Raw genomic sequence first — 72,089 nt, 5'->3', positions numbered from 1 at the left:
AGACAGGGAAGAACTTTTGCCGCGTCTTTTCCTTACTTAACTTCCCCCTCTCCTCTTAGCTGTTTTGTCGGCTCAGCCGGGTAGACAATCTCCGGGGGACGGCGTTGTAAATCTTGTCTTGCAGAGGACCGCAGTTTGTAAGGGTAGACAGTGTAGTTGAAATCAGGAAACAACATTAACGATTCAGGAGTGACTGTGGATCGTCTTGTGTGGCCTTCATCCTGATCCTGAGGGGCCCGCCTTAGCGTGTCTTGGTTTTGGTGGTTGCCTCACTTTCTCCCATTCGGTCCGGCGGGGTAGGCGGCCATCAAGAGCTTCAGGCTGCGGTAAGGTATTAGGGAGGCCCAGCCTTGTGAGGAACTCAGGACCGTCTGCGATGTGTTTGATGGCATGCGACCTGCCATTTTGCAGGACTATCAGGGCGAAGGGAAAAGCCCAACGATAGCGGACATTTTTTTCTCTTAGCAGCCTGGTAATCGGTTGGAGGGCCTGCCGTCTTGCTAATGTGATCGGTGAAATATCTTGATATATGGCTATCTCCAAGCCTTCAAATTTTATTATGGGGGTGGCTCTTGTAATTTTACATATCTCAGCTTTTGTTGTGAAGTGGTGCAGTCTCATGATTATGTCCCTGGGGGGATTATTGGGAAGCGGTCGTGCCCGCAGTGCCCTATGGCACCTGTCCATTACTAGTTCTGCCTCAGTTTTCCCTGGCATGATAGATGACATCCAACGGTTTATTAGGAGCTCGGGGTCTACAATCTCCTCCGGTATCCCCCGGATCCTCAAGTTGTTTCGTCTGTCTCTGTTCTCGCTGTCCTCGTTGCGTTCCTCCAGGTCTGCCACTTTTCTTTCTAGGGCGGTTACTCTGGAGTCCGTTTCTGTTTGACAGCGGGCAGTTTCATCCATTTTCTCCTCCAGGTCATTGGTGCGTGTTCCGATGTTTAGTATGTCCTTTCGCAAGGTGTCCACTTCTCCACGAAAGAAGGTCTTTAAGTCTGTTAGGAGTTTGGCAATTTCTTTTTTCATGGCTCCCGTCTGGCTCACCGCTGTCAGGTCTGGTTCCTGAGCGGAGTCGGAATCAGATGCCGCCATGCTGTCCGTCTCTTGTACCTTCTTGGCTCCCACAAAATATGTGCGCACGTCCACTTTCTGTTTCGATTTTTTCCTCGTAGCCGCCATATGTCTGTATGCCTGGCGTGTAGGGCCAACAGTTCCTGTAGTTTTTTTTTTGAATTAGTTGAGTTTTGCGGTGCGCTGTGTAGTTTTAATGCCGGCGGGACTAGGAGCGTTCAGGTTAGGCTGCCATCCCTGCTCCCGTCGCGCATGCGCCTCGGAATGTCATTCTTAAATGGGCTTTGTCCTGTGGGTCACACTTCTATTGAATGCTGACTGAAACCAGTCCAGTCCTGATTAAAATCGTGCTTTCCACCATCTTGTTGAGGGAGGGAGAGTGGGGGTAGGGCCCCCTACCCCGCATGGTTATTTGGTTAGGTCACTGTTTAGTTTAACTTGACTCCAGCAATGGATCGCAGGTTCTGTAAAATGAAATAGTGGAGTGTCTCAGGAAAGCGGTTACTTTTAATAGAGATTAGGTCTCCCAAAGCATCGAAAGGGATGCTACGGTACCCTTATTTATATAAAAATATTCCTTCAGAGATAGTATGGTTTTATTTTCACTATCAGAGTAATTCAATAGGGACTCCTTTAGTCTCCATTGATATGAGTTACTTTTGACAAATGGATTGGGCGAGAGTCACGTCAACCGGCGCATGGTCTGACCAGGTTATGGAACCAATATCGGACGGAGAGGAGGCCTGAAGGATGTTTTTGGTGACCAGGAAATAGTCTATTCTGGAATATGTCTGATGTGGGGATGAGAAGAATGAGTAGTCCCGTTGGTCCTGATGCTGCACCCTCCGTGCATCTATCAAAGAGAATTCCTTAATTAGGACACTGAATTTTTTTTTTTTTTTTGCCGGTTTTATGTATTAGTCTAGTGAGCTTGACCTGGGGTGGTAGATCTACTCAGATCGGGAGCCATGACAACATTCACGTCACCTCCTACAACAAGGGAGGGCAGGTACTGGGCGTCAATTGATACGAGGACTTTCAGTACAAATTCCGCTTGATTCTCGTTTGGAGAGTAAATGTTACCCAACGTTAATGTGGACCCTGATAAGGAACTATGTATTAAGTGTCTATCCACCGGGTCTGTGATTACCCTTTCTGCATTAAAAGGTACGCCCTACTTGATCAAAAGTGTGATTCCCCCTTTTTGCTGCTGAATGAGGAGTAGAAGGCTGAGGGGAAAATGCTACTAAATGTGTTGGGGGGTGGGTGTGGACATTGAAGTGGGTTTCCTGGAGGAACAGAATATCGCCCTTTGCTCTTTTTAAAGTCTTGGATTTCTTCGGTTTCTGTTGGATTGTAGGCCTTTGAAGTTGAGTGAGATACATTGTATTGAAGCTGAGTTAGCCATGGTCAAGATAAGGAGGACACAGCTTCAGACCACCCATTCTCCCACAGTGGAGGTCGTCGTGGGTCGTTGCCCTTGTTGGACTAGGGGACAGTAAGTCCAGTTCGCAGTGTGTGGTGGAGCATTAGCAAGGGGGTGGGTAAGGGAAGGGGGAGGACTTATGGAGGAAGACTGGGAGAGGGAAGGAAACAACTGGATGGTTTAAAAGGGAGGCGTGTGTAACGCCTTAGAACATGGAACCCAGCAGTAGCATTGAATGGCGAAGCGGGCATAATACCCTTGTGAGACGTCCCCGGTTCTGGGGGGTGGACTCTATGATAGGGTACAGTGGACCCTCGCTCGTTGACATAAACAGATCACTTCAGTTTCCTATGTAAATTAGGAGCCTTAGTGTTAAATCTTAGATTATTCTCCCGATCGGATTAGATGGGCTGGGGTTCGGATGAGGTCCTTTATAAATTTGTGCGTTTGACTCAGAGGACTGTTTTTTTTTTACCTTGGTCGGTCACTAAGGTAGGTAGCAAAATGCTGTTGGACTCCTGCTTAAAGTTCTTGTCGCATCCGCGTCCGGAGGTCTAAAGCAGGGGTCCTCAGGCAAGTGACGGGACTGAGCTGGATGAAATCTTCTTGTGGTCTGAACTACGGGTTTCGGAAAAAATCCTTCCTCAGGTTCCATTTTGGACCAAGGACTTTATCACTGTTTAGTGTAAGTTATTTGATCTTTTATTAATCTTTGTTATCAACTGTTTTTTGGAATAAAGCTGTTACTCCTGACACCATCTCCTCCTCCATCTTCCACCGAGTGACTCTAATAAGTCGAGCAAGACTGAGCAATCCATCAGAAGCTCACCATCCAGTGTTTTGATGTGAGGACACTCACATATGTCCATGTGGGTGATTTAGTTACTATTTTTTTATCAATCATCAACCCCAGTTATCCCACATTGGGATTTGTTCCCACTATTTCCATTTCCTATTTCCTGAGGTATTATTGGACAAAACTGGTAATAGGAGTGCCAGAAAGTATTGGCATACTTTATCCACAAGGGCACGTGCAGACGCCCGTCACACCCACATTTACCCATATAACCTGGAGGAAAGATTTGACGACCTGGGGCTGGGAATATAAGAGGGACCAGATCAGAGGCAGCATCACTCTGCAACAGATGTGACTGCCACTCACATTTGGCCGTGTGAGTGTTTGTTTATATATTAGCATGAGCATTATTCAACCCCGTCACCCTTATTAATTCTAATAAATAATTCTCTTAAATACTTTCGGCCTCTCACTGCCCTTCACTTTAGTCCTGCATGATTGTGAATTTCACTTTATCACATCATTTACCATCCGACAGAGGCAGCGCCCCAGGACTTCCACTTTTCTAGGAAACCGGGGTCAGTAATCCAGAGAAGCGGAATCCAAGGGCAACACCGGGTCGGTACACAGGAAGTCAAACAGCAAACCAGGGAAGGCAAGGCAAGACGAAGCTAGGAACAGGGACGTGGGAACAGCAAGGCTACTAGGAACTATGCTCAGCCAAAGTGCAATTGGCACAGCTGAGCATATATGGGCGATCAGGACCAATGAGACAGATGGGAGGAGTGGAGGTGCAGCCACATCGGAGGCAGGGATAGATGGAGCGGTACAGGAGACATGTGGCGTGGTAAGGAGATTATTGATTGTTGACACGCAGCTGGGGAGCGGTGAACACGCGTCACGTGTGCGCGCCACTTGGCGCCGTCACATGACGTGAACGGGAGGCGGGGGTTAGTCCCTAGGATGTTATATTAGAACCTCTCCGTGCGCGCGTGGTAATATCCGCGGAGCTGCTTGTGGCTGCGGGTAAGGAGGGTATGCCGTGAATGCGAAAAATTTCTTTTATGAAGGCATCCGCCAGGGTCGCGGAATTAGGTAAGCCTTTCAAAGGGATGAAATGCGATTGTTTCGAGAATCTGTCGACTATGACCAGAAAGGTGTTCATTCCCCCGGAGAGGGGTAGCCCGACATTAAAGTCCATAGACAAATTACTCCAGGGGCGATCCGGTATGGGTAGTGGACGTAGAAGACCCTGTGGTTTGTTGCGTGCTGTTTTGTTTCGAGCGCAGGTGACGCAAGACTTGATAAACTCTTCAATGTCTTTGAGCATGGTAGGCCACCAAAAGGTTCTTCTGGTACCAGGATGACCGGCAGACTTGGATGAATGACTCAATTTCTCTGACTCTGGCCATAAGATGAACGATCTGAAGGTGGCCATACTCAAAGGTAATCTTAGAACACCGAAAGAGAGACGGTTACATGAATACAAATGTATGAAACTGTTCGGGACACTGACTGGTGGCCTAAATCGAGACCGCAGTTTCATGAGCCACTACACGAGTACTCTCTTCCCATGACTGCGCTATATGAATGCACACACAGCTGTCTCTTACATACAAATACACAATGTAATTCTATCCCTATATACCAATATGGACTACATAGTATCCACACACATTTATAGTAATGCAACAGCCTCTTACATTTCAACACCCACCAACACCATTGGTATACACTTCCCCTCCACACAGCTTTTGTAAAGCGATGTATACACTGTGGGCATTTTATAAATGTATATTTACACACATACACACGCACACACACACATTGTGAAAGTTGTAAAATATTACAACACAGGTTCAGTATAACAAGAAAGTTTATAAGTTACAAGTGCACACAGGGAGAAAGCTTGCTAAGGCTTGTAAGAAAAGTGCGCGCTGGTGCGTGTGGGCGCACACACGGCGTTGCGTGTGCGTTTCGTTTGTAGTGGTTAAGCGGTGACGCACACAGCTAGGGGGCGTGGCTATGACGTCACAGCTCTAGGCTGCGCTGTGATTGGTTCATAGTGTCACGTGGCGCTCGACAGTGTGAAAATACATTTCTCTTGTACTTTCTCTGGTCTGCCGCGCCACAGCTCACGGCCGTGCCCGCGCGCGTCTCGACTGTGTCAACGTCAGCCTCCCACAGTCAATTGTAATTGCACGGTAGCGCACCAGCGCGCGCTCTATATTACAGGCCTCAGAGATCTCGCCAGAATTACATTGGCAGAGGATATGTATACACAGCTACAACCAACTATGCCCATACAGATAGGGGGAATTAGGGGTCATGGAAAATAACAAGACCCTTATACTAACACTTATTTAAAACTTGCACAAATGACCTTTACTCTATATTTTTGCCTCGCCGCCTGGGGTTTGATGTTTCCTGAAAAAAAAAAAAAAAACATCTAGTACATTCCTCTAAATAATTGGTTTCTTATCTCAACTGCAACCGACCTTGGGACCTATAACTCCTTTATTCCTGCTAGCAGCTGCATGAATTGGCAGCCACTGAAAGCAATACTTACTATGGACCATTCTCGCATCTTTCATAACCCAGACAAACAAAATGGCTGCTTGGGTTCTATATACACACACACACACACACACACACACACACACACACACACACACACACACACACACACACACACACACACACACACACACACACACACACACACACACCTACACACACACACCTACACACACACACCTACACACACCTGTTTTTAAGTATAAACCTCTCTTGCTTTATCCATTGTAACACCGCCGGAAGAAGAGATCAGTGTATCTCGAAAGCTCGCACAAATAAAAGCATTTCGTTAGCCACAGAACGGTATCGGGTATTTGTTTTTGATACTAGCTTATATACCCGGCGTTGCCTGTGATCTCATGTCCATGTGTACTGACCCAATCGTTACGCAGGATGGAGCTGCCAGGACTTCAAACCTGCACGGGTAAGTAATGGGTGTGTGTGTTGCTGCTCCTCCTGCTCGCGCTGTGTGGCCCCCTCCTGCCCCCGGTCCCCGCATGGGGCAGGAGGTGGTAGTGGGGGGTTTTCCTTCCCCCCTCGGTCCCCGTGGCTGGCTGCTGTGTTCCTTCACCCCCCCTCCCCCGGTCCCCGGCGCTCCCACTGCCCGCGTGGGCGGGGGTGTTCATTCCCTCCCCTGGTCCCTGTCACCCCGCAGTCAGCCAATGGGAGAGCGAGAGGTGTGGCCGGTGGCCAATGAGAGCGCGTGTTGCCACAAACCCGCACACAAACAAAGATATATATATATATATATATATATATATATATATATATATATATATATATATAGAAGAGATGACCTAGGCGCAGATAAGCCAGGAAAGAAACAAAGAGAAAAATATCATAGGGCAGTATGTCTATAACTTTCAGATTCAGGGTGGTGAGATATACACTTACACTTAGTCTGCCAAGTAAAGCCTTTAATCCACCACTGGGATTCAGGAACTCTGCTACTGGTTTACTTTGCAGTTTGTATAGGTCTCAGACACTCCACATGTATTGCTTGCTCCAGAGGTCTTCTTTAAAATCACCATCCGTCTGCTGCTGCACGTCACCTTTACATGGGATGAAGCTCACCGGGAAGGGGGGGGGGGGGGGGAAAGGGACAGTAGAACAAAAAATAGTATAAAACCTTTTATTGTAAAAAACTATCTAAAAAATAACAAAAACAGTATCTCACTCACATGTTGTGAAATATTTTCAAGCAGTTGAGAGTTTAAATTGAGTCTCTCACACTCGTAGAGCTGGGTCTCCGGTCCACTGCACTGATGCTGTCCTGGTTTGCTTCCGCGTCACGTGCTCCGGCTCCAATTCTCGCGAGACTCCGACCTTCGATGACGTCAGAGCGCTACCTCCACTCCGTTCTGCAGCACGTCTCGGACTGCTCGGTCTGCAATGTCTGCAGTGTCTGCCCTATGCGTTTCTTCTCTAGGGCTTCTTCAGGGGAAAACAGTGTATATATATGTAGCCATGCTGTAAAATGGACTGCAGTCATCTCTCCTGCTGGCAGTAAGCCTGGTAAGTTACAGGGATGCCAGCAGTAATCATGGAGGTTTGCCCTCACACCCTGGTGAGGTGCCCTATGTGTGGATGGGAGTGGCTACATACTCTGAGTCCACCATTAGTGACATCAGAGATGTGCCCGCCCCCTGGAGATATAAGGCACAGCACTGTTCAAAGTTAGTGTGTTGGAGTAAGGAGCAGGTCTGCGTTGAGACCTGGGAGCAGGAGGCCCCCTAGTGCTGTAACTAGTGGCCTTATTATATTCATTCAGCCTCAAGCTGTATACGCAATACTGTGTCCAGGGACCTGGCATAGGGGTGATCTCCCTGAGGGAGAGGGGAGGGTGTACCTTTGAAGGGAGTACACGGCGCAATGTGCGGCTAAGAGACTTACTGCGAGGGGCAGCTAGCCCACATCAAGCAATAAAGATGACCTTGAATAAAGACACTTCACTGTGTGAGTTTGGAATTACTCAGCAGGGGAAGGCACCACAGAGGAGTTCCTCATCAGTCCCATCTTCCTGCGGACGCAGAGATCCTGATGAGGTGGAGGCGCTGCACTGGATATAGGTAGGACTCATGCACACTACCTCAGCTGCCTGTCTGGGTTGGCAATCCCCACACAACATCATGCGGGAGACTCAGGAGTCCTGTTGCCAACAGGTGCACCACCAGACACAACCATGTAATGGGGACTGGTTAGACCACGGGCCAATGTGAGATTGGGTGGGTCAGGCTAGGTCAGAAAATCCGTTACATATATATATATATATATATATATATATATATATATATATACATACACACACACAGTGTATATGTATGTATATATATATACACACACACACACACACACACAATACCGTTGTTACGCGAAATCAAAGGGCAGCACTCAGTTAAGTTGGTAAACAGGTTTTTGTATTTAGAAAAAAAGACAATTACAACTGAGGAAAAGCGAACAGCCAAGAAAATCCTGCTTTAATCCAACATGTAACACAGGCCTGACTACAGAAGGCATCTCAGCAGTCAGTCTACCAAAGAAAGTCCAGCTGCCAGAGAAGGTCCAACCTGTAAGGATCTGTGAGGCACCGCGCGGTCGGCGCAAGCAAAACGTACCCTCCATAATTCCAGCTACCAGCACCGCTCCCAAGCCTCACCCTGAGGCCTGCCGCCATCTTAGGTACCTCCCCGTGGTGACATCATCAGCACACTGCACGCGTGCAGCACGCACCTGTATCCTCTTAGTAATTCATCAGGAAGACTCCGCACACCTGCCTCCTATCAGAATCCTGCTCAGTGACACGCCTCCTGCAGCGGAGCCTCCTATCAGAATCCTGCTCAGTGACACGCCTCCTGCAGCGGAGCCTCCTATCAGAATCCTGCTCAGTGACACGCCTCCTGCAGCGGAGCCTCCTATCAGAATCCTGCTCAGTGACACGCCTCCTGCAGCGGAGCCTCCTATCAGAATCCTGCTCAGTGACACGCTTCCTGCAGCGGAGCTTCCTATCAGAATCCTGCTCAGTGACACGCCTCCTGCAGCGGAGCCTCCTATCAGAATCCTGCTCAGTGACACGCCTCCTGCAGCGGAGCCTCCTATCAGAATCCTGCTCAGTGACACGCCTCCTGCAGCGGAGCCTCCTATCAGAATCCTGCTCAGTGACACGCCTCCTGCAGCGGAGCCTCCTATCAGAATCCTGCTCAGTGACACGCCTCCTGCAGCGGAGCTTCCTATCAGAATCCTGCTCAGTGACACGCCTCCTGCAGCGGAGCCTCCTATCAGAATCCTGCTCAGTGACACGCCTCCTGCAGCGGAGCCTCCTATCAGAATCCTGCTCAGTGACACGCCTCCTGCAGCGGAGCTTCCTATCAGAATCCTGCTCAGTGACACGCCTCCTGCAGCGGAGCCTCCTATCAGAATTTTGCTCAGTGACACGCCTCCTGCAGCGGAGCTTCCTATCAGAATCCTGCTCAGTGACACGCCTCCTGCAGCGGAGCTTCCTATCAGAATCCTGCTCAGTGACACGCCTCCTGCAGCGGAGCTTCCTATCAGAATCCTGCTCAGTGACACGCCTCCTGCAGCTGAGCTTCCTATCAGAATCCTGCTCAGTGACACGCCTCCTGCAGCGGAGCCTCCTATCAGAACCTGCTCAGTGACACGCCTCCTGCAGCGCAGCTTCCTATCAGAATCCTGCTCAGTGACACGCCTCCTGCAGCGGAGCCTCCTATCAGAACCTGCTCAGTGACACGCCTCCTGCAGCGCAGCTTCCTATCAGAACCTGCTCAGTGACACGCCTCCTTCAGCGCAGCTTCCTATCAGAATCCTGCTCAGTGACACGCCTCCTGCAGCGGAGCTTCCTATCAGAATCCTGCTCAGTGACACGCCTCCTGCAGCGCAGCTTCCTATCAGAATCCTGCTCAGTGACACGCCTCCTGCAGCGGAGCTTCCTATCAGAATCCTGCTCAGTGACACGCCTCCTGCAGCGGAGCTTCCTATCAGAATCCTGCTCAGTGACACGCCTCCTGCAGCGGAGCTTCCTATCAGAATCCTGCTCAGTGACACGCCTCCTGCAGCATAGCTTCCTATCAGAACCTGCTCAGTGACACGCCTCCTGCAGCGGAGCCTCCTATCAGAACCTGCTCAGTGACACGCCTCCTGCAGCGGAGCTTCCTATCAGAACCTGCTCAGTGACACGCCTCCTGCAGCGGAGCTTCCTATCAGAACCTGCTCAGTGACACGCCTCCTGCAGCGGAGCTTCCTATCAGAATCCTGCTCAGTGACACGCCTCCTGCAGCGGAGCTTCCTATCAGAACCTGCTCAGTGACACGCCTCCTGCAGCGGAGCTTCCTATCAGAACCTGCTCAGTGACACGCCTCCTGCAGCGGAGCTTCCTATCAGAACCTGCTCAGTGACACGCCTCCTGCAGCGCAGCTTCCTATCAGAATCCTGCTCAGTGACACGCCTCCTGCAGCGGAGCTTCCTATCAGAACCTGCTCAGTGACACGCCTCCTGCAGCGGAGCTTCCTATCAGAATCCTGCTCAGTGACACGCCTCCTGCAGCGGAGCTTCCTATCAGAATCCTGCTCAGTGACACGCCTCCTGCAGCGGAGCTTCCTATCAGAACCTGCTCAGTGACACGCCTCCTGCAGCGGAGCTTCCTATCAGAATCCTGATCAGTGACACGCCTCCTGCAGCGGAGCTTCCTATCAGAATCCTGCTCAGTGACACGCCTCCTGCAGCGCAGCTTCCTATCAGAATCCTGCTCAGTGACACGCCTCCTGCAGCGGAGCTTCCTATCAGAATCCTGCTCAGTGACACGCCTCCTGCTCTGATTGGTCACAACTCCCTGTAAATACTCTGCAGTGGCAGAGGCTCATCGGCTGAGCATAATCTCTGTTTGTGCGTGTGCTTCCCCGCAGTCTGTTCTGTTCTAGCCTTGTCTGCCTTGCCTTGTTGCCTGACCCTGCCTGTATTCGAACTCCGCTCTTCTCCTTTCCTGACCCGGCTTACGTTTGACCATCCGCATCTCTCCATCCCAGACCTCGGCTTACTCTCAACGATCCGTACCTCTCCAATCCTGACCTCGGCTAAAGCTCCCTCAATGATCCGTACCTCTCCAATACTAACCCCGGCAAGTATCAAGACTACTCTCACATCTGTTGCCCTGACTCGGCTACTACTCTACACTCCAGATGCGCCCAAGCGGCTGTGGGTTGGCGTTATACACATTACCTCACCTCGGCAGCGTGGTCACATCTTGTTTGTGGTGAGCATGTCGTCACACAACCCCAACTACTATGAATGGTACAACCACCAAAGAATCACCCAAATAAACATCCATCAAACAAGGAGTGTTCAACTACTAACGTTTCAACCATCAAAGAGGCAACAAGAAATGAGGACAGCCTACGTGAGAGAGCCCAGCTACCGTGCAATGTACAATAGACAGTGTGCAAGATGATGGATCTCACGTGGTCACAAGGAAAGGGAGAGACCTGGCGAAAGGAACTTGAAGAAGAAACATTTGGATCCACCACTGCTAGAAGAAAAGGGCTTTTGTGAGTTTCTATCCAGCGGTTGGGGGTGACCAAGTGGAAGAAGATGGGGGCAAAGCTTTACTAGCAACGAGTCTTTCCACAGAAGACCTTCTGGAACTCAGCGAGGCCCTCACCCCCAACGTCAGAGACCACTGGCAAGCCGGCAGACACCAGAAACGGGGTCTTACACAAATATGACCCATTGTCAGGCGCTGGAATGGGGGAACCGTGACTGCTCTGTTGATTTAGGATTTTCGGATTGAATGATATTGATTTGTTGAGTTGACTTCTGATTGTTTGAATAGATTGTAAAAATATTGATGTAAAATATGATGGTGCAAGTACTTAAATAAAAGATTCCTATAAGTGGGGCAGTGATGTGTGTGTGAGGGGGATCCTATTAATTATTGGGGTAGTGATGTGTGTAAGAGGATGATCCTATTAAAGTCTTTGCGGGCAGCTGATGTGTGTATGAGGGGGACTCTATTAATGAATATGGGGGCAGTGATGTGTGTTTGAGGGGGATCCTATTAATGAATACGGGGGCAGTGATGTGTGTATTAGGGGGATCCTATTAATGAATATGGGGGCAGTGATGTGTGTTTGAGGGGGATCCTATTAATGAATACGGGGGCAGTGATGTGTGTATTAGGGGGATCCTATTAATGAATATGGGGGCAGTGATGTGTATATGAGGGGGATTCTATTAATGGATATGGGGGCAGTGATGTGTATATGAGGGGATCCTATTAACAAATATGGGGGCAGCTCATATGAGTGTGAGGGGGAATCCTATTAATGAATATGGGGCTGTGATGTGTGTATGAGGGGGATCCTATTAATGAATATGGGGGCAGCTCATATGAGTATGAGGGGGAATCCTATTAATGAATATGGGGCTGTGATGTGTGTATGAGGGGGATCCTATTAATGAATATGGGGGCAGTGATGTGTGTATGAGGGGATCCTATTAATGAATATGGGAGCACTGATGTGTGTATGAGCGGATCCTTTTAAAGTATATGGGGGCAGCTAATGTGTGTATGAGGGAGATCCTATTAATGAATATGGGGGCAGCTGATGTGTGTATGAGGGGATCCTATTAACAAATATGGAGGCAGCTAATGTGAGTATGAGGGGGAATCCTATTAATGAATATGGGGCAGTGATGTGTGTATGAGGGGGATACTATTAATGAATCTGGGGGCAGTGATGTGTGTATGAGGGGATCCTATTAATGAATCTGGGTGCAGTGATGTGTGTATGAGGGGGATCCTATTAATGAATATGGGGGCAGTGATGTGTGTATGAGGGGGATCCTATTAATGAATATGGGGGCACTGATGTATGTATGAGGGGATCCTATTAATGAATATGGGGCAGTGATGTGTGTATGAGGGGGATCCTATTAATGAATATGGGGGCAGTGATGTGGGTATGAGGGGGATCCTATTAATGAATATGGGGGCAGTGATGTGTGTATGAGGGGGATCCTATTAATGAATATGGAGGCAGCTGATGTGTGTATGAGGGGGATCCTATTAATGAATATGGGGCAGTGATGTGTGTATGAGGGGGATCCTATTAATGAATATGGGGGCAGTGATGTGTGTATGAGGGGGATCCTATTAATGAATATGGGGGCAGTGATGTGGGTATGAGGGGGATCCTATTAATGAATATGGGGCAGTGATGTGTGTATGAGGGGATCCTATTAATGAATATGGGGGTTCTTCTTGCTAAAGAGCTCTAGATCCTCTGTTGCTAGGGAGAGGCCTGTTGCTAAGGAGGGACTTGTTGCTAAGGAAGGACCTGTTGCTAAGGGCGGAACTTGACCCGTTACTAAGGCTTTGCCAAGTCCATCCAATAACAACACGCAAGGCTAGTGCGTTGCTAGGGAGAGGCGTGGCCATCTGCCAGAGACCACGCCCCTCAGTATAACTTTCTCTTTCCGCCAATCGGCGTAGCTTGGTTACTAAGGAAGCCGTTGCTAAGGGAAGCGGCCGCGCCCTCGCCTCTGAGGGGAAGGGACGTCAGCAGGCCCCGCCCCCTTTTCACACCTCCCCTGATTCCTGCGCCGGCTCTTTTGTGTCGGGAGCGCGCATCGGGAGAGACTGGGAGCGCGCGCTGTGCCAATATCCACACTGTGTGTAACTATATATTTATATCACACACTGTGTGTAACTATATATCTATATCACACACTGACACACTGTGTGTAACTATATATTTATATCACACACTGACACACACTGTGTGTAACTATACATCTATATCACACACTGACACACACTGTGTGTAACTATATATCTATATCACACACTGACACACTGTGTGTAACTATATATTTATATCACACACTGACACACACTGTGTGTAACTATATATTTATATCACACACTGACACACACTGTGTGTAACTATATATCTATATCACACACTGACACACTGTGTGTAACTATACATCTATATCACACACTGACACACAATGTGTGTAACTATATATCTATATCACACACTGACACACTGTGTGTAACTATATATTTATATCACACACTGACACACACTGTGTGTAACTATATATCTATATCACACACTGACACACTGTGTAACTATATATCTATATCACACACTGACACACACTGTAACTCTATATTTATATCACACACTGACACACACTGTGTGTAACTATACATCTATATCACACACTGACACACACTGTGTGTAACTATATATTTATATCACACACTGACACACTGTGTGTAACTATATATTTATATCACACACTGACACACACTGTGTGTAACTATATATCTATATCACACACTGACACACTGTGTGTAACTATATTTTTATATCACACACTGACACACACTGTGTGTAACTATATATTTATATCACACACTGACACACACTGTGTGTAACTATATATCTATATCACACACTGACACACTGTGTGTAACTATATATTTATATCACACACTGACACACACTGACACACTGTGTGTAACTATATATCTATATCACACACTGACACACACTGACACTGTGTGTAACTATATATTTATATCACACGCTGACACACTGTGTGTAACTATATATTTATATCACACACTGACACACTGTGTGTAACTATATATTTATATCACACACTGACACACACTGTGTGTAACTATATATTTATATCACACACTGACACACTGTGTGTAACTATATATTTATATCACACACTGACACACTGTGTGTAACTATATATTTATATCACACACTGACACACTGTGTGTAACTATATATTTATATCACACACTGACACACACTGTGTGTAACTATATATTTATATCACACACTGACACACACTGTGTGTAACTATATATTTATATGACACACTGACACTGTGTGTAACTATATATCTATATCACACACTGACACACTGTGTGTAACTATATATCTATATCACACACTGACACACTGTGTGTTACTATATATTTATATCACACACTGACACACTGTGTGTAACTATATATTTATATCACACACTGACACACTGTGTGTAACTATATATTTATATCACACACTGACACACACTGTGTGTAACTATATATTTATATCACACACTGACACACACTGTGTAACTATATAATTATATCACACACTGACACACACTGTGTGTAACTATATATTTATATCACACACTGACACACACTGTGTGTAACAATATATTTATATATCACACACACGGACACACTGTGTGTAACTATATATTTATATATCACACACACTGACACTGTGTAACTATATATTTATATATCACACACACTGACACACTGTGTGTAACTATATATCTATATCACACACACACTTACACACTGTGTGTAACTATATATTTATATCACACACACTGACACACACTGTGTGTAACTATATATTTATATCACACACACTGACACACACTGTGTGTAACTATATATTTATATCACACACTGACACACACTGTGTGTAACTATATATTTATATTACACACTGACACACTGTGTAACTATATATTTATATCACACAATGACACACTGTGTAACTATTTATATCACACACTGACACACTGTGTGTAACTATATATCTATATCACACACTGACACACTGTGTGTAACTATATATTTATATCACACACACTGACACACTATGTGTAACTATATATTTATATCACACACTGACACACTGTGTGTAACTATATATTTATATCACACAGAGGAGATACAGCACGCGGAGGTGACGTCTCTCGGGTCCCCGGGTGTGTGATGACAGAGGAGGTGACACGCAGGAAGGTGAGACACATCGCAGACATCTGAACTCACATAGCATCTGGCATGTCGCCAACACAGTGACACACACGTGCATCACACACAGCTCGATAGTGTCACTCAGACCTCAACAGTGACACACACGTGGCACATACATCACGCACGCAGCTCGATAGTGTCACTCACACCTCGACACAGTGACACACACGTGGCACGTGCATCACACACAGCTCGATGGTGTCACTCACACCTCAACAGTGACACACACGTGGCACATACATCATGCACGCAGCTCGATAGTGTCACTCACACCTCGACACAGTGACACACACGTGGCACGTGCATCACACACAGCTCGATAGTGTCACTCACACCTCAACAGTGACACACACGTGGCACATACATCACGCACACAGCTCGATGGTGTCACTCACACCTCGACACAGTGACACACACGTGGCACATACATCACACACTCAGCTCGATAGTGTCACTCACACCTCGACACAGTGACACACACGTGGCACATACATCACGCACGCAGTTCGATAGTGTCACTCACACCTCAACACAGTGTCACACGCACCGTCACACCTCGACACAGTGCCACACACACGTCACACCTCGACATAGTGTCGTACGCACGTCACACCTTAACAGTCTCACACACACTGCACACCTCGACACAGTGTCACACGCACCATCACACCTTGACAGTGTCACACCTCGACAAAGTGTCGCACACACGTCACACCTCGGAACAGTAACACATGGCACACCTCGACAGTGTCACACCTCGACACAGTGTCACACACGTCACACCTTGACAGTGTTACACACACGTCACACCTTGACACAGTGTTGCACACACGTCACACCTCGGCAGTGTCACACACACGTCACACCTCAACACAGTGTCACACACACGTCCCACCTCGACACAGTGTCACACCTCGACACAGTGTCGCACACCACGCCTGGACGCAGTGTCGCACGCACACCACGCCTGGACGCAGTGTCGCACACACGCCACGCCCTGATGCCGAGGGGTCCCCTGATGCCGAGGGGTTCATGATACTGAGGGTTCCCCCTGTTGCTGAGGGTTCCCCCTGTTGCCGAGGGTTCCCCCTGTTGCTGAGGGTTCCCCTGTTGCTGAGGGTTCCCCCTGTTGCTGAGGGTTCCCCCTGTTGCTGAGGGTTCCCCCTGTTGCTGAGGGTTCCCCCTGTTGCTGAGGGTTCCCCTGTTGCTGAGGGTTCCCCCTGTTGCCGAGGGTTCCCCCTGTTGCCGAGGGTTCCCCCTGTTGCCGAGGGTTCCCCCTGTTGCCGAGGGTTCCCCCTGTTGCCGAGGGTTCCCCCTGTTGCCGATGGTTCCCCCTGTTGCCGAGGGTTCCCCCTGTTGCCGAGGGTTCCCCCTGTTGCCGAGGGTTCCCCCTGTTGCCGAGGGTTCCCCCTGTTGCAGAGGGTTCCCCCTGTTGCCGAGGGTTCCCCCTGTTGCCGAGGGTTCCCCCTGTTGCCGAGGGTTCCCCCTGTTGCCGAGGGTTCCCCCTGTTGCCGAGGGTTCCCCCTGTTGCCGAGGGTTCCCCCTGTTGCCGAGGGTTACCCTGTTGCCGAGGGTTCCCCCTGTTGCCGAGGGTTCCCCCTGTTGCCGAGGGTTCCCCCTGTTGCCGAGGGTTCCCCCTCTTGCCGAGGGCTCAGGCCCTCTTTGGATCTTCTCTTCCCTTGCCTGATTGCCGAGCCCTCAGCCGGGGCTGTACTAGCCAGAGTTTCCAGTTATGGCTTGGGACTGCTTCAGCGTTCCCCTTGTATAGAGGGAGGTCGTACTTGAGGACATTAAGGGAAGTACAACGGACTTTCTTGATCTGTGGGAACGGCCAGAAGAAGGGTCTCATTACCTGAAGCGTCGAAATCCATTTTCTATGAAGTAAAACCGATTCTTTTTGCATGCCCATTTGTATTGGACTCGGTACCGGCATACTGAGTGCTGGGACCCTAGTTGGGTTTTGTGTGGTGGCTTTTTGATGGTCTGAGGGTCCCTCTTTTGTTCCCATTGTGCCACCATCTTTAATTATTATCTTGTTGAGTGCTGTCTATAATCTCTACTTTCTGTGCATCACAACATAGTGTCACACACCGCCACACCTTGACACGGCGCTGAGCATCACACCATCACCCTTTGACACAGCGTCACAAATATATTGTGATATTATTTGAGTCTATAGGGTAATTTATCTGTGTCAGTGTCACACACACACACAGTGTCAAACACATTGTCACTCCTTGTCAGTGTCGCACACACACACAAACACACACACTGTCACTCCTTGTCAGTGTCGCACACACACACACACACACACACATTGTCACTCCTTGTCGCAGTGTCAGACACACAATTTGCCATTCCTTGTCAGTGTCACACACACACACACACACACACACACACACACACACACACACACACACACACACACACACACTGTCACTCCTTGTCAGTGACACACACACACTGTCACTCCTTGTCGCAGTGATGGACACACACTTTGCCACTCCTTGTCAGTGTCACACACACACACTGTCACTCCTTGTCAGTGACACACACACACACACACACACACACACACACTGTCACTCCTTGTCGCAGTGACGGACACACACTTTGCCACTCCTTGTCAGTGTCACACACACACACACTGTCACTCCTTGTCAGTGTCACACACACACTGTCACTCCTTGTCAGTGTCACACACACACACACACACATTGTCACTCCTTGTCGCAGTGTCAGACACACACTTTGCCACTCCTTGTCACCCTGTCACAGTTATGGAGTTTGATTTTGACGTCCACAAAATCTTCCTGGAGCCAATCACCAAGCTTGACAGCAGCCTGACTCCGCCCCGCCGACCTCTGACCTCCAGGTAGATACACACCTACATATATAGATCTGTAATTATACACACTGCTGCCTGATGCCATCCCGTCAGCATTTGACCTCCAGAGGTGTGTGTATATATATATGTATGTGTATGTGTATGTGTATATATATATATATATATATATGTATGTATGTTTGTGTGTATATATATATATATATATATATATATATATATGTGCATATATATGTAAGACAAACAAAACAATAAAGCAGCGCCTAGTGAGGGTGTGAGTGAAATAATTATAATATATTGAATATATGTGCTAATATAAAAATACTAAACTAAGTGCCTGAACTAATATGGTGAATATACAGTTATCTTATACTATATTAGTGAAAGCACTGTATGTTTGCCTGCCTGCCTGCATGCATGCATGCCAGCCTGCCTGCCTGGATGTCCGGTGTCCCTAGGGGAAATCTCATTGGTCCCTTGGTCCGCCCCCGCACACCTCTCATTGGCCTGAGGCGGAGTGACGGGCCAAAGGACACACAGGGACACACACACACAGGGACACACACACACAGGGACACACACTCTCCCCCGTCAGTTGGACCGCAGCTCACCTTCCACCCCCCCCCCTCCTCTCCCGGTGCCCCTCCTCTCCCGGTGCCCCTCCTCTCCCGGTGCCCCTCACTCTCCCGGTGCCCCTCACTCTCTCCCCCCTCCCCACCTCACCCAAATCCCCACGCTCCGCAACATCCCCAGCCGCACCATCACCCTCACCGTGCGCCGCGGAGGAAGCGCGGCCCTGCTGCTCAGCAGCAAACTCCAGGCTCTTCCCCCCTCACGGCGCGGCCCTCCTGCTCTCCCCCTCACGTGCGCCGCTACCGGAGAGGGGAAGCGGCGCGGGACTCCCCATCACGTGCGCCGATACCGGAGAGGGGAAGCGTCGCGGGACTCCCCATCACGTGCGCCGCTACTGGAGAGGGGAAGCGGCGCGGGACTCCCCATCACGTGCGCCGCTACCGGAGAGGGGAAGCGCGGCGCGGGACTCCCCCTCACGTGCGCCGCTACCGGAGAGGGGAAGCGCGGCGCGGGACTCCCCATCACGTGTGACGCTACCAGAGAGGGGAAGCGCGGCGCGGGACACCTGCCACTCTTGCCCCCCCCCAGCTTCCCGAACTCACCTCCTGCCCCAGCCAGATGCCACGGGGTCAAGGTAAGTCACACACCGTCTCCCACCCACGCACTGTCACCCAGTCACCCACACACCCACCCAGTCACTTTCACCCACTCAGTCACCCACTCAGTCACTCACTCAGTCACCCACTCAGTCACTCACTCAGTCACCCACCCACTCAGTCACCCACCCACTCAGTCACCCACCCACTCAGTAACCCACCCACCCACTCACTTAGTCACCCAAAAAATCACTTAGTCACCCACACACTCACTCAGTCACCCACCCACTCAGTCACCCACCCACTCACTCAGTCACCCACCCACTCACTCAGTCACCCACTCAGTCACCCACCCACACACCCACCCAGTCACCCACTCAGTCACCCACACACCCACCCAGTCACCCACCCAGTCACTTTCACCCAGTCACCCACTTTCACCCAGTCACCCACCCACCCACTCAGTCACCCACCCACTCAGTCACCCACTCACTCAGTCACCCACTCACTCAGTCACCCACTCAGTCACCCACCCACACACCCACCCAGTCACCCACCCAGTCACTTTCACCCAGTCACCCACTTTCACCCAGTCACCCACCCACTCAGTCACCCACCCACTCAGTCACCCACTCAGTTACCCACCCATTCAGTCACCCAGTCACCCATTCAGTCAGTCACCCATTCAGTCAGTCACCCAGTCACCCACCCATTCAGTCAGTCAGTCACCCACTCACCCACCCAGTCACCCACTCACCCACCCAGTCAGTCACCCACTCACCCACCCAGTCAGTCACCCACTCACCCACCCAGTCAGTCACCCACTCACCCACCCAGTCAGTCACCCACTCACCCACCCAGTCAGTCACCCACTCACCCACCCAGTCACCCACTCACCCACCCAGTCAGTCACTCACCCACCCAGTCAGTCACCCACCCACCCAGTCACCCATTCACCCACCCAGTCAGTCTCCCACTCACCCACCCAGTCAGTCTCCCACTCACCCACCCAGTCAGTCTCCCACTCACCCACCCAGTCAGTCTCCCACTCACCCACCCACCGACCCAACTCACCCACCCAACCACCGACCCAAAGTCACCCACTGACCCAAAGTCACCCACCCACTGACCCAAAGTCAAACCGACCCAAAGTCACCCACCCACCGACCCAAAGTCACACACCCACCGACCCAAAGTCACACACCCACCGACCCAAAGTCAAACCGACCCAAAGTCACCCACCCACCGACCCAAAGTCACCCACCCACCGACCCAAAGTCAAACCGACCCAAAGTCACCCACCCACTCAGTCACCCACCCACTCAGTCAAGTGTCACACACCCACCCAGTCACCCACACACTCAGTCAACTCAGTCACCCACCTAGCTGTCAAGGGGGGGGGGGGGAAGCCTAACCCTGTCGTACGCCCCCCCAAAATTATATCCCGGGCAACGCCGGGTCTCTCAGCTAGTATCCTATATAAGATATAATACTGTGATGAGTGATATAATACACATTAAATACAATTACAAAAATATACATGCAAAAAGAAATAAATAATAAAGAGGGTAAAAACCAGTCCTCAAGGCAATAGTCCAATGATGAAAAAATTAAGGTTGGTTTTGGGGGTCTCCGGCTGCTCTCAGGGGGATAAACCACATCCGAATGGAACCTGCAGAGAGGAGAGAGGAGAGAGCGCACGCCCCATAGTGTAAAACCGTAAATTTATTGAGGCGGAAGGGGAGGGGGGGTAAAAAATGCACTCACAAGGGTACAAGTTTTAAAAGCATATCGTGATCATAATCACCACCATCCGGTAACTGTATTGATGCTGTAGAAGACCCTCGGTCCCAAAGATGGATGAACCACACTGTTACAAGAGTTCCTGGGTAGGTGGATGGTTAGGAGACAAGTTCCAAAGGTCCCAAGGAAAAACAGCTTTGCTCGCGGGTCTCTGTGGTGTCCGGCGCTCGAGTAGATTTCCTCCTGCGCTCCATTAGGGTATATATGCGGACATATCACTCTTCCCCACTACCCTTTCAAAAAGTCACCCGTGTGTGACGAAACGCGTCAGGAGCGTCATCACGTAGACGCACAGACACTACGTCATCACGGAGCGCAGGAGGAAATCTACTGGAGCGCCGGACACCACAGAGACCCGCGAGCAAAGCTGTTTTTCCTTGGGACCTTTGGAACTTGTCTCCTAACCATCCACCTACCCAGGAACTCTTGTAACAGTGTGGTTCATCCATCTTTGGGACCGAGGGTCTTCTACAGCATCAATACAGTTACCGGATGGTGGTGATTATGATCACGATATGCTTTTAAAACTTGTACCCTTGTGAGTGCATTTTTTACCCCCCCCTACCCTTCCCCTCAATAAATTTACGGTTTTACACTATGGGGCGTGCGCTCTCGCCTCTCTCCTTTCTATATATATATATATATGTGTGTATGTATGTGTATATATAATGTATGTATATATATATCTCAAATGGAAATATTAATGTATGCTCATTTGCATGTCTTAGATAGGTCTGCAACACTGCCTTTCACCATTATCACCCAGCACACAGCGCTTCCACTGCAGCAAGGGATTCTGGGAAATGACATGCAGCTCCGTTTTTCACCATTATCACCCAGCACACAGCGCTTCCACTGCAGCAAGGGATTCTGGGAAATGACATGCATATGAGCACACAGTGCCACCTTTTGCTTCAAAACCATTTTTAACATGGTTCCCTATAGGCTTAAGCTTGCTGCATGGTCACAGCTTTGAGCACAGCCAGGGTTAAGATGCATAGCCAGTAAACCCACCAAAATATGTGTACAGGCAGTCCTCGTTTTACAACGAATGGCTTATCCAACGCTATGCAATGCATACCTATGTTCATTTATACAACGCCAAAACGGCTTATCCAACGCTCTTACGACGCTTTGCAACGTTGTTTATGTGTATATGTGTGTATATATATACACACATACACACAAACAATGTTGCAAAGTGTCGTAAGAGCGTATATATATTTATAATATTATATTATACTATATAATATATTATTTATTATGTTATATTATATATATATATATAATACAGTATATACACTATATAATCTATGTGCGTGCTGCATATCTTATTGCCCGCGTAACATATTTGGGGTATTTTAGTGTTAAAAATGCCTTCAGGAACGGAACCTTTCATTTAAACTGTGTTCCTATGGGAAAACGTGTTTCACTTTACAACGCTTACTATCCAACGCCATTTTGAGTAACGCATTGTGTCGGATAACCGAGGACTGCCTGTATATATATATATATATATACTTAGTTAAGTTATGGTGGGTAAAAAAAGTGACATAAACCCTCCACAGTAAAGCATATAGCAAATGGAAATATTCCTGTATGCTCATTTGCATGTCTTAGACAGGTCTGCAACCCCGCCTTTCCCCATCATCACCCAGCACACAGCACTTCCACTGCAGCAAGGGATTCTGGGAAATGACATGAAAATGAGCACACAGTGCCACCTTTTGCTTCAAAACCATTCAACATGGTTCCCTATAGGCTTAAGCTTGCTGCATGGTCACAGCTTTGAGCACAGCCAGGGTTAAGATGCATAGCCAGCAAACCCACCCACAGACAGACTGTATCGACCTTTTGTATTGTATTGTATGTCTTTATTTATATAGCGCCATTAATGTACATAGCGCTTCACAGTAGTAATACATGTGGTAATCGAATAAATAACAGATCATGGGAATAAGTGCTTTAGACATAAACATAACATTAAGGCAGAGGAGTCCCTGCCCCGAGGAGCTTACAATCGAATTGGTAGGTAGGGAGAACGTACAGAGACAGTAGGAGGGAGTTCTGGTAAGTGCGTCTGCAGGGGGCCAAGCTTTATGTATCATGTGTTCAGAATATCCACAGTGCTATTCATATGCTTCTTTAAGCAAGTGTGTCTTAAGGTGGGTCTTAAAGGTGGATAGAGAGGGTGCCAGTCGGGTACTGAGGGGAAGGGCATTCCAGAGGTGTGGGGCAGTCAGTGAAAAAGGTTTAAGGCGGGAGAGGGCTTTAGATACAAAGGGGGTAGAAAGAAGACATCCTTGAGCAGAACGCAAGAGTCGGGATGGTGCATAGCGAGAAATTAGGGCTGAGATGTAAGGAGGGGCAGAGTGTAAAGCTTTAAAAGTGAGGAGGAGGATTGAGTGTGAGATGCGGGATTTGATCGGAAGCCAGGAGAAGGATTTCAGCAGGCGAGACGCGGAGACAGATCTAGGAAAGAGTAGACTGATTCTGGCAGCAGCATTTAGGATAGATTGTAGGGGAGACAGGTGAGAGGCAGGAAGGCCGGACAGCAGGAGGTTACAGTAATCAAGACGGGAGAGAATGAGGGCCTGAGTCAGAGTTTTAGCAGTCGAGCAACAGAGGAAAGGGCGTATCTTTGTTATATTGCTGAGGAAAAAGCGACAAGTTTTAGAAATGTTTTGAATGTGAGGGGCGAATGTGAGAGAGGAGTCGAGTGTGACCCCTAGGCAGCGTGCTTGGGCTACTGGGTGAATGATCGTAGTTCCAACAGTAATGTGGAAGGAGGTAGTAGGGCCAGGTTTGGGAGGAAGTATAAGGAGCTCTGTTTTAGCCATGTTGAGTTTAAGGCGACGGAGGGCCATCCAGGATGATATAGCAGAGAGACATTCAGAAACTTTGGTCTGTATAGCAGGTGTAAGGTCGGGTGTTGAAAAGTATATTTGTGTGTCGTCAGCATAGAGGTGATATTTAAACCCAAAAGATGTTATTCGGTCACCTAGAGAAAGTGTGTACAGAGAAAAGAGAAGAGGTCCCAGGACAGAGCCCTGGGGTACCCCCACAGAGAGATCAATAGAGGAGGAGGAGGTGTTAGCAGAAGAGACACTGAAAGTACGATGGGAGAGGTAGGATGAGATCCAGGATAGAGCTTTGTTCTGAATACCAAGGAGTATGGAGACTGTGAAGGAGAAGAGGGTGGTCCACGGTGTCAAATGTTGCAGAGATCTCGAGTAATATGAGCAGAGTGTAATGACCTCTGTCTTTGGCCGCATGGAGGTCATCAGTTATTTTAGTGAGGGCTGTTTCCGTGGAGTGAGCAGTGCGGAAGCCAGATTGTAGAGGGTCTAGGAGAGAATAGGTGTTGAGAAAATGGGGCAAGCGAGAGAATACAAGACGTTCAAGGAGTTTAGAGGCAAAAGGCAGGAGGGAGACAGGTCGATAGTTAGAAAGACAGGTAGGGTCAAGCTTGCTGTTTTTGAGTAATGGTGTAACTGTTTCATGTTTGAAGGAGAGGAAAAGGTACAAGAGTAGAGGGAGGAGTTAAAAATGTGTGTGAGCGTAGGGATTATAGTAGGAGAAAGAGGTTTTAGGAGATGGGAGGGAATGGGGTCAAGAGGGCAAGTGGTAGAGCGAGAAGAGGCGATCAACAGCGACATCCTCCTTTGAGACAGTGGAAAAAGAATCAACGAAGGCAAGAGGAGAGTTAGGAAGAGGTGTAGGATGGGAGGAAGAAACAGAGGGGATGTTCTGCCGTATGGATTCCACCTTTTCCTTAAAATAGTCAGCAAAGTCCTGAGCGGAGATGGAGGAAGGAGAGGCAGCTGAGGGTGGTTTGAGTAGAGTATCAAAGACAGAGAACAGTCGGCGTGGGTTAGACTTGTGCATGTTGATTAGTGCAGAAAAGTAGGCTTGTTTAGCTTGCGAGAGGGCAGAGTTGAAACAGGATAGCATAAATTTGTTGTGAAGGAAGTCTGCGAGAGTGTGAGACTTCCTCCAGAGGCGTTCAGAGGAACGAGTGGAGGAACGCAGCATGCGTGTGTGGGAATTTAGCCAGGGTCTAGGGTTAGAAGGGAGTGCGGCAGAGAGAAAGTGGGGCATGTAGATCAAGAGAGGAGGACAAGACAGAGTTGTAGTTCCTGACCAGGTTGTCGGGGTCTGTAGCAGAGCTGAGAGAGGAGAGGGAGGAGCGTAAAGTGGACTCAAAGTCAGGTAAGTGAATAGAGCGCAGGTTTCTGCAGAACCGGGGGGTAGATGGAGGTGGAGAAGGGGAGAAGCGAGATAGAGAGAATGAGATAAGGTGATGGTCAGAGAGAGGAAAAGGGGAAATGGAGAAATCGGAGAGAGAGAAGTTCTTAGTGAAAACCAGGTCTAAGTAGTGGCCATCCTTGTGGGTGCTGGCTGCAGTTCACGGTTGAAGGCCAAAAGAAGAGGTTAGAGAGAGAAAGCGGGAAGCCCAAGGGAGATAGGGGTCATCAATGTGGCAATTGAAGTCCCCAAGGAGAAGAACAGGGGAGTCTGAGGAGAGGAAGAAAGAGAGCCAGGATTCAAAGTGAGAGAGAAAGGCAGAAGGGGGATGAGTAGAGGTAGGTGGGCGATAGATGACCGCCACATGAACAGGGAGAGGAGAGAAGATCTGGACAGTGTGAGCCTCAAAGGAGGGAAAAGCAAGAGAGGGAGGAATAGGAAGAGTTCGGTAATGACAGAGAGAGGAGAGCAGGAGCCCCACGCCTCCACCCCTGCCATCAGTGCGCAGAGTGTGGGAGAAGGAAAGGCCACCATAGGAGAGGGCAGCTTCCAGAGCAGAGTCAGACTGAGTGAGCCAGGTCTCAGTTATAGCAAAGAGAAGCAGGGAGTGAGAGAGAAAGAAGTCATGCACAGAGAGGAACTTGTTAGAGAGGGAGCGAGCATTCCAAAGGGCACAGGAGAAAGGGAGAGAGGAGGGAGGGTGGCAGGGGATGGGTATGAGGTTGGAGGGGTTGACACCAGAAGGAGTAGAGGTTGCAATTGGCAGGCAAGGACGAGCGCATGTAGGAATAAGACAGGGACCAGGATTGGGAGAGATATCCCCAGAAGCAAGGAGGAGAAGCATGGATAGAAAGAGGATGTGTGAGGATGATTCGTAAGGGTGTTTTTTAGTGCAGGGGATATAGCTGTGTGGTGTCAGAGGACGCAGGTAAGAAAGGAGTTCATGTGAACAGAGAAGTGGTGAAGGAAGGAGAGATGGAGATATATGAATAGAGTTAGAGACATACTGAGGCTGGTAAAAAGAAGTGCATAATTTGAGAAGAAGTGAAGTCACAGCAAATATAAATGGTAAAGGCAGCATCACAGCAGTAATGATGCAGTCTGGTATAGATGATATCCTCCTTTCCAGCATAGTTCAAATGCAGGAATCAGGGCCTGTTGGGGTGTCCACTTCTTCCTCACTTCTTTTGAACTTCCTTTTAAACTTCAGTTGTTCAGTAGTCCTGCCACTTATAATGGGCCACTTGGATATGGGCTGCAGGCAGACTAACTGTTCTGACTGGGTTTATATAGGCCTAAAAAGTCACCTGACAGTGTGGGTCTGTCTGCTTAATTAGCACATCTGAGGCACATTCAAACAAATGGTTTTCTACACAGGGTGTTCCCTGCCTAGGTGGCAACACTTAATTTGATTAGGGGTAGACAGAAAACAGCATTCAAATATGGTTTTTACCTAGCATTGGATCACTTGCATATACTATATAATACACACAGCAAAGGCTTCAATGAGGATTTAGAGATGGGTTTTACCTGAGGAGAGAAGAAGGATAAGATCCATTAGGGTAAGAGTTCCTTCCTTTTAAACTTCAGTTGTTCAGTAGTCCTGCCACTTATAATGGGCCACTTGGATATGGGCTTAATGGGTCTCCTCAGTGTGGGGTTGGTTATAAGGTCGAAACAGTCTGTCTGTGGGTACTCTTTGAGAAAGCGCTCTTTTGAGCACGAAACGCGTCAGAGGTTCATCCCTGCGCCACCATGCTGTACACCCACAATAAATATTCTTTTTAATTCATTTTGCTTAGCCCCGGATTACTTTTTTCTGGAGCCGCTGTGCCCCGCTCCTCCCACATGGATTTCTGTTTGTACTCTATAGAGTGACCGCCGCTGATTATAGCGCTGTATACAGTATATTCACAGTACCTGTGTTTTGCCTTGCGCAGGTCGGAGGCTCAGAGACAAATTATGACCGTTATAGACGAGATCGGCAAGGCGTCGGCGCAGGTAATGTGTGTGTGTGTGTGTGTGTGTGTGACAGTGTGTGTGTGACAGTGTGTGTGACAGTGTGTGTGTGTGTGTGTGTGTGTGTGTGACAGTGTGTGTGTGACTGTGTGTGACTGTGTGTGACTGTGTGTGACTGTGTGTGTGACTGTGTGTGTGTGACTGTGTGTGTGTGTGTGTGTGTGTGTGTGTGTGTGTGTGTGTGTGTGACTGTGTGTGTGTGTGTGTGTGTGTGTGTGTGTGTGTGACACTGTGTGTGACTCTGTGTGTGAGTGTGTGTGTGTGTGTGTGTGTGTGTGTGTGTGTGTGTGTGACTGTGTGTGTGACTGTGTGTGTGTGTGTGTGTGACTGTGTGACTGTGTGTGACTGTGTGTGTGTGTGTGTGTGTGTGTGTGTGTGTGTGTGTGTGACTGTGTGTGTGTGTGTGTGACTGTGTGTGTGTGTGTGACTGTGTGTGTGTGTGACTGTGTGTGTGTGTGTGTGTGTGACTGTGTGTGTGACTGTGTGTGTGTGTGTGTGACTGTGTGTGTGTGTGACTGTGTGTGTGTGTGTGTGTGTCTGTGTTTGTGTGACTGTGTTTGTGTGTGTGTGACTGTGTTTGTGTGTGACTGTGTTTGTGTGTGTGTGTGACTGTGTGTGTGTGTGACTGTGTGTGACTGTGTGTGACTGTGTGTGACTGTGTGTGACTGTGTGTGACTGTGTGTGTGTGACTGTGTGTGTGTGTGTGACTGTGTGTGTGTGTGACTGTGTGTGACTGTGTGTGTGTGACTGTGTGTGTGTGTGTGACTGTGTGTGTGTGTGTGTGTGTGTGTGTGACTGTGTGTGTGTGTGTGTGTGTGTGTGTGTGTGTGTGTGTGTGTGTGTGTGTGTGTGACTGTGTGTGTGTGACTGTGTGTGTGTGACTGTGTGTGTGTGACTGTGTGTGTGTGTGTGTGTGTGACTGTGTGTGTGTGACTGTGTGACTGTGTGACTGTGTGTGTGACTGTGTGACTGTGTGTGTGTGTGTGACTGTGTGTGTGTGACTGTGTGTATATATGTATGTGTGTGAATATATTTAATAATGATTAGTTAGGGGTGAGTTGGCCGTATATTACTTTTCTTGTTGTTGCATTAACGCTCCTACCAAACACATGCTCATATCTGACGATGGGCTGCACGGATTGGAACCCCATTTGGCACAGAGATTGCTCGGGGCTATGTGATGCCGAATTTGGCGAAGATCCGTCCAGCCGATTGCGAGAGGGAGGTGTGTGAAGTTGGGTGACAAAACACCAGTCACACTTTTACGATATCTACAACACGGCTAATGTATTATTGTGACCTCATTTTGGTTTGTTGAGTTTGGGGGGAGAAGGGTGTTGAGTTTGTTACAGGGTGTTGGGTTTGGGGTGTGGGGGGTAAAAGAGATGGGCGTGTTACGGGGTGTTTGGCTTTGGCACCGCAGGGTGTCACCGTCACTGTGCCGTACCCATAGGGATATACCTCCTGTAATACACACAGTGACCGCAGGGTGTCACCGTCACTGTGCCGTACCCATAGGGATATACCTCCTGTAATACACACCGTGACCACAGGGTGTCACTGTGCCGTACCCATAGGGATATACCTCCTGTAATACACACAGTGATCACAGGGTGTCACTGTGCCGTACCCATAGGGATATACCTCCTGTAATACACACAGTGACCACAAGGTGTCACTGTGCCGTACCCATAGGGATATACCTCCTGTAATACACACAGTGATCACAGGGTGTCACTGTGCCGTACCCATAGGGATATACCTCCTGTAATACACACAGTGACCGCAGGGTGTCACCGTCACTGTGCCGTACCCATAGGGATATACCTCCTGTAATCCACACAGTGACCACAGGGTGTCACCGTCACTGTGCCGTACCGATAGGGATATACCTCCTGTAATACACACAGTGACCACAGGGTGTCACCGTCACCGTGCCGTACCCATAGGGATATACCTCCTGTAATACACACAGTGACCGCAGGGTGTCACTGTGCCGTACCCATAGGGATATACCTCCTGTAATACACACAGTGACCGCAGGGTGTCACCGTGCCGTACCCATAGGGATATACCTCCTGTAATACACACAGTGATCGCAGGGTGTCACCGTCACTGTGCCGTACCCATAGGGATATACCTCCTGTAATACACACAGTGACCACGGTGTCACCGTCACTGTGCCGTACCGATAGGGATATACCTCCTGTAATACACACAGTGACCACAGGGTGTCACCGTCACCGTGCCGTACCCTTAGGGATATACCTCCTGTAATACACACAGTGACCGCAGGGTGTCACTGTGCCGTACCCATAGGGATATACCTCTTGTAATACACACAGTGACCGCAGGGTGTCACCGTCACCGTGCCATACCCATAGGGATATACCTCCTGTAATACACACAGTGACCGCAGGGTGTCACCGTCACCGTGCCGTACCCATAGGGATATACCTCCTGTAATACGCACAGTGACCGCAGGGTGTCACCGTCACTGTGCCGTACCCATAGGGATATACCTCCTGTAATACACACAGTGACCGCAGGGTGTCACCGTCACTGTGCCGTACCCATAGGCATATACCTCCTGTAATACGCACAGTGACCGCAGGGTGTCACCGTCACCGTGCCGTACCCATAGGGATATACCTCCTGTAATACACACAGTGACCGCAGGGTGTGACCGTGCCGTACCCATAGGGATATACCTCCTGTAATACACACAGTGACCGCAGGGTGTCACCGTCACTGTGCCGTACCCATAGGGATATACCTCCTGTAATACACACAGTGACCACAGGGTGTCACTGTCACTGTGCCGTACCGATAGGGATATACCTCCTGTAATACACACAGTGACCACAGGGTGTCACCGTCACGGTGCCGTACCCATAGGGATATACCTCCTGTAATACACACAGTGACCGCAGGGTGTCACCGTGCCGTACCCATAGGGATATACCTCCTGTAATACGCACAGTGACCGCAGGGTGTCACCGTACCGTACCCATAGGGATATACCTCCTGTAATACACACAGTGACCGCAGGGTGTCACCGTCACTGTGCCGTACCCATAGGGATATACCTCCTGTAATACACACAGTGACCGCAGGGTGTCACCGTCACTGTGCCGTACCCATAGGGATATACCTCCTGTAATACACACAGTGACCGCAGGGTGTCACCGTCACTGTGCCGTACCCATAGGGATATACCTCCTGTAATACACAGTGACCGCAGGGTGTCACTGTGCCGTACCCATAGGGATATACCTCCTGTAATACACAGTTACCGCAGGGTGTCACCGTCACTGTGCCGTACCCATAGGGATATACCTCCTGTAATACGCACAGTGACCGCAGGGTGTCACCGTACCGTACCCATAGGGATATACCTCCTGTAATACACACAGTGACCGCAGGGTGTCACCGTGCCGTACCCATAGGGATATACCTCCTGTAATACACACAGTGACCACAGGGTGTCACCGTCACTGTGCCGTACCCATAGGGATATACCTCCTGTAATACAAACAGTGACCACAGGGTGTCACCTTCACTGTGCCGTACCCATAGGGATATACCTCCTGTAATACACACAGTGACCACAGGGTGTCACCGTCACTGTGCCGTACCCATAGGGATATACCTCCTGTAATACACACAGTGACCGCAGGGTGTCACTGTGCCGTACCCATAGGGCTATACCTCCTGTAATACGCACAGTGACCGCAGGGTGTCACCGTCACTGTGCCGTACCCATAGGGATATACCTCCTGTTATACACACAGTGACCGCAGGGTGTCACCGTCACTGTGCCGTACCCATAGGGATATACCTCCTGTAATACGCACAGTGACCGCAGGGTGTCACCGTCACTGTGCCGTACCCATAGTGATATACCTCCTGTAATACACACAGTGACCGCAGGGTGTCACCGTGCCGTACCCATAGGGATATACCTCCTGTAATACGCACAGTGACCGCAGGGTGTCACCGTCACTGTGCCGTACCCATAGGGATATACCTCCTGTAATACACACAGTGACCGCACGGTGTCACCGTCACTGTGCCGTACCCATAGGGATATACCTCCTGTACTACACACAGTGACCGCAGGGTGTCACCGTGCCGTACCCATAGGGATATACCTCCTGTAATACGCACAGTGACCGCAGGGTGTCACCGTCACTGTGCCGTACCCATAGGGATATACCTCCTGTAATACACACAGTGACCGCAGGGTGTCACCGTCACTGTGCCGTACCCATAGGAATATACCTCCTGTAATACACACAGTGACCGCAGGGTGTCACCGTGCCGTACCCATAGGGATATACCTCCTGTAATACACACAGTGACCGCAGGGTGTCACCGTGCCGTACCCATAGGGATATACCTCCTGTAATACACACAGTGACCGCAGGGTGTCACCGTCACCGTGCCGTACCCATAGGGATATACCTCCTGTAATACACACAGTGACCGCAGGGTGTCACCGTCACTGTGCCGTACCCATAGGGATATAACTGCTGTAATACACACAGTGACCGCAGGGTGTCACCGTCACTGTGCCGTACCCATAGGGATATACCTCCTGTAATACACACAGTGACCGCAGGGTGTCACTGTGCCGTACCCATAGGGATATACCTCCTGTAATACGCACAGTGACCGCAGGGTGTCACCGTCACTGTGCCGTACCCATAGGGATATACCTCCTGTAATACACACAGTGACCGCAGGGTGTCACCGTGCCGTACCCATAGGGATATACCTCCTGTAACACGCACAGTGACCGCAGGGTGTCACCGTCACTGTGCCGTACCCATAGGCATATACCTCCTGTAATACGCACAGTGACCGCAGGGTGTCACCGTCACTGTGCCGTACCCATAGGGATATACCTCCTGTAATACACAGAGTGTCACAGTGTCACCGTCACTGTGCCGTACCCATAGGGATATACCTCCTGTAATACACACAGTGACCGCAGGGTGTCACCGTCACTGTGCCGTACCCATAGGGATATACCTCCTGTAATACGCACAGTGACCACAGGGTGTCACCGTGCCGTACCCATAGGGATATACCTCCTGTAATACACACAGTGACCACAGGGTGTCACCGTCACTGTGCCGTACCCATAGGGATATACCTCCTGTAATACGCACAGTGACCGCAGGGTGTCACCGTCACTGTGCCGTACCCATAGGGATATACCTCCTGTAATACACACAGTGACCACAGGGTGTCACTGTGCCGTACCCATAGGGATATACCTCCTGTAACACGCACAGTGACCGCAGGGTGTCACCGTCACTGTGCCGTAGCCATAGGGATATACCTCCTGTAATACGCACAGTGACCGCAGGGTGTCACCGTCACTGTGCCGTACCCATAGGGATATACCTCCTGTAATACACACAGTGACCACAGGGTGTCACTGTGCCGTACCCATAGGGATATACCTCCTGTAATACACACAGTGACCACAGGGTGTCACCGTGCCGTACCCATAGGGATATACCTCCTATAATACACACAGTGACCGCAGGGTGTCACCGTCACTGTGCCGTACCCATAGGGATATACCTCTTGTAATACACACAGTGACCGCAGGGTGTCACCGTCACTGTGCCGTACCCATAGGGATATACCTCCTGTAATACACACAGTGACCGCAGGGTGTCACCGTCACTGTGCCGTACCCATAGGGATATACCTTCTGTAATACACACAGTGACCGCTGGGTGTCACCGTCACTGTGCCGTACCCATAGGGATATACCTCCTTTAATAAACACAGTGACCGCAGGGTGTCACCGTCACTGTGCCGTACCCATAGGGATATACCTCCTGTAATACACACAGTGACCACAGGGTGTCACCGTCACTGTGCCGTACCCATAGGAATATACCTCCTGTAATACACACAGTGACCGCAGGGTGTCACTGTGCCGTACCCATAGGGATATACCTCCTGTAATACACACAGTGACCACAGGGTGTCACTGTGCCGTACCCATAGGGATATACCTCCTGTAATACACACAGTGACCGCAGGGTGTCTGCGTCACCGTGCTGTACCCATAGGGATAAACCTCCTGTAATACACACAGTGACCGCAGGGTGTCACCGTCACTGTGCCGTACCCATAGGGATATACCTCCTGTAATACACACAGTGACCGCAGGGTGTCACCGTCACTGTGCCGTACCCATAGGGATATACCTCCTGTAATACACACAGTGACCGCAGGGTGTCACCGTCACTGTGCCGTACCCATAGGGATATACCTCCTGTAAAACAGACAGTGACCACAGGGTGTCACTGTGCCGTTCCCATAGGGATATACCTCCTGTAATACACACAGTGACTGCAGGGTGTCACCGTCACTGTGCCGTACCCATAGGGATATACCTCCTGTAATACACACAGTGACCACAGGGTGTCACTGTGCCGTACCCATAGGGATATACCTCCTGTAATACACAAAGTGACCGCAGGGTGTCACCGTCACTGTGCCGTACCCATAGGGATATACCTCCTGTAATACACACAGTGACCGCAGGGTGTCACCGTCACTGTGCCGTACCCATAGGGATATACCTCCTGTAATACACACAGTGACCGCAGGGTGTCACCGTCACTGTGCCGTACCCATAGGGATATACCTCCTGTAAAACAGACAGTGACCACAGGGTGTCACTGTGCCGTACCCATAGGGATATACCTCCTGTAATACACACAGTGACTGCAGGGTGTCACCGTCACTGTGCCGTACCCATAGGGATATACCTCCTGTAATACACACAGTGACCACAGGGTGTCACTGTGCCGTACCCATAGGGATATACCTCCTGTAATACACACAGTGACCGCAGGGTGTCACCGTCACTGTGCCGTACCCATAGGGATATACCTCCTGTAATACACACAGTGACCACAGGGTGTCACCGTCACTGTGCCGTACCCATAGGGATATACCTCCAGTAATACACACAGTGACCGCAGGGTGTCACCGTCACTGTGCCGTACCCATAGGGATATACCTCCTGTAATACACACAGTGACCGCAGGGTGTCACCGTCACTGTGCCGTACCCATAGGGATATACCTCCTGTAATACACACAGTGACCGCAGGGTGTCACCGTCACTGTGCCGTACCCATAGGGATATACCTCCTGTAATACACACAGTGACCGCAGGGTATCACCGTCACTGTGCCGTACCCATAGGGATATACCTCCTGTACTACACACAGTGACCGCAGGGTGTCACTGTGCCGTACCCATAGGGATATACCTCCTGTAATACACACAGTGACCGCAGGGTGTCACCGTCACTGTGCCGTACCCATAGGGATATACCTCCTGTAATACACACAGTCACCTCAGGGTGTCACTGTGCCGTACCCATAGGGATATACCTCCTGTAATAAACACAGTGACCGCTGGGGGTCCTGTCACTGTGCCGTACCCATAGGGATATACCTCCTGTAATACACACAGTGACCGCAGGGTGTCACCGTCACTGTGCCGTACCCATAGGGATATACCTCCTGTAATACACACAGTGACCACAGGGTGTCACCGTGCCGTACCCATAGGGATATACCTCCTGTAATACACACAGTGACCGCAGGGTGTCACCGTCACTGTGCCGTACCCATAGGGATATACCTCCTGTAATACACACAGTGACCGCAGGGTGTCACCGTCACTGTGCCATACCCATAGGGATATACCTCCTGTAATACACACAGTGACCGCAGGGTGTCACCGTCACTGTGCCGTACCCATAGGGATATACCTTCTGTAATACACACAGTGACCGCTGGGTGTCACCGTCACTGTGCCGTACCCATAGGGATATACCTCATGTAATACACACAGTGACCGCAGGGTGTCACCGTCACTGTGCCGTACCCATAGGGATATACCTCCTGTAATACACACAGTGACCACAGAGTGTCACCGTCACTGTGCCGTACCCATAGGGATATACCTCCTGTAATACACACAGTGACCACAGGGTGTCACTGTGCCGTACCCATAGGGATATACCTCCTGTAATACGCACAGTGACCGCAGGGTGTCACCGTCACTGTGCCGTACCCATAGGGATATACCTCCTGTAATACACACAGTGACCGCAGGGTGTCACCGTGCCGTACCCATAGGGATATACCTCCTGTAATACACACAGTGACCGCAGGGTGTCACCGTCACCGTGCTGTACCCATAGGGATATACCTCCTGTAATACACACAGTGACCGCAGAGTGTCACCGTCACTGTGCCGTACCCATAGGGATATACCGCCTGTAATACGCACAGTGACCTCACGGTGTCACCGTCACTGTGCCGTACCCATAGGGATATACCTCCTGTAATACACACAGTGACCGCAGGGTGTCACCGTCACTGTTCCGTACCCATAGGGATATACCTCCTGTAATACACACAGTGACCGCAGGGTGTCACCGTCACTGTGCCGTACCCATAGGGATATACCTCCTGTAATACACACAGTGACCGCAGGGTGTCACCGTCACTGTGCCGTACCCATAGGGATATACCTCCTGTAATACACACAGTGACCACAGGGTGTCACTGTCACTGTGCCGTACCCATAGGGATATACCTCCTGTAATACACACAGTGACCGCAGGGTGTCACCGTCACTGTGCCGTACCCATAGGGATATACCTCCTGTAATATACACAGTGACCACAGGGTGTCACCGTCACTGTGCCGTACCCATAGGGATATACCTCCTGTAATATACAGTGACCGCAGGGTGTCACTGTGCCGTACCCATAGGGATATACCTCCTGTAATACACACAGTGACCGCAGGGTGTCACCGTCACTGTGCCGTACCCATAGGGATATACCTCCTGTAATACACACAGTGACCACAGGGTGTCACCGTCACTGTGCCGTACCCATAGGGATATACCTCCTGTAATATACACAGTGACCACAGGGTGTCACTGTGCCGTACCCATAGGGATATACCTCCTGTAATACACACAGTGACCGCAGGGTGTCACCGTCACTGTGCCGTACCCATAGGGATATACCTCCTGTAATACACACAGTGACCGCAGGGTGTCACCGTCACTGTGCCGTACCCATAGGGATATACCTCCTGTAATACACACAGTGACCGCAGGGTGTCACTGTGCCGTACCCATAGGGATATACCTCCTGTAATACACACAGTGACCGCAGGGTGTCACCGTGCCGTACCCATAGGGATATACCTCCTGTAATACACACAGTGACCACAGGGTGTCACCGTCACTGTGCCGTACCCATAGGGATATACCTCCTGTAATACACACAGTGACCGCAGGGTGTCACCGTGCCGTACCCATAGGGATATACCTCCTGTAATACACACAGTGACCGCAGGGTGTCACCGTCACTGTGCCGTACCCATAGGGATATACCTCCTGTAATACACACAGTGACCGCAGGGTGTCACTGTCACTGTGCCGTACCCATAGGGATATACCTCCTGTAATACACACAGTGACCGCAGGGTGTCACTGTGCCGTACCCATAGGGATATACCTCCTGTAATACACACAGTGACCGCATGGTGTCACCGTCACTGTGCTGTACCCATAGGGATATACCTCCTGTAATACACACAGTGACCACAGGGTGTCACCGTCACTGTGCCGTTCCCATAGGGATATACCTCCTGTAATACACACAGTGACCACAGGGTGTCACCGTCACTGTGCCGTTCCCATAGGGATATACCTCCTGTAATACACACAGTGACCGCAGGGTGTCACCGTCACTGTGCTGTACCCATAGGAATATACCTCCTGTAATACACACAGTGACCACAGGGTGTCACCGTCACTGTGCCGTACCCATAGGGATATACCTCCTGTAATACACACAGTGACCGCAGGGTGTCACCGTCACTGTGCCGTACCCATAGGGATATACCTCCTGTAATACGCACAGTGACCGCAGGGTGTCACCGTCACTGTGCCGTACCCATAGGGATATACCTCCTGTAATACACACAGTGACCACAGGGTGTCACCGTCACTGTGCCGTACCCATAGGGATATACCTCCTGTAATACACACAGTGACCGCAGGGTGTCACCGTCACTGTGCCGTACCCATAGGGATATACCTCCTGTAATATACACAGTGACCACAGGGTGTCACTGTGCCGTACCCATAGGGATATACCTCCTGTAATACACACAGTGACCGCAGGGTGTCACTGTGCCGTACCCATAGGGATATACCTCCTGTAATACACACAGTGACCGCAGGATGTCACCGTCACTGTGCCGTACCCATAGGGATATACCTCCTGTAATACACACAGTGACCGCAGGGTGTCACCGTCACTGTGCCGTACCCATAGGGATAAACATCCTGTAATACACACAGTGACCACAGGGTGTCACTGTGCCGTACCCATAGGGATATACCTCCTGTAATACACACAGTGACCGCAGGGTGTCACCGTCACTGTGCCGTACCCATAGGGATATACCTCCTGTAATACACACAGTGACCGCAGGGTGTCACCGTCACTGTGCCGTACCCATAGGGATATACCTCCTGTAATACACACAGTGACCGCAGGGTGTCACCGTCACCGTGCCGTACCCATAGGGATATACCTCCTGTAATACACACAGTGACCGCAGGGTATCACCGTCACTGTGCCGTACCCATAGGGATATGCCTCCTGTACTACACACTGTGACCGCAGGGTGTCACTGTGCCGTACCCATAGGGATATACCTCCTGTAATACACACAGTGACCGCAGGGTGTCACCGTCACTGTGCCGTACCCATAGGGATATACCTCCTGTAATACACACAGTCACCGCAGGGTGTCACTGTGCCGTACCCATAGGGATATACCTCCTGTAATAAACACAGTGACCGCTGGGTGTCACCGTCACTGTGCCGTACCCATAGGGATATACCTCCTGTAATACACACAGTGACCGCAGGGTGTCACCGTCACTGTGCCGTACCCATAGGGATATACCTCCTGTAATACACACAGTGACCACAGGGTGTCACCGTGCCGTACCCATAGGGATATACCTCCTGTAATACACACAGTGACCGCAGGGTGTCACCGTCACTGTGCCGTACCCATAGGGATATACCTCCTGTAATACACACAGTGACCGCAGGGTGTCACCGTCACTGTGCCGTACCCATAGGGATATACCTTCTGTAATACACACAGTGACCGCTGGGTGTCACCGTCACTGAGCCGTACCCATAGGGATATACCTCCTGTAATACACACAGTGACCGCAGGGTGTCACCGTCACTGTGCCGTACCCATAGGGATATACCTCCTGTAATACACACAGTGACCGCAGGGTGTCACCGTCACTGTGCCGTACCCATAGGAATATACCTCCTGTAATACACACAGTGACCGCAGGGTGTCACTGTGCCGTACCCATAGGGATATACCTCCTGTAATACACACAGTGACCACAGGGTGTCACTGTGCCGTACCCATAGGGATATACCTCCTGTAATACGCACAGTGACCGCAGGGTGTCACCGTCACTGTGCCGTACCCATAGGGATATACCTCCTGTAATACACACAGTGACCGCAGGGTGTCACCGTCACTGTGCCGTACCCATAGGGATATACCTCCTGTAATACACACAGTGACCGCAGGGTGTCACCGTCACTGTGCCGTACCCATAGGGATATACCGCCTGTAATACGCACAGTGACCTCACGGTGTCACCGTCACTGTGCCGTACCCATAGGGATATACCTCCTGTAATACACACAGTGACCGCAGGGTGTCACCGTCACTGTGCTGTACCCATAGGGATATTCCTCCTGTAATACACACAGTGACCGCAGGGTGTCACCGTCACTGTGCCGTACCCATAGGGATATACCTCCTGTAATACACACAGTGACCGCAGGGTGTCACCGTCACTGTGCCGTACCCATAGGGATATACCTCCTGTAATACACACAGTGACCGCAGGGTGTCACCGTCACTGTGCCGTACCCATAGGGATATACCTCCTGTAATACACACAGTGACCACAGGGTGTCACTGTCACTGTGCCGTACCCATAGGGATATACCTCCTGTAATACACACAGTGACCGCAGGGTGTCACCGTCACTGTGCCGTACCCATAGGGATATACCTCCTGTAATATACACAGTGACCACAGGGTGTCACTGTGCCGTACCCATAGGGATATACCTCCTGTAATACACACAGTGACCGCAGGGTGTCACCGTCACCGTGCCGTACCCATAGGGATATACCTCCTGTAATACACACAGTGACCGCAGGGTGTCACTGTGCCGTACCCATAGGGATATACCTCCTGTAATACACACAGTGACCGCAGGGTGTCACCGTCACTGTGCCGTACCCATAGGGATATACCTCCTGTAATACACACAGTGACCGCAGGGTGTCACCGTGCCGTACCCATAGGGATATACCTCCTGTGATACACACAGTGACCACAGGGTGTCACCGTCACTGTGCCGTACCCATAGGGATATACCTCCTGTAATACACACAGTGACCGCAGGGTGTCACCGTGCCGTACCCATAGGGATATACCTCCTGTAATACACACAGTGACCGCAGGGTGTCATCGTCACTGTGCCGTACCCATAGGGATATACCTCCTGTAATACACACAGTGACCGCAGGGTGTCATCGTCACTGTGCCGTACCCATAGGGATATACATCCTGTAATACACACAGTGACCGCAGGGTGTCACCGTGCCGTACCCATAGGGATATACCTCAAGCAATACACACAGTGACCGCAGGGTGTCACCGTCACTGTGCCGTACCCATAGGGATATACCTCCTGTAATACACACAGTGACCGCAGGGTGTCACCGTCACTGTGCTGTACCCATAGGCATATACCTCCTGTAATACGCACAGTGACCGCAGGGTGTCACCGTCACTGTGCCGTACCCATAGGCATATACCTCCTGTAATACGCACAGTGACCGCAGGGTGTCACCGTCACTGTGCCGTACCCATAGGGATATACCTCCTGTAATACACACAGTGACCGCAGGGTGTCACCGTCACTGTGCCGTACCCATAGGGATATACCTCCTGTAATACGCACAGTGACCACAGGGTGTCACCGTGCCGTACCCATAGGGATATACCTCCTGTAATACACACAGTGACCACAGGGTGTCACTGTGCCGTACCCATAGGGATATACCTCCTGTAATACACACAGTGACCGCAGGGTGTCACCGTCACTGTGCCATACCCATAGGCATATACCTCCTGTAATACGCACAGTGACCGCAGGGTGTCACCGTCACTGTGCCGTACCCATAGGGATATACCTCCTGTAATACACACAGTGACCACAGGGTGTCACCGTCACTGTGCCGTACCCATAGGGATATACCTCCTGTAATACGCACAGTGACCGCAGGATGTCACCGTCACTGTGCCGTACCCATAGGGATATACCTCCTGTAATACACACAGTGACCACAGGGTGTCACTGTGCCGTACCCATAGGGATATACCTCCTGTAACACGCACAGTGACCGCAGGGTGTCACCGTCACTGTGCCGTAGCCATAGGGATATACCTCCTGTAATACGCACAGTGACCGCAGGGTGTCACCGTCACTGTGCCGTACCCATAGGGATATACCTCCTGTAATACACACAGTGACCACAGGGTGTCACCGTGCCGTACCCATAGGGATATACCTCCTGTAATACACACAGTGACCACAGGGTGTCACCGTGCCGTACCCATAGGGATATACCTCCTGTAATACACACAGTGACCACAGGGTGTCACTGTGCCGTACCCATAGGGATATACCTCCTGTAATACACACAGTGACCACAGGGTGTCACCGTGCCGTACCCATAGGGATATACCTCCTATAATACACACAGTGACCGCAGGGTGTCACCGTCACTGTGCCGTACCCATAGGGATATACCTCTTGTAATACACACAGTGACCGCAGGGTGTCACCGTCACTGTGCCGTACCCATAGGGATATACCTCCTGTAATACACACAGTGACCGCAGGGTGTCACCGTCACTGTGCCGTACCCATAGGGATATACCTTCTGTAATACACACAGTGACCGCTGGGTGTCACCGTCACTGTGCCGTACCCATAGGGATATACCTCCTGTAATACACACAGTGACCGCAGGGTGTCACTGTGCCGTACCCATAGGGATATACCTCCTGTAATACACACAGTGACCACAGGGTGTCACTGTGCCGTACCCATAGGGATATACCTCCTGTAATACACACAGTGACCGCAGGGTGTCACCGTCACTGTGCCGTACCCATAGGGATATACCTCCTGTAATACACACAGTGACCACAGGGTGTCACTGTCACTGTGCCGTACCCATAGGGATATACCTCCTGTAATACACACAGTGACCGCAGGGTGTCACCGTCACTGTGCCGTACCCATAGGGATATACCTCCTGTAATATACACAGTGACCACAGGGTGTCACTGTGCCGTACCCATAGGGATATACCTCCTGTAATACACACAGTGACCGCAGGGTGTCACCGTCACCGTGCCGTACCCATAGGGATATACCTCCTGTAATACACACAGTGACCGCAGGGTGTCACTGTGCCGTACCCATAGGGATATACCTCCTGTAATACACACAGTGACCGCAGGGTGTCACCGTCACTGTGCCGTACCCATAGGGATATACCTCCTGTAATACACACAGTGACCGCAGGGTGTCACCGTGCCGTACCCATAGGGATATACCTCCTGTGATACACACAGTGACCACAGGGTGTCACCGTCACTGTGCCGTACCCATAGGGATATACCTCCTGTAATACACACAGTGACCGCAGGGTGTCACCGTGCCGTACCCATAGGGATATACCTCCTGTAATACACACAGTGACCGCAGGGTGTCATCGTCACTGTGCCGTACCCATAGGGATATACCTCCTGTAATACACACAGTGACCGCAGGGTGTCATCGTCACTGTGCCGTACCCATAGGGATATACATCCTGTAATACACACAGTGACCGCAGGGTGTCACCGTGCCGTACCCATAGGGATATACCTCAAGCAATACACACAGTGACCGCAGGGTGTCACCGTCACTGTGCCGTACCCATAGGGATATACCTCCTGTAATACACACAGTGACCGCAGGGTGTCACCGTCACTGTGCTGTACCCATAGGCATATACCTCCTGTAATACGCACAGTGACCGCAGGGTGTCACCGTCACTGTGCCGTACCCATAGGCATATACCTCCTGTAATACGCACAGTGACCGCAGGGTGTCACCGTCACTGTGCCGTACCCATAGGGATATACCTCCTGTAATACACACAGTGACCGCAGGGTGTCACCGTCACTGTGCCGTACCCATAGGGATATACCTCCTGTAATACGCACAGTGACCACAGGGTGTCACCGTGCCGTACCCATAGGGATATACCTCCTGTAATACACACAGTGACCACAGGGTGTCACTGTGCCGTACCCATAGGGATATACCTCCTGTAATACACACAGTGACCGCAGGGTGTCACCGTGCCGTACCCATAGGGATATACCTCCTGTAATACACACAGTGACCGCAGGGTGTCATCGTCACTGTGCCGTACCCATAGGGATATACCTCCTGTAATACACACAGTGACCGCAGGGTGTCATCGTCTCTGTGCCGTACCCATAGGGATATACATCCTGTAATGCACACAGTGACCGCAGGGTGTCACCGTGCCGTACCCATAGGGATATACCTCAAGCAATACACACAGTGACCGCAGGGTGTCACCGTCACTGTGCCGTACCCATAGGGATATACCTCCTGTAATACACACAGTGACCGCAGGGTGTCACCGTCACTGTGCTGTACCCATAGGCATATACCTCCTGTAATACGCACAGTGACCGCAGGGTGTCACCGTCACTGTGCCGTACCCATAGGCATATACCTCCTGTAATACGCACAGTGACCGCAGGGTGTCACCGTCACTGTGCCGTACCCATAGGGATATACCTCCTGTAATACACACAGTGACCGCAGGGTGTCACCGTCACTGTGCCGTACCCATAGGGATATACCTCCTGTAATACGCACAGTGACCACAGGGTGTCACCGTGCCGTACCCATAGGGATATACCTCCTGTAATACACACAGTGACCACAGGGTGTCACTGTGCCGTACCCATAGGGATATACCTCCTGTAATACACACAGTGACCGCAGGGTGTCACCGTCACTGTGCCATACCCATAGGCATATACCTCCTGTAATACGCACAGTGACCGCAGGGTGTCACCGTCACTGTGCCGTACCCATAGGGATATACCTCCTGTAATACACACAGTGACCACAGGGTGTCACCGTCACTGTGCCGTACCCATAGGGATATACCTCCTGTAATACGCACAGTGACCGCAGGATGTCACCGTCACTGTGCCGTACCCATAGGGATATACCTCCTGTAATACACACAGTGACCACAGGGTGTCACTGTGCCGTACCCATAGGGATATACCTCCTGTAACACGCACAGTGACCGCAGGGTGTCACCGTCACTGTGCCGTAGCCATAGGGATATACCTCCTGTAATACGCACAGTGACCGCAGGGTGTCACCGTCACTGTGCCGTACCCATAGGGATATACCTCCTGTAATACACACAGTGACCACAGGGTGTCACCGTGCCGTACCCATAGGGATATACCTCCTGTAATACACACAGTGACCACAGGGTGTCACCGTGCCGTACCCATAGGGATATACCTCCTGTAATACACACAGTGACCACAGGGTGTCACTGTGCCGTACCCATAGGGATATACCTCCTGTAATACACACAGTGACCACAGGGTGTCACCGTGCCGTACCCATAGGGATATACCTCCTATAATACACACAGTGACCGCAGGGTGTCACCGTCACTGTGCCGTACCCATAGGGATATACCTCTTGTAATACACACAGTGACCGCAGGGTGTCACCGTCACTGTGCCGTACCCATAGGGATATACCTCCTGTAATACACACAGTGACCGCAGGGTGTCACCGTCACTGTGCCGTACCCATAGGGATATACCTTCTGTAATACACACAGTGACCGCTGGGTGTCACCGTCACTGTGCCGTACCCATAGGGATATACCTCCTGTAATACACACAGTGACCGCAGGGTGTCACTGTGCCGTACCCATAGGGATATACCTCCTGTAATACACACAGTGACCACAGGGTGTCACTGTGCCGTACCCATAGGGATATACCTCCTGTAATACACACAGTGACCGCAGGGTGTCACCGTCACTGTGCCGTACCCATAGGGATATACCTCCTGTAATACACACAGTGACCACAGGGTGTCACTGTCACTGTGCCGTACCCATAGGGATATACCTCCTGTAATACACACAGTGACCGCAGGGTGTCACCGTCACTGTGCCGTACCCATAGGGATATACCTCCTGTAATATACACAGTGACCACAGGGTGTCACTGTGCCGTACCCATAGGGATATACCTCCTGTAATACACACAGTGACCGCAGGGTGTCACCGTCACCGTGCCGTACCCATAGGGATATACCTCCTGTAATACACACAGTGACCGCAGGGTGTCACTGTGCCGTACCCATAGGGATATACCTCCTGTAATACACACAGTGACCGCAGGGTGTCACCGTCACTGTGCCGTACCCATAGGGATATACCTCCTGTAATACACACAGTGACCGCAGGGTGTCACCGTGCCGTACCCATAGGGATATACCTCCTGTGATACACACAGTGACCACAGGGTGTCACCGTCACTGTGCCGTACCCATAGGGATATACCTCCTGTAATACACACAGTGACCGCAGGGTGTCACCGTGCCGTACCCATAGGGATATACCTCCTGTAATACACACAGTGACCGCAGGGTGTCATCGTCACTGTGCCGTACCCATAGGGATATACCTCCTGTAATACACACAGTGACCGCAGGGTGTCATCGTCACTGTGCCGTACCCATAGGGATATACATCCTGTAATACACACAGTGACCGCAGGGTGTCACCGTGCCGTACCCATAGGGATATACCTCAAGCAATACACACAGTGACCGCAGGGTGTCACCGTCACTGTGCCGTACCCATAGGGATATACCTCCTGTAATACACACAGTGACCGCAGGGTGTCACCGTCACTGTGCTGTACCCATAGGCATATACCTCCTGTAATACGCACAGTGACCGCAGGGTGTCACCGTCACTGTGCCGTACCCATAGGCATATACCTCCTGTAATACGCACAGTGACCGCAGGGTGTCACCGTCACTGTGCCGTACCCATAGGGATATACCTCCTGTAATACACACAGTGACCGCAGGGTGTCACCGTCACTGTGCCGTACCCATAGGGATATACCTCCTGTAATACGCACAGTGACCACAGGGTGTCACCGTGCCGTACCCATAGGGATATACCTCCTGTAATACACACAGTGACCACAGGGTGTCACTGTGCCGTACCCATAGGGATATACCTCCTGTAATACACACAGTGACCGCAGGGTGTCACCGTCACTGTGCCATACCCATAGGCATATACCTCCTGTAATACGCACAGTGACCGCAGGGTGTCACCGTCACTGTGCCGTACCCATAGGGATATACCTCCTGTAATACACACAGTGACCACAGGGTGTCACCGTCACTGTGCCGTACCCATAGGGATATACCTCCTGTAATACGCACAGTGACCGCAGGATGTCACCGTCACTGTGCCGTACCCATAGGGATATACCTCCTGTAATACACACAGTGACCACAGGGTGTCACTGTGCCGTACCCATAGGGATATACCTCCTGTAACACGCACAGTGACCGCAGGGTGTCACCGTCACTGTGCCGTAGCCATAGGGATATACCTCCTGTAATACGCACAGTGACCGCAGGGTGTCACCGTCACTGTGCCGTACCCATAGGGATATACCTCCTGTAATACACACAGTGACCACAGGGTGTCACCGTGCCGTACCCATAGGGATATACCTCCTGTAATACACACAGTGACCACAGGGTGTCACCGTGCCGTACCCATAGGGATATACCTCCTGTAATACACACAGTGACCACAGGGTGTCACTGTGCCGTACCCATAGGGATATACCTCCTGTAATACACACAGTGACCACAGGGTGTCACCGTGCCGTACCCATAGGGATATACCTCCTATAATACACACAGTGACCGCAGGGTGTCACCGTCACTGTGCCGTACCCATAGGGATATACCTCTTGTAATACACACAGTGACCGCAGGGTGTCACCGTCACTGTGCCGTACCCATAGGGATATACCTCCTGTAATACACACAGTGACCGCAGGGTGTCACCGTCACTGTGCCGTACCCATAGGGATATACCTTCTGTAATACACACAGTGACCGCTGGGTGTCACCGTCACTGTGCCGTACCCATAGGGATATACCTCCTGTAATACACACAGTGACCGCAGGGTGTCACTGTGCCGTACCCATAGGGATATACCTCCTGTAATACACACAGTGACCACAGGGTGTCACTGTGCCGTACCCATAGGGATATACCTCCTGTAATACACACAGTGACCGCAGGGTGTCACCGTCACCGTGCTGTACCCATAGGGATAAACCTCCTGTAATACACACAGTGACCGCAGGGTGTCACCGTCACTGTGCCGTACCCATAGGGATATACCTCCTGTAATACACACAGTGACCGCAGGGTGTCACCGTCACTGTGCCGTACCCATAGGGATATACCTCCTGTAATACACACAGTGACCGCAGGGTGTCACCGTCACTGTGCCGTACCCATAGGGATATACCTCCTGTAAAACAGACAGTGACCACAGGGTGTCACTGTGCCGTACCCATAGGGATATACCTCCTGTAATACACACAGTGACTGCAGGGTGTCACCGTCACTGTGCCGTACCCATAGGGATATACCTCCTGTAATACACACAGTGACCACAGGGTGTCACTGTGCCGTACCCATAGGGATATACCTCCTGTAATACACACAGTGACCGCAGGGTGTCACCGTCACTGTGCCGTACCCATAGGGATATACCTCCTGTAATACACACAGTGACCACAGGGTGTCACCGTCACTGTGCCGTACCCATAGGGATATACCTCCAGTAATACACACAGTGACCGCAGGGTGTCACCGTCACTGTGCCGTACCCATAGGGATATACCTCCTGTAATACACACAGTGACCGCAGGGTGTCACCGTCACTGTGCCGTACCCATAGGGATATACCTCCTGTAATACACACAGTGACCGCAGGGTGTCACCGTCACTGTGCCGTACCCATAGGGATATACCTCCTGTAATACACACAGTGACCGCAAGGTATCACCGTCACTGTGCCGTACCCATAGGGATATACCTCCTGTACTACACACAGTGACCGCAGGGTGTCACTGTGCCGTACCCATAGGGATATACCTCCTGTAATACACACAGTGACCGCAGGGTGTCACCGTCACTGTGCCGTACCCATAGGGATATACCTCCTGTAATACACACAGTCACCTCAGGGTGTCACTGTGCCGTACCCATAGGGATATACCTCCTGTAATAAACACAGTGACCGCTGGGTGTCACCGTCACTGTGCCGTACCCATAGGGATATACCTCCTGTAATACACACAGTGACCGCAGGGTGTCACCGTCACTGTGCCGTACCCATAGGGATATACCTCCTGTAATACACACAGTGACCACAGGGTGTCACCGTGCCGTACCCATAGGGATATACCTCCTGTAATACACACAGTGACCGCAGGGTGTCACCGTCACTGTGCCGTACCCATAGGGATATACCTCCTGTAATACACACAGTGACCGCAGGGTGTCACCGTCACTGTGCCATACCCATAGGGATATACCTCCTGTAATACACACAGTGACCGCAGGGTGTCACCGTCACTGTGCCGTACCCATAGGGATATACCTTCTGTAATACACACAGTGACCGCTGGGTGTCACCGTCACTGTGCCGTACCCATAGGGATATACCTCATGTAATACACACAGTGACCGCAGGGTGTCACCGTCACTGTGCCGTACCCATAGGGATATACCTCCTGTAATACACACAGTGACCACAGAGTGTCACCGTCACTGTGCCGTACCCATAGGGATATACCTCCTGTAATACACACAGTGACCACAGGGTGTCACTGTGCCGTACCCATAGGGATATACCTCCTGTAATACGCACAGTGACCGCAGGGTGTCACCGTCACTGTGCCGTACCCATAGGGATATACCTCCTGTAATACACACAGTGACCGCAGGGTGTCACCGTGCCGTACCCATAGGGATATACCTCCTGTAATACACACAGTGACCGCAGGGTGTCACCGTCACCGTGCTGTACCCATAGGGATATACCTCCTGTAATACACACAGTGACCGCAGAGTGTCACCGTCACTGTGCCGTACCCATAGGGATATACCGCCTGTAATACGCACAGTGACCTCACGGTGTCACCGTCACTGTGCCGTACCCATAGGGATATACCTCCTGTAATACACACAGTGACCGCAGGGTGTCACCGTCACTGTTCCGTACCCATAGGGATATACCTCCTGTAATACACACAGTGACCGCAGGGTGTCACCGTCACTGTGCCGTACCCATAGGGATATACCTCCTGTAATACACACAGTGACCGCAGGGTGTCACCGTCACTGTGCCGTACCCATAGGGATATACCTCCTGTAATACACACAGTGACCACAGGGTGTCACTGTCACTGTGCCGTACCCATAGGGATATACCTCCTGTAATACACACAGTGACCGCAGGGTGTCACTGTCACTGTGCCGTACCCATAGGGATATACCTCCTGTAATATACACAGTGACCACAGGGTGTCACCGTCACTGTGCCGTACCCATAGGGATATACCTCCTGTAATATACAGTGACCGCAGGGTGTCACTGTGCCGTACCCATAGGGATATACCTCCTGTAATACACACAGTGACCGCAGGGTGTCACCGTCACTGTGCCGTACCCATAGGGATATACCTCCTGTAATACACACAGTGACCACAGGGTGTCACCGTCACTGTGCCGTACCCATAGGGATATACCTCCTGTAATATACACAGTGACCACAGGGTGTCACTGTGCCGTACCCATAGGGATATACCTCCTGTAATACACACAGTGACCGCAGGGTGTCACCGTCACTGTGCCGTACCCATAGGGATATACCTCCTGTAATACACACAGTGACCGCAGGGTGTCACCGTCACTGTGCCGTACCCATAGGGATATACCTCCTGTAATACACACAGTGACCGCAGGGTGTCACTGTGCCGTACCCATAGGGATATACCTCCTGTAATACACACAGTGACCGCAGGGTGTCACCGTGCCGTACCCATAGGGATATACCTCCTGTAATACACACAGTGACCACAGGGTGTCACCGTCACTGTGCCGTACCCATAGGGATATACCTCCTGTAATACACACAGTGACCGCAGGGTGTCACCGTGCCGTACCCATAGGGATATACCTCCTGTAATACACACAGTGACCGCAGGGTGTCACTGTCACTGTGCCGTACCCATAGGGATATACCTCCTGTAATACACACAGTGACCGCAGGGTGTCACTGTGCCGTACCCATAGGGATATACCTCCTGTAATACACACAGTGACCGCAGGGTGTCACCGTCACTGTGCCGTACCCATAAGGATATACCTCCTGTAATACACACAGTGACCGCAGGGTGTCACCGTCACTGTGCCGTACCCATAGGGATATACCTCCTGTAATACACACAGTGACCGCAGGGTGTCACTGTGCCGTACCCATAGGGATATACCTCCTGTAATACACACAGTGACCGCAGGGTGTCACCGTGCCGTACCCATAGGGATATACCTCCTGTAATACACACAGTGACCACAGGGTGTCACCGTCACTGTGCCGTACCCATAGGGATATACCTCCTGTAATACACACAGTGACCGCAGGGTGTCACCGTGCCGTACCCATAGGGATATACCTCCTGTAATACACACAGTGACCGCAGGGTGTCACTGTCACTGTGCCGTACCCATAGGGATATACCTCCTGTAATACACACAGTGACCGCAGGGTGTCACTGTGCCGTACCCATAGGGATATACCTCCTGTAATACACACAGTGACCGCATGGTGTCACCGTCACTGTGCTGTACCCATAGGGATATACCTCCTGTAATACACACAGTGACCACAGGGTGTCACCGTCACTGTGCCGTTCCCATAGGGATATACCTCCTGTAATACACACAGTGACCACAGGGTGTCACCGTCACTGTGCCGTTCCCATAGGGATATACCTCCTGTAATACACACAGTGACCGCAGGGTGTCACCGTCACTGTGCTGTACCCATAGGAATATACCTCCTGTAATACACACAGTGACCACAGGGTGTCACCGTCACTGTGCCGTACCCATAGGGATATACCTCCTGTAATACACACAGTGACCGCAGGGTGTCACCGTCACTGTGCCGTACCCATAGGGATATACCTCCTGTAATACGCACAGTGACCGCAGGGTGTCACCGTCACTGTGCCGTACCCATAGGGATATACCTCCTGTAATACACACAGTGACCGCAGGGTGTCACCGTCACTGTGCCGTACCCATAGGGATATACCTCCTGTAATATACACAGTGACCACAGGGTGTCACTGTGCCGTACCCATAGGGATATACCTCCTGTAATACACACAGTGACCGCAGGGTGTCACTGTGCCGTACCCATAGGGATATACCTCCTGTAATACACACAGTGACCGCAGGATGTCACCGTCACTGTGCCGTACCCATAGGGATATACCTCCTGTAATACACACAGTGACCGCAGGGTGTCACCGTCACTGTGCCGTACCCATAGGGATAAACATCCTGTAATACACACAGTGACCACAGGGTGTCACTGTGCCGTACCCATAGGGATATACCTCCTGTAATACACACAGTGACCGCAGAGTGTCACCGTCACTGTGCCGTACCCATAGGGATATACCTCCTGTAATACACACAGTGACCGCAGGGTGTCACCGTCACTGTGCCGTACCCATAGGGATATACCTCCTGTAATACACACAGTGACCGCAGGGTGTCACCGTCACCGTGCCGTACCCATAGGGATATACCTCCTGTACTACACACTGTGACCGCAGGGTGTCACTGTGCCGTACCCATAGGGATATACCTCCTGTAATACACACAGTGACCGCAGGGTGTCACCGTCACTGTGCCGTACCCATAGGGATATACCTCCTGTAATACACACAGTCACCGCAGGGTGTCACTGTGCCGTACCCATAGGGATATACCTCCTGTAATAAACACAGTGACCGCTGGGTGTCACCGTCACTGTGCCGTACCCATAGGGATATACCTCCTGTAATACACACAGTGACCGCAGGGTGTCACCGTCACTGTGCCGTACCCATAGGGATATACCTCCTGTAATACACACAGTGACCACAGGGTGTCACCGTGCCGTACCCATAGGGATATACCTCCTGTAATACACACAGTGACCGCAGGGTGTCACCGTCACTGTGCCGTACCCATAGGGATATACCTCCTGTAATACACACAGTGACCGCAGGGTGTCACCGTCACTGTGCCGTACCCATAGGGATATACCTTCTGTAATACACACAGTGACCGCTGGGTGTCACCGTCACTGAGCCGTACCCATAGGGATATACCTCCTGTAATACACACAGTGACCGCAGGGTGTCACCGTCACTGTGCCGTACCCATAGGGATATACCTCCTGTAATACACACAGTGACCGCAGGGTGTCACCGTCACTGTGCCGTACCCATAGGAATATACCTCCTGTAATACACACAGTGACCGCAGGGTGTCACTGTGCCGTACCCATAGGGATATACCTCCTGTAATACACACAGTGACCACAGGGTGTCACTGTGCCGTACCCATAGGGATATACCTCCTGTAATACGCACAGTGACCGCAGGGTGTCACCGTCACTGTGCCGTACCCATAGGGATATACCTCCTGTAATACACACAGTGACCGCAGGGTGTCACCGTCACTGTGCCGTACCCATAGGGATATACCTCCTGTAATACGCACAGTGACCGCAGGGTGTCACCGTCACTGTGCCGTACCCATAGGGATATACCGCCTGTAATACGCACAGTGACCTCACGGTGTCACCGTCACTGTGCCGTACCCATAGGGATATACCTCCTGTAATACACACAGTGACCGCAGGGTGTCACCGTCACTGTGCTGTACCCATAGGGATATTCCTCCTGTAATACACACAGTGACCGCAGGGTGTCACCGTCACTGTGCCGTACCCATAGGGATATACCTCCTGTAATACACACAGTGACCGCAGGGTGTCACCGTCACTGTGCCGTACCCATAGGGATATACCTCCTGTAATACACACAGTGACCGCAGGGTGTCACCGTCACTGTGCCGTACCCATAGGGATATACCTCCTGTAATACACACAGTGACCACAGGGTGTCACTGTCACTGTGCCGTACCCATAGGGATATACCTCCTGTAATACACACAGTGACCGCAGGGTGTCACCGTCACTGTGCCGTACCCATAGGGATATACCTCCTGTAATATACACAGTGACCACAGGGTGTCACTGTGCCGTACCCATAGGGATATACCTCCTGTAATACACACAGTGACCGCAGGGTGTCACCGTCACCGTGCCGTACCCATAGGGATATACCTCCTGTAATACACACAGTGACCGCAGGGTGTCACTGTGCCGTACCCATAGGGATATACCTCCTGTAATACACACAGTGACCGCAGGGTGTCACCGTGCCGTACCCATAGGGATATACCTCCTGTGATACACACAGTGACCACAGGGTGTCACCGTCACTGTGCCGTACCCATAGGGATATACCTCCTGTAATACACACAGTGACCGCAGGGTGTCACCGTGCCGTACCCATAGGGATATACCTCCTGTAATACACACAGTGACCGCAGGGTGTCATCGTCACTGTGCCGTACCCATAGGGATATACCTCCTGTAATACACACAGTGACCGCAGGGTGTCATCGTCACTGTGCCGTACCCATAGGGATATACATCCTGTAATACACACAGTGACCGCAGGGTGTCACCGTGCCGTACCCATAGGGATATACCTCAAGCAATACACACAGTGACCGCAGGGTGTCACCGTCACTGTGCCGTACCCATAGGGATATACCTCCTGTAATACACACAGTGACCGCAGGGTGTCACCGTCACTGTGCCGTACCCATAGGGATATACCTCCTGTAATACACACAGTGACCACAGGGTGTCACCGTCACTGTGCCGTTCCCATAGGGATATACCTCCTGTAATACACACAGTGACCACAGGGTGTCACCGTCACTGTGCCGTTCCCATAGGGATATACCTCCTGTAATACACACAGTGACCGCAGGGTGTCACCGTCACTGTGCCGTACCCATAGGGATATACCTCCTGTAATACACACAGTGACCGCAGGGTGTCACCGTCACTGTGCCGTACCCATAGGGATATACCTCCTGTAATACGCACAGTGACCGCAGGGTGTCACCGTCACTGTGCCGTACCCATAGGGATATACCTCCTGTAATACACACAGTGACCGCAGGGTGTCACCGTCACTGTGCCGTTCCCATAGGGATATACCTCCTGTAATACACACAGTGACCGCAGGGTGTCACCGTCACCGTGCCGTACCCATAGGGATATACCTCCTGTAATACACACAGTGACCGCAGGGTGTCACTGTGCCGTACCCATAGGGATATACCTCCTGTAATACACACAGTGACCGCAGGGTGTCACCGTGCCGTACCCATAGGGATATACCTCCTGTAATACACACAGTGACCACAGGGTGTCACCGTCACTGTGCCGTACCCATAGGGATATACCTCCTGTAATACACACAGTGACCACAGGGTGTCACCGTCACGTGCCGTACCCATAGGGATATACCTCCCGTAATACACAGTGACCGCAGGGTGTCACCGTCACTGTGCCGTACCCATAGGGATAAACCTCCTGTAATACACACAGTGACCGCAGGGTGTCACCGTCACTGTGCCGTACCCATAGGGATATACCTCCTGTAATACACACAGTGACCGCAGGGTGTCACCGTCACTGTGCCGTACCCATAGGGATATACCTCCTGTAATACACACAGTGACCGCAGGGTGTCACCGTGCCGTACCCATAGGGATATACCTCCTGTAATACGCACAGTGACCGCAGGGTGTCACCGTGACTGTGCCGTACCATAGGGATATACCTCCTTTAATACACACAGTGACCGCAGGGTGTCACCGTCACTGTGCCGTACCCATAGGAATATACCTCCTGTAATACACACAGTGACCGCAGGGTGTCACCGTGCCGTACCCATAGGGATATACCTCCTGTAATACACACAGTGACCGCAGGGTGTCACCGTCACTGTGCCGTACCCATAGGGATATACCTCCTGTAATACACACAGTGACCGCAGGGTGTCACCGTCACTGTGCCGTACCCATAGGGATATACCTCCTGTAATACACACAGTGACCGCAGGGTGTCACCGTCACTGTGCCGTACCCATAGGGATATACCTTCTGTAATACACACAGTGACCGCTGGGTGTCACCGTCACTGTGCCGTACCCATAGGGATATACCTCCTGTAATACACACAGTGACCGCAGGGTGTCACCGTCACTGTGCCGTACCCATAGGAATATACCTCCTGTAATACACACAGTGACCGCAGGGTGTCACCGTGCCGTACCCATAGTGATATACCTCCTGTAATACACACAGTGACCACAGGGTGTCACTGTGCCGTACCCATAGGGATATACCTCCTGTAATACACACAGTGACCGCAGGGTGTCACCGTGCCGTACCCATAGGGATATACCTCCTGTAATACACACAGTGACCACAGGGTGTCACTGTGCCGTACCCATAGGGATATACCTCCTGTAATACGCACAGTGACCGCAGGGTGTCACCGTCACTGTGCCGTACCCATAGGGATATACCTCCTGTAATACACACAGTGACCGCAGGGTGTCACCGTGCCGTACCCATAGGGATATACCTCCTGTAATACACACAGTGACCGCAGGGTGTCACCGTCACCGTGCTGTACCCATAGGGATAAACCTCCTGTAATACACACAGTGACCGCAGAGTGTCACCGTCACTGTGCCGTACCCATAGGGATATACCGCCTGTAATATGCACAGTGACCTCACGGTGTCACCGTCACTGTGCCGTACCCATAGGGATATACCTCCTGTAATACACACAGTGACCGCAGGGTGTCACCGTCACTGTGCCGTACCCATAGGGATATACCTCCTGTAATACACACAGTGACCGCAGGGTGTCACCGTCACTGTGCCGTACCCATAGGGATATACCTCCTGTAATACACACAGTGACCGCAGGGTGTCACCGTCACTGTGCCGTACCCATAGGGATATACCTCCTGTAATACACACAGTGACCACAGGGTGTCACTGTGCCGTACCCATAGGGATATACCTCCTGTAATACACACAGTGACCGCAGGGTGTCACCGTCACTGTGCCGTACCCATAGGGATATACCTCCTGTAATACACACAGTGACTGCAGGGTGTCACCGTCACTGTGCCGTACCCATAGGGATATACCTCCTGTAATACACACAGTGACCGCAGGGTGTCACCGTCACTGTGCCGTACCCATAGGGATATACCTTCTGTAATACACACAGTGACCGCTGGGTGTCACCGTCACTGTGCCGTACCCATAGGGATATACCTCCTGTAATACACACAGTGACCGCAGGGTGTCACCGTCACTGTGCCGTACCCATAGGGATATACCTCCTGTAATACACACAGTGACCGCAGGGTGTCACCGTCACTGTGCCGTACCCATAGGAATATACCTCCCGTAATACACACAGTGACCGCAGGGTGTCACCGTGCCGTACCCATAGTGATATACCTCCTGTAATACACACAGTGACCACAGGGTGTCACTGTGCCGTACCCATAGGGATATACCTCCTGTAATACACACAGTGACCGCAGGGTGTCACCGTGCCGTACCCATAGGGATATACCTCCTGTAATACACACAGTCACCACAGGGTGTCACTGTGCCGTACCCATAGGGATATACCTCCTGTAATACGCACAGTGACCGCAGGGTGTCACCGTCACTGTGCCGTACCCATAGGGATATACCTCCTGTAATACACACAGTGACCGCAGGGTGTCACTGTGCCGTACCCATAGGGATATACCTCCTGTAATACACACAGTGACCGCAGGGTGTCACCGTCACTGTGCCGTACCCATAGGGATATACCTCCTGTAATACACACAGTGACCGCAGGGTGTCACCGTGCCGTACCCATAGGGATATACCTCCTGTAATACACACAGTGACCGCAGGGTGTCACCGTCACCGTGCTGTACCCATAGGGATAAACCTCCTGTAATACACACAGTGACCGCAGAGTGTCACCGTCACTGTGCCGTACCCATAGGGATATACCGCCTGTAATATGCACAGTGACCTCACGGTGTCACCGTCACTGTGCCGTACCCATAGGGATATACCTCCTGTAATACACACAGTGACGGCAGGGTGTCACCGTCACTGTGCCGTACCCATAGGGATATACCTCCTGTAATACACACAGTGACCGCAGGGTGTCACCGTCACTGTGCCGTACCCATAGGGATATACCTCCTGTAATACACACAGTGACCGCAGGGTGTCACCGTCACTGTGCCGTACCCATAGGGATATACCTCCTGTAATACACACAGTGACCACAGGGTGTCACTGTGCCGTACCCATAGGGATATACCTCCTGTAATACACACAGTGACTGCAGGGTGTCACCGTCACTGTGCCGTACCCATAGGGATATACCTCCTGTAATACACACAGTGACCACAGGGTGTCACCGTCACTGTGCCGTACCCATAGGGATATACCTCCTGTAATACACACAGTGACCGCAGGGTGTCACCGTCACTGTGCCGTGACCATAGGGATATACCTCCTGTAATATACACAGTGACCACAGGGTGTCACTGTGCCGTACCCATAGGGATATACCTCCTGTAATACACACAGTGACCGCAGGGTGTCACCGTCACTGTGCCGTACCCATAGGGATATACCTCCTGTAATACACACAGTGACCGCAGGGTGTCACCGTCACTGTGCCGTACCCATAGGGATATACCTCCTGTAATACACACAGTGACCGCAGGGTGTCACTGTGCCGTACCCATAGGGATATACCTCCTGTAATACACACAGTGACCGCAGGGTGTCACCGTCACTGTGCCGTACCCATAGTGATATACCTCCTGTAATACACACAGTGACCGCAGGGTGTCACCGTCACTGTGCCGTACCCATAGGGATATACCGCCTGTAATACGCACAGTGACCTCACGGTGTCACCGTCACTGTGCCGTACCCATAGGGATATACCTCCTGTAATACACACAGTGACCGCAGGGTGTCACTGTCACTGTGCCGTACCCATAGGGATATACCTCCTGTAATACACACAGTGACCGCAGGGTGTCACCGTCACTGTGCCGTACCCATAGGGATATACCTCCTGTAATACACACAGTGACCGCAGGGTGTCACCGTCACTGTGCCGTACCCATAGGGATATACCTCCTGTAATACACACAGTGACTGCAGGGTGTCACCGTCACTGTGCCGTACCCATAGGGATATACCTCCTGTAATACACACAGTGACCACAGGGTGTCACCGTCACTGTGCCGTACCCATAGGGATATACCTCCTGTAATACACACAGTGACCGCAGGGTGTCACCGTCACTGTGCCGTGACCATAGGGATATACCTCCTGTAATACACACAGTGACCACAGGGTGTCACTGTGCCGTACCCATAGGGATATACCTCCTGTAATACACACAGTGACCGCAGGGTGTCACCGTCACTGTGCCGTACCCATAGGGATATACCTCCTGTAATACACACAGTGACCGCAGGGTGTCACCGTCACTGTGCCGTACCCATAGGGATATACCTCCTGTAATACACACAGTGACCGCAGGGTGTCACCGTCACTGTGCCGTACCCATAGGGATATACCTCCTGTAATACACACAGTGACCGCAGGGTATCACCGTCACTGTGCCGTACCCATAGGGATATACCTCCTGTACTACACACAGTGACCGCAGGGTGTCACTGTGCCGTACCCATAGGGATATACCTCCTGTAATACACACAGTGACCACAGGGTGTCACTGTGCCGTACCCATAGGGATATACCTCCTGTAATACACACAGTGACCGCAGGGTGTCACCGTCACTGTGCCGTACCCATAGGGATATACCTCCTGTAATACACACAGTGACCGCAGGGTGTCACCGTCACTGTGCCGTACCCATAGGGATATACCTCCTGTAATACACACAGTGACCGCAGGGTGTCACTGTGCCGTACCCATAGGGATATACCTCCTGTAATACACACAGTGACCGCAGGGTGTCACCGTCACTGTGCCGTACCCATAGTGATATACCTCCTGTAATACACACAGTGACCGCAGGGTGTCACCGTCACTGTGCCGTACCCATAGGGATATACCGCCTGTAATACGCACAGTGACCTCACGGTGTCACCGTCACTGTGCCGTACCCATAGGGATATACCTCCTGTAATACACACAGTGACCGCAGGGTGTCACTGTCACTGTGCCGTACCCATAGGGATATACCTCCTGTAATACACACAGTGACCGCAGGGTGTCACCGTCACTGTGCCGTACCCATAGGGATATACCTCCTGTAATACACACAGTGACCGCAGGGTGTCACCGTCACTGTGCCGTACCCATAGGGATATACCTCCTGTAATACACACAGTGACCACAGGGTGTCACTGTGCCGTACCCATAGGGATATACCTCCTGTAATACACACAGTGACTGCAGGGTGTCACCGTCACTGTGCCGTACCCATAGGGATATACCTCCTGTAATACACACAGTGACCACAGGGTGTCACCGTCACTGTGCCGTACCCATAGGGATATACCTCCTGTAATACACACAGTGACCGCAGGGTATCACCGTCACTGTGCCGTGACCATAGGGATATACCTCCTGTAATACACACAGTGACCACAGGGTGTCACTGTGCCGTACCCATAGGGATATACCTCCTGTAATACACACAGTGACCGCAGGGTGTCACCGTCACTGTGCCGTACCCATAGGGATATACCTCCTGTAATACACACAGTGACCGCAGGGTGTCACCGTCACTGTGCCGTACCCATAGGGATATACCTCCTGTAATACACACAGTGACCGCAGGGTGTCACCGTCACTGTGCCGTACCCATAGGGATATACCTCCTGTAATACACACAGTGACCGCAGGGTATCACCGTCACTGTGCCGTACCCATAGGGATATACCTCCTGTACTACACACAGTGACCGCAGGGTGTCACTGTGCCGTACCCATAGGGATATACCTCCTGTAATACACACAGTGACCACAGGGTGTCACCGTCACCGTGCCGTACCCATAGGGATATACCTCCTGTAATACACACAGTGACCGCAGGGTGTCACTGTGCCGTACCATAGGGATATACCTCCTGTAATACACACAGTGACCGCAGGGTGTCACCGTCACTGTGCCGTACCCATAGGGATATACCTCCTGTAATACACACAGTGACCACAGGGTGTCACCGTCACTGTGCCGTACCCATAGGGATATACCTCCTGTAATACACACAGTGACCGCAGGGTGTCACCGTGCCGTACCCATAGGGATATACCTCCTGTAATACACACAGTGACCGCAGGGTGTCACCGTCACTGTGCCGTACCCATAGGGATATACCTCCTGTAATACACACAGTGACCGCAGGGTGTCACCGTGCCGTACCCATAGGGATATACCTCCTGTAATACACACACTGACCGCAGGGTGTCATCGTCACTGTGCCGTACCCATAGGGATATTCCTCCTGTAATACACACAGTGACCGCAGGGTGTCATCGTCACTGTGCCGTACCCATAGGGATATACATCCTGTAATACACACAGTGACCGCAGGGTGTCACCGTGCCGTACCCATAGGGATATACCTCCTGCAATACACACAGTGACCGCAGGGTGTCACCGTCACTGTGCTGTACCCATAGGGATATACCTCCTGTAATACACACAGTGACCACAGGGTGTCACCGTCACTGTGCCGTACCCATAGGGATATACCTCCTGTAATACACACAGTGACCGCAGGGTGTCACCGTCACTGTGCCGTACCCATAGGGATATACCTCCTGTAATACACACAGTGACCGCAGGGTGTCACCGTCACCGTGCCGTACCCATAGGGATATACCTCCTGTAATACACACAGTGACCGCAGGGTGTCACTGTGCCGTACCCATAGGGATATACCTCCTGTAATACACACAGTGACCGCAGGGTGTCACCGTGCCGTACCCATAGGGATATACCTCCTGTAATACACACAGTGACCACAGGGTGTCACCGTCACTGTGCCGTACCCATAGGGATATACCTCCTGTAATACACACAGTGACCACAGGGTGTCACCATCACCGTGCCGTACCCATAGGGATATACCTCCCGTAATACACAGTGACCGCAGGGTGTCACTGTGCCGTACCCATAGGGATATACCTCCTGTAATACACACAGTGGCCGCAGGGTGTCACCGTGCCGTACCCATAGGGATATACCTCCTGTAATACGCACAGTGACCGCAGGGTGTCACCGTCACTGTGCCGTACCCATAGGGATATACCTCCTTTAATACACACAGTGACCGCAGGGTCTCACCGTCACTGTGCCGTTCCCATAGGAATATACCTCCTGTAATACACACACTGACCGCAGGGTGTCACCGTGCCGTACCCATAGGGATATACCTCCTGTAATACACACAGTGACCGCAGGGTGTCACTGTGCCGTACCCATAGGGATATACCTCCTGTAATACACACAGTGACCGCAGGGTGTCACCGTCACTGTGCCGTACCCATAGGGATATACCTCCTGTAATACACACAGTGACCGCAGGGTGTCACCGTCACTGTGCCGTACCCATAGGGATATACCTCCTGTAATACACACAGTGACCGCAGGGTGTCACCGTCACTGTGCCGTACCCATAGGGATATACCTCCTGTAATACACACAGTGACCGCAGGGTGTCACCGTCACTGTGCCGTACCCATAGGGATATACCTCCTGTAATACAGTGACCGCACTACCCAGAATCCTTTCTGTTTCAGGCCCAACGATTACCTGCTCCTATAACCAGCGCCTCTCGTATGCAGACGAACCAGCATCACCTCTATATACTGAAGGACTGCAACGCAAAAACGTGAGCTCATTAACCTCTGGCCTGCCGGAGACACCCGCAGAGCGTCGCTCCCTCGTTAACCCCTTTCCTGCCAGAGACTCGCAGTACTTGACTCCCTCATTAACCTTTTTGTTTTCCAGGGCCGGTCGGGGAGCGGTAATAGGCTTCCTGAAGGTCGGATACAAGAAGCTGTTTGTGCTGGTGAGAAGTTGGGAGGGGAGGGAGAGAGGGAGAGAGGGAGAGAGGGAGGGAGGGAGGGAGGGAGAGAAATATGTAGGAGAGAAAGGTGGAAAGTGAGGTGAGAACGAATAGGGGAGAGAGGTGGAGAGGGGGAGGGATAGATGAAATGTACAAAAGAGGGAGATTGAGGGTAGGATAGAAAGAGACAGAGGGATAGAGAGGAGATAACTCTTTAACATGAAACACGTGATTGAAGACGGCACAGTCCTGAACCGGTTCGACGCGGGGAGTGTTCACCGATTGGGTTTGCGAAGTAGGAAAGAAGAAAACTGATTTTAAAAGAAGGCAAAGGCAGTCAACAGTACACACGAGAAGAAACCCAGTTTGTAGCAGTCTCTCCCTGGCTGGTGGATTGTGGACTAATTACAAATAATATTTATTGACAAGCCTAGAATGTAAAATAATGAGTGAAAACCCCATTATTTTACATTCTAGGCTTGTCGATATATACTTTTAATTAGTCCACAATCCACCAGCCAAATGCAATCAGCATCAAGAACAGCAGCAGAGAATACCAACCTGGTCTGAAATATCGTTTCGGCTTCCTCAAAGTATAATACAAATACAATACAGCTCAACCCCCTTATAACGCTGTGCTTGGAGTCCAAAGAATCACATCGCGTTATAAGCGGATCGCGTTAGAAATAATGTACCATTGTATGCGTTGTACAATAAAGTATTTAAGAAGCCAATAATCGTGCTGTAAAGTATTCAAAAATAAGAAAAGTGGGAGCCACGCTGGCACCGCGATATAAGCGGATCCGCGTTGTAGCGGATCGCGTTATAACGGGGTTGAGCTGTATATGCAACCTCAGACAGGAATAATCTGTGGTGAAACCTTCCCCCCCCCCACATTAAATATGTGGGAAATGTGATAATTTTGAAGTCCTGCAGCCTTGAGGTCACACGGATTGTCCAGAACCTTCTAGTTGTCTTTATGGAAAACCAGCTCCAAAGAGGACAATATTCTCAGGAAGTTTCCAGTAGAGGATTGGTAAAGGAAGTGTAGCTAGTAGGTATAGCATATGGAGAATATGTACCCTGATGTGACACCAGCGAGTAAACAGGTCCTGCTGCCTGTGTTACTCTGGGTGGTTCCTGGTATCCCTGTGGCATGGGAAAATAAGGGGGGGGGGTGGGGATTGTTCGATATCAAAGTAACGGAGTGTACAGGAAACCCTCATGTCCCTTTAGGACTGATGGTTTGGAGGTCACGTATCCATTTACACTCCAGTTGCAAGAGGACACCATCCCAATCTCCTTCACGTGGTCCAAGGCCCAGGTGGTCAATGCCAAAGAAGTTGAGTCCCTGTGTGTTACCTTTTATGAGCTTCTTTTATGTGCCTGGCTTGGGGGCCCGGGGGGGAGGGGGGGTCTCCAAATGATTTCTAATGGAGCCTATATATTTTCCATGACACGCCCTTTGAGTTGTCGGTGTGTCTTGCCCACATATTTCTTACCACAGCCACAGGCGGCCATGTACATAACTTCACACCTTCCACATCAAAGCGCCGGCTTCACACCTTCCACATCAAGGCGCCGGCTTCACACCTTCCACATCAAGGCGCCGGCTTCACACCTTCCACATCAAGGCGCCGGCTTCACACCTTCCACATCAAGGCGCCGGCTTCACACCTTCCACATCAAGGCGCCGGCTTCACACCTTCCACATCAAGGCGCTGGCTTCACACCTTCCACATCAAGGCGCCGGCTTCACACCTTCCACATCAAGGCGCCGGCTTCACACCTTCCACATCAAGGCGCCGGCTTCACACCTTCCACATCATGGCGCCGGCTTCACACCTTCCACATCATGGCGCCGGCTTCACACCTTCCACATCAAGGCGCAGGCTTCACACCTTCCACATCAAGGCGCCGGCTTCACACCTTCCACATCAAGGCGCAGGCTTCACACCTTCCACATCAGGGCGCCGGCTTCACACCTTCCACATCAAGGCGCAGGCTTCACACCTTCCACATCAGGGCGCCGGCTTCACATCTTCCACATCAAGGCGCCGGCTTCACACCTTCCACATCAGGGCGCCGGCTTCACATCTTCCACATCAAGGCGCAGGCTTCACACCTTCCACATCAAGGCGCCGGCTTCACACCTTCCACATCAAGGCGCAGGCTTCACACCTTCCACATCAAGGCGCCGGCTTCACACCTTCCACATCAAGGCGCCGGCTTCACACCTTCCACATCATGGCGCCGGCTTCACACCTTCCACATCAGGGCGCCGGCTTCACACCTTCCACATCAAGGCGCCGGCTTCACACCTTCCACATCAGGGCGCCGGCTTCACACCTTCCACATCAAGGCGCCGGCTTCACACCTTCCACATCAAGGCGCCGGCTTCACACCTTCCACATCAAGGCGCCGGCTTCACACCTTCCACATCAAGGCGCCGGCTTCACACCTTCCACATCAAGGCGCCGGCTTCACACCTTCCACATCAAGGCGCCGGCTTCACACCTTCCACATCAAGGCGCCGGCTTCACACCTTCCACATCAAGGCGCAGGCTTCACACCTTCCACATCAGGGCGCCGGCTTCACATCTTCCACATCAAGGCGCCGGCTTCACACCTTCCACATCAGGGCGCCGGCTTCACATCTTCCACATCAAGGCGCAGGCTTCACACCTTCCACATCAAGGCGCCGGCTTCACACCTTCCACATCAAGGCGCAGGCTTCACACCTTCCACATCAAGGCGCCGGCTTCACACCTTCCACATCAAGGCGCCGGCTTCACACCTTCCACATCATGGCGCCGGCTTCACACCTTCCACATCAGGGCGCCGGCTTCACACCTTCCACATCAAGGCGCCGGCTTCACACCTTCCACATCAGGGCGCCGGCTTCACACCTTCCACATCAAGGCGCCGGCTTCACACCTTCCACATCAAGGCGCCGGCTTCACACCTTCCACATCAAGGCGCCGGCTTCACACCTTCCACATCAAGGCGCCGGCTTCACACCTTCCACATCATGGCGCCGGCTTCACACCTTCCACATCAAGGCGCCGGCTTCACACCTTCCACATCAAGGCGCCGGCTTCACACCTTCCACATCAAGGCGCAGGCTTCACACCTTCCACATCAGGGCGCCGGCTTCACATCTTCCACATCAAGGCGCAGGCTTCACACCTTCCACATATGGGCGCCGGCTTCACACCTTCCACATCAGGGCGCCGGCTTCACACCTTCCACATCAGGGCGCCGGCTTCACACCTTCCACATCAAGGCGCCGGCTTCACACCTTCCACATCAAGGCGCCGGCTTCACACCTTCCACATCAGGGCGCCGACTTCACACCTTCCACATCAGGGCGCCGGCTTCACACCTTCCACATCAGGGCGCCGGCTTCACACCTTCCAGATCAGGGCGCCGGCTTCACACCTTCCAGATCAGGGCGCCGGCTTCACACCTTCCACATCAGGGCGCCGGCTTCACACCTTCCACATCAGGGCGCCGACTTCACACCTTCCAGATCAGGGCGCCGGCTTCACACCTTCCAGATCAGGGCGCCGGCTTCACACCTTCCACATCAAGGCGCCGGCTTCACACCTTCCACATCAAGGCGCCGGCTTCACACCTTCCACATTTGAAAGAGCCCTGAGGTTAATTCGAGAGCCAGTTTGGTCTTGGATGGAGTCGAATAATGGCTATGTACCAAGTGATCTTTTATGTTGTGTGCCATTCTGCTAACAAGAGTAGGTCGAGGTTGTGGGTGTTATGCACCAGATGTGGGGGATGGTGGGTATCAATCCTCAGGAGACTGTTGGTTGTGGTATCTTTGCGAAAGGTCTTTGTAAGAAGATACCGTCTCTATAGATGGTCAGATCTGGGAAATGTAGTGCATTAGTTTTGTATCTCACTTGTGAGCCTGAGATTGAGTTCGTTTACATTTAGTACGGTGATCAATTCAACCAGTGTCTTCTTGGGACCGCGCCACAGGATGAAGATATCATCAATATACCACTCCAAAGTTTGATCTATTGTGTGTAGGTGTCCATTTGGTCTGTAAACACCACGGTCTTCTCCCACCAGCCAAGGTACAGGTTGACGTAAGTGGGTGCACATGTGGTGCCCATTGCTCTGCCTTGGATCTGGTGGAAGGCCTTGTTGAATAAAAAGTAGTTGTGGAACAATATTTCTTCCTATATAGATTGTTGCTGATATATATCTATATCTACAACAATCTATATAGAAAAATAAATATACTGAAATATAAATATAATCTCTCTTCTGTCTCTGCAGAATCACAGCGGGGCACATATAGAAACACAGCCTCTGTGTATACTGGATTTTTATATACACGAGTCTCTGCAGCGTAACGGATTTGGGAACGAGCTGTTCAGCTTCATGCTCAGGGTAACACTCCCTGTATATACACTGTGCTTATACCTGTATATACACTGCTTACATCTCATCTTTCTCTCTATCTCTCTCTCTTTCTCTGTCTCTGTCTCTGTCTCTTTCTCTCTCTTTCTCTCTCTTTCTCTCTCTCTCTCTTTCTCTCTCTCTCTCTCTCTCTCTCTCTCTCTTTCTCTCCCTCTCTCTCTCCCTCTCTCTCTCCCTCTCTCTCTCCCTCTCTCTTTCCCTCTCTCTTTCCCTCTCTCTTTCCCTCTCTCTTTCCCTCTCTCTTTCCCTCTCTCTTTCCCTCTCTCTTTCCCTCTCTCTTTCCCTCTCTCTTTCCCTCTCTCTTTCCCTCTCTCTTTCCCTCTCTCTTTCTCTCTCGTTTCTCCACATGATTATATATATATATACACACACACACACACACACACACACACACACACACACACACACACACATACACACATACACACATACACACATACACACACTCACTCATGGTCTCTCCGTGTATCTGTCAGAACGAGCAGATTGAAGCACATCATCTCGCTATCGACCGTCCGTCCGAAAAATTTCTCTCCTTCCTGAGGAAGCATTATAATCTCCGCTCCACCATTCCACAGGTAAGGGGGAGGCGGGGAAGAGACGGGGTGGGGGGTGGGAAGAGGGAGATGTGTGTTAGAGAGAGGGAAGGATAGGTTGGGGTGGACAACAAGAAAGACAGGCTGGAAGGGGGGAGAGAGCGGAAAGGATACTAGTGGGGAAGGGAAACAGGAATATAGCGAGAGAGAGACAAGAAAAGGGAGAGAGGAAGAGGAGAATACGGAGAAGGTGTGAGAGAGGAAGAGGAGAACACGGAGAAGGTGTGAGAGAGGAAGAGGAGAACACTGAGAAGGTGTGAGAGAGGAAGAGGAGAACACGGAGAAGGTGTGAGAGAGGAAGAGGAGAACACTGAGAAGGTGTGAGAGAGGAAGAGGAGAACACGGAGAAGGTGTGAGAGAGGAAGAGGAGAACACGGAGAAGGTGGGAGAGAGGAAGAGGAGAACATGGAGAAGGTGTGAGAGAGGAAGAGGAGAACACGGAGAAGGTGTGAGAGAGGAAGAGGAGAACACGGAGAAGGTGTGAGAGAGGAAGAGGAGAACACGGAGAAGGTGGGAGAGAGGAAGAGGAGAACACGGAGAAGGTGTGAGAGGAGAAGACGGAGAAGGTGTGAGAGAGGAAGAGGAGAACTCGGAGAAGGTGTGAGAGAGGAAGAGGAGAACACGGAGAAGGTGTGAGAGAAGAAGAGGAGAACACGGAGAAGGTGTGAGAGAGGAAGAGGAGAACATGGAGAAGGTGGGAGAGAGGAAGAGGAGAAGGTGAGAGCGTGATGGGGAGATGTTATAACATTGTCTTTCTCTCTGTCTCTCACACTTTCTCACTCTCTCTGTTCCAGGTTAATAACTTTGTCGTGTTTGAAGGTTTCTTCAGAGATCGGACAGGTAACAAATGGCACCTCTAGGACAGGAACAGGGGGATATACAGAGCCTGGCACCTCTAGGGCTGGCACAGGGGCATATACAGAGCCTGGCACCTCTAGGGCTGGCACAGGGGGATATACGGAGCCTGGCACCTCTAGGACTGGCACAGGGGGATATACAGAGCCTGGCACCTCAAGGGCTGGCACAGGGGATATACAGAGCCTGGCACCTCAAGGGCTGGCACGGGGATATACAGAGCCTGGCACCTCTAGGGCTGGCACAGGGAGATATACAGAGCCTGGCACCTCTAGGGCTGGCACAGGGGGATATACAGAGCCTGGCACCTCTAGGGCTGGCAGAGGGGGATATACAGAGCCTGGCACCTCTAGGACTGGAACAGGGGGATATACAGAGCCTGGCACCTCAAGGGCTGGCACAGGGGATATACAAAGCCTGGCACCTCAAGGGCTGGCACAGGGGGATATACAGAGCCTGGCACCTCTAGGGCTGGCACAGGGAGATATACAGAGCCTGGCACCTCTAGGGCTGGCACAGGGGGATATACAGAGCCTGGCACCTCTAGGGCTGGCACAGGGGGATATACAGAGCCTGGCACCTCTAGGGTTGGCACAGCGGGATATACAGAGCCTGGCACCTCTAGGGCTGGCACAGCAGGATATACAGAGCCTGGCACCTCTAGGGCTGGCACAGGGGGATATACAGAGCCTGGCACCTCTAGGGCTGGCACAGGGGATATACAGAGCCTGGCACCTCTAGGGCTGGCACAGGGGGATATATACAGAGCCTGGCACCTCTAGGGCTGGCACAGGGGGATATACAGAGCCTGGAACCTCTAGGGCTGGCACCGGGGGATATACAGAGCCTGGCACCTCTAGGGCTGGCACAGGGGGGATATACAGAGCCTGGCACCTCTAGGGCTGGCACAGGGGGATATACAGAGCCTGGCACCTCTAGGGCTGGCACAGAGGATACAGAAATTCGCACTGGTTATATGGAAACTGGCACCAAATTGACCTAGTGACGTGTTTAATTGGTTAAAGGGTCAGTCTCACGTAGGAGCAAAGTGACCTAATGACAGGGGAGTGTTTAATTATTTTTTATTTCGTTTTGTATGTTCAGTGTTCACAGTATGTCCTGGGCATGGATTTATAATGACACTAAGCCACTACACGTTCTATTTACAGACATTTTATAGACAGTTGGGGACAATATATGTTGTTGGCATATAACCGTTACAGACAAGTTTAACATGTGAGACAGCTGAAGTCCTGGAAGGACTTCAATTGGAGGCGGCTTTGAGAGCCTCCGGTAGCTACTAGCATCCTTGGTCACATTCTTCCATTGAGTTTGCGTTGTGTTGGGTGTGAGTCATTGAGTCAGACATTCAGTTTGACGTCTCCCATTGAGAGCTCCGTTGAGTTGACGTTCCACCATTGAGTCTTCCATTGAGTTTGTGTTGGGTGTGAGTCATTGAGTCAGACATTCAGTTTGACGTCTCCCATTGAGAGCTCCGTTGAGTTGGCGTTCCACCATTGAGTCTTCCATTGAGTTTGCGTTCTGTTCAGTTTTCACCTTTTGAGCTTAAGTCTCCTGGTCGTCTCCCGTGTTTTAGAACCATAGGCCCACACCTCACGTAAGGAACTAACCTCGGGATCAATCACCTTCTTCCACTCCAATGGGCCATCTCAACCGTATACACGAGTCCTTCTCTGCCCTCCTTTCCATCAGTTGGCTGAGATCAACCCCCTCTCTTTCCTAGGAATGTTTTTTTACTAATCCCCCCCCCTACAAATACAACCCACACCCCGCCACCCCCATGAGCATATGGGGGGGGTGTGTCTGTGTGGGTGGGTGTTTATCAGGGGGTGGGGGGCTTTAAATATGACTTCTTTTTTCCTCTGCTTCTTCAACTCTATACATCTCACCCTACACTTTTCTTTTGTTTCTCCATCTCTCTCCTTATATTGTTTCTCTGTCTCCCTTTTTTTTAATGTTTTCTCCCCTCTCTCTCCTCGCTTTTCTCCCCCTTCTCTCTTTTCCCATGCTCTCTTCTCTCCCTTTCATTCCTTGCCTCTCTTTCAATAACTCTTACCTTTTCTGCTCTCTTCATTTGCTCTCCTCTCCCTCTTTTTCTCTCTCCTCTCTCACTCCTCTCTCTGTATCTCTGGGTCTGTATCTATAGTGATATGTGGACAGATTGGTGGGGGAGGAGAAAGGTAGGGGGATAGGGAGGAAAAACGAAGAGGTGGAGGGGGGAGGAGAAAGGTAGGGGGAGAGGGAGGAAAGACGAAGAGGTGGGGGGGAGGAGAAAGGTAGGGGGATAGGGAGGAAAGACGAAGAGGTGGGGGGGGAGGAGAAAGGTAGGGGGAGAGGGAGGAAGACGAAGAGGTGGGGGGGAGGAGAAAGGTAGGGGGAGAGGGAGGAAAGACGAAGAGGTGGGGGGGGGAGGAGAAAGGTAGGGGGAGAGGGAGGAAAGACAAAGAGGTGGGGGGGGGGAGGAGAAAGGTAGGGGGATAGGGAGGAAAGACGAAGAGGTGGGGGGGAGGAGAAAGGTAGGGGGATAGGGAGGAAAGACGAAGAGGTGGGGGGGAGGAGAAAGGTAGGGGGAGAGGGAGGAAAGACGAAGAGGTTGGGGGGGAGGAGAAAGGTAGGGGGAGGGGGAGGAAAGACGAAGAGGTGGGGGGGAGGGAAAGGTAGGGGGAGAGGGAGGAAAGACGAAGAGGTGGGGGGGAGGAGAAAGGTAGGGGGAGAGGGAGAAAGACGAAGAGGTGGGGGGGAGGAGAAAGGTAGGGGGAGAGGGAGGAAAGACGAAGAGGTGGGGGGGAGGAGAAAGGTAGGGGGAGAGGGAGGAAAGACGAAGAGGTGGGGGGGAGGAGAAAGGTAGGGGGAGAGGGAGGAAAGACGAAGAGGTGGGGGGGAGGAGAAAGGTAGGGGGATAGGAGGAAAGACGAAGAGGTGGGGGGGAGGAGAAGGTAGGGGAGAGGGAGACGAAGAGGTGGGGGGAGGAGAAAGGTAGGGGTAGGGAGGAAAGACGAAGAGGTGGGGGGGAGGAGAAAGGTAGGGGGAGAGGGAGGAAGACGAAGAGGTGGGGGGGGAGAGAAGGTAGGGAGAGGGAGGAAAGACGAAGAGGTGGGGGGGGGTGGAGGGAGAGAGAATGAGGGAGGGGGAGGAAACGAGGAAGAGAGGGATGGAGGATGGGGGGGGAGCGAGGGATGGAGGATGGGGGGAGCGAGGGATGGAGGATGGGGGGAGAGGAGGGATGGAGGATGGGGGGAGCGAGGGATGGAGGATGGGGGAGCGAGGGATGGAGGATGGGGGGGAGCGAGGGATGGAGGATGGGGGGAGCGAGGGATGGAGGATGGGGGGGGAGGATGGAGGATGGGGGAGCGAGGGATGGAGGATGGGGGGGAGCGAGGGATGGAGGATGGGGGGGGAGCGAGGGATGGAGGATGGGGGGAGCGAGGGATGGAGGATGGGGGGAGCGAGGGATGGAGGATGGGGGAGCGAGGGATGGGTGGAGGGAGCGAGGGATGGAGGATGGGGGGAGCGAGGGATGGAGGATGGGGGGAGCGAGGGATGGAGGATGGGGGGGAGCGA

General features: G+C 51.4%; 1 protein-coding gene across 2 annotated transcripts; it reads left to right on the top strand.

The window, feature by feature from the left end:
• The first annotated feature begins 13,450 nt into the window (after positions 1–13,450).
• ATAT1 (alpha tubulin acetyltransferase 1) lies at positions 13,451–68,687 on the top strand. Of its 2 annotated transcripts, XM_075583555.1 has the most exons (9): positions 13,451–13,553; positions 15,651–15,726; positions 18,520–18,616; positions 27,747–27,807; positions 62,342–62,433; positions 62,553–62,613; positions 66,913–67,026; positions 67,533–67,634; positions 68,447–68,683. In XM_075583555.1, the coding sequence occupies exons 3-9, from the start codon at positions 18,522–18,524 to the stop codon at positions 68,510–68,512; spliced, it is 591 nt and encodes a 196-aa protein (XP_075439670.1). In that variant the 5' UTR covers positions 13,451–13,553; positions 15,651–15,726; positions 18,520–18,521; the 3' UTR covers positions 68,513–68,683. The 2 variants fall into 2 exon arrangements, with proteins under 2 accessions (XP_075439670.1, XP_075439671.1); XM_075583556.1 differs by lacking the exon at positions 13,451–13,553 and having other exon boundaries at positions 15,681–15,726; positions 68,447–68,687.
• The last annotated feature ends 3,402 nt before the right edge of the window (positions 68,688–72,089 follow it).

This window comes from Ascaphus truei, unplaced genomic scaffold (assembly GCF_040206685.1).
Source record: "Ascaphus truei isolate aAscTru1 unplaced genomic scaffold, aAscTru1.hap1 HAP1_SCAFFOLD_335, whole genome shotgun sequence".
Classification (NCBI taxonomy): Eukaryota; Metazoa; Chordata; class Amphibia; order Anura; family Ascaphidae; genus Ascaphus; species Ascaphus truei.
The sequence above is the reverse complement of the archived record's forward strand: the minus strand, read 5'-3'. Positions and strand labels throughout refer to the sequence as shown.

What these genes read in the sequence shown, in the direction of transcription:
- ATAT1 (XM_075583556.1), top strand. Translation starts at nt 18,522, where the DNA reads ATGGAGTTTGATTTTGACGTCCACAAAATCTTCCTGGAGCCAATCACC. An exon ending in TGTTCAGCTTCATGCTCAGG is followed by an intron (nt 67,027 to 67,532) that starts GTAACACTCCCT and finishes TGTATCTGTCAG; the next exon opens with AACGAGCAGATTGAAGCACA. An exon ending in TCCGCTCCACCATTCCACAG is followed by an intron (nt 67,635 to 68,446) that starts GTAAGGGGGAGG and finishes TCTCTGTTCCAG; the next exon opens with GTTAATAACTTTGTCGTGTT.